We start from the raw sequence: 72,089 nt of genomic DNA, 5'->3' as shown, positions 1-72,089 counted from the left end.
ACTTGAATCTTTGTATTTGGGGATATTATTAAAATACAGGAAAAGTAATTTCAGCGTTTTGTAAAATTCATCCCCTAACAGGGTAAAACAGGGGTTGAAAGATTGAATCCATTACAAATGCTTTGAAACTTCTTAGAAAGGCATAATAGCCGATGACAAAAAAAGTAATTGCGACGTTTTAGGTAATTCAACCTCTAAGGGGGTAAAAAAGGGGATGAAACTTGTCCTGGGGTGCAAATTTTATTTTAAGCTAGGACCTTGAAACTTCGTAAAAAGGTATTAAATTAAAAAACAAGAAAACTTATTTCAGCGTTTTTAAAAATTCATCCCCCAAGGTGGTAAAAAAGGGGTTGAAAATTTGTACGGAGATCAAATATTTTTGAGAGTGCGGGACTTGAATCTTTGTATTTGGGGATATTATTAAAATACAGGAAAAGTAATTTCAGCGTTTTGTAAAATTCATCCCCTAACAGGGTTAAACAGGGGTTGAAAGTTTGAATCCATTACAAATGCTTTGAAACTTCTTAGAAAGGCATAATAGCCGATAACAAAAAAAAGTAATTGCAACGTTTTTGGAAATTCAACCCCTAAGGGGGTTAAAAAAGGGATGAAAGTTCGTCTTAGGGTGCAAATTTTATTTTAAGCTACGAACTTGAAACTTTGCAAATAAGTATTAAATTAAGATACAAGAAAACAAATTTCAGCGTTTTTAAAAATTCATTCCCCAAGGTGGTAAAACATGGGATTAAAAATTTGTACGGATATCAAATATTTTTGAGAGTGCGGGACTTGAATCTTTGTATTTGGGGATATTATTAGAAGACAGGAAAAGTTATTTCAGCGTTTGGTAAAATTCATCCCCTAACAGGGTTAAAAAGGGGTTGAAATTTTGTATGGCGTTCAAATTTTATTTTAAGCTAGGAACTTGAAACGTCGTAAAAATATATGTTATTAAAATACAAGAAAACTAATTCCAGCGTTTTTGAATATTCATCCCCCAAAGTGGTGAAAAAAAGGTTGAAAGTTTGTATGGATATCAAACATTTTTTCGAACGCGGGACTTGAATCTTTGTATTTGGGGATATTATTAAAATACAGGAAAAGTAATTTCAGCGTTTTGTAAAATTCATCCCCTAACAGGGTTAAACAGGGGTTGAAAGTTTGAATCCATTACAAATGCTTTGAAACTTCTTAGAAAGGCATAATAGCCGATAACAAAAAAAAGTAATTGCAACGTTTTTGGAAATTCAACCCCTAAGGGGGTTAAAAAGGGCATTAGAGTTCGTCTTAGAGTGCAAATGTTATTTTAAGCTAGGGACTTGAAACTTTGCAAAAAGGTTTTGAATTAAGATACAAGAAAACAAATTTCAGCGTTTTTAAAAATTCATCCCCCAAGGTGGTAAAACATGGGGTTGAAAATTTGTACGGATATAAAATATTTTTGAGAGTGCGGGACTTGAATCTTTGTATTTGGGGATATTATTAGAAGACAGGTTAAGTTATTTCAGCGTTTTGTAAAATTCATCCCCTAACAGGGTTAAAAAGGGGTTGAAAGTTTGTATGGATATCAAACATTTTTTCGAACGCGGGACTTGAATCTTTGTATTTGGGGATATTATTAAAATACAGGAAAAGTAATTTCAGCGTTTTGTAAAATTCATCCCCTAACAGGGTTAAACAGGGGTTGAAAGTTTGAATCCATTACAAATGCTTTGAAACTTCTTAGAAAGGCATAATAGCCGATAACAAAAAAAAGTAATTGCAACGTTTTTGGAAATTCAACCCCTAAGGGGGTTAAAAAAGGGATGAAAGTTCGTCTTAGGGTGCAAATTTTATTTTAAGCTACGAACTTGAAACTTTGCAAATAAGTATTAAATTAAGATACAAGAAAACAAATTTCAGCGTTTTTAAAAATTCATTCCCCAAGGTGGTAAAACATGGGATTAAAAATTTGTACGGATATCAAATATTTTTGAGAGTGCGGGACTTGAATCTTTGTATTTGGGGATATTATTAGAAGACAGGAAAAGTTATTTCAGCGTTTGGTAAAATTCATCCCCTAACAGGGTTAAAAAGGGGTTGAAATTTTGTATGGCGTTCAAATTTTATTTTAAGCTAGGAACTTGAAACGTCGTAAAAATATATGTTATTAAAATACAAGAAAACTAATTCCAGCGTTTTTGAATATTCATCCCCCAAAGTGGTGAAAAAAAGGTTGAAAGTTTGTATGGATATCAAACATTTTTTCGAACGCGGGACTTGAATCTTTGTATTTGGGGATATTATTAAAATACAGGAAAAGTAATTTCAGCGTTTTGTAAAATTCATCCCCTAACAGGGTTAAACAGGGGTTGAAAGTTTGAATCCATTACAAATGCTTTGAAACTTCTTAGAAAGGCATAATAGCCGATAACAAAAAAAAGTAATTGCAACGTTTTTGGAAATTCAACCCCTAAGGGGGTTAAAAAGGGCATTAGAGTTCGTCTTAGAGTGCAAATTTTATTTTAAGCTAGGGACTTGAAACTTTGCAAAAAGGTTTTGAATTAAGATACAAGAAAACAAATTTCAGCGTTTTTAAAAATTCATTCCCCAAGGTGGTAAAACATGGGGTTGAAAATTTGTACGGATATAAAATATTTTTGAGAGTGCGGGACTTGAATCTTTGTATTTGGGGATATTATTAGAAGACAGGTTAAGTTATTTCAGCGTTTTGTAAAATTCATCCCCTAACAGGGTTAAAAAGGGGTTGAAAGTTTGTATGGATATCAAACATTTTTTCGAACGCGGGACTTGAATCTTTGTATTTCGGAATATTATTAAAATACAGGAAAAGGAATTTCAGCGTTTTGTATAATTCATCCCCTAACAGGGTTAAACAGGGGTGAAAGTTTGAATCCATTACAAATGCTTTGAAACTTCTTAGAAAGGCATAATAGCCGATTACAAAAAAAAGTAATTGCAACGTTTTTGGAAATTCAACCCCTAAGGGGGTTAAAAAGGGGATGAAAGTTCGTCTTAGGGTGCAAATTTTATTTTAAGCTAGGAACTTGAAACTTTGCAAAAAGGTATTGAATTAAGATACAAGAAAACAAATTTCAGCGTTTTTAAAAATTCATCCCCCAAGGTGGTAAAACATGGGGTTGGAAATTTGTACGGATATCAAATATTTTTGAGAGTGCGGGACTTGAATCGTTGTATTTGGGGATATTATTAGAAGACAGGAAAAGTTATTTCAGCGTTTTGTAAATCCCCTAACAGGGTTAAAAAGGGGTTGAAATTTTGTATGGAGTTCAAATTTTATTTTAAGCTAGGAACTTGAAACTTCGTAAATATATATGTTATTAAAATACAAGAAAACGAATTTCAGCGTTATTGAATATTCATCCCCTAAAGTGGTGAAAAAGGGGTTGAAAGTTTGTATGGATATCAAACATTTTTTCGAACGCGGGACTTGAATCTTTGTATTTCGGGATATTATTAAAATACAGGGAAAGTAATTTCAGCGTTTTGTATAATTCATCCCCTAACAGGGTTAAACAGGGGTTGAATGTTTGAATCCATTACAAATGCTTTGAAACTTCTTAGAAAGGCATAATAGCCGATTACAAAAAATGTAATTGCAACGTTTTTGGAAATTCAACCCCTAAGGGGGTTAAAAAGGGGATGAAAGTTCGTCTTAGGGTGCAAATTTTATTTAAAGCTAGGAACTTGAAACTTCGTAAATAGGTAGTTAGGTAGTAGGTTTTATTAAATAGAGGACATGAAAATCTTCTAAGGGGGTTTAGAGGGATTACATCGAGGACAATTTTATTCAGTTAGGGGCTTGAAACTTCGTAGGTTGTGAAAGACAAGTCTCATGCGTCGTATAATATTAATAATTAAGAAATGATTAACCGTCCAACCGCAATCTCTTGCTGCATAATGTTCTAAGCTAATGTAGAATATATAACCACCAATATACAAATCCACGCGTACGAAGTCGCGGGCAACAGCTAGTTTTTATTATACGTTTCCTTTGTTATATTGTCATTTCATCTAAACTGTCATTGATATAATGCCTATTGTAATATAATTATTAATTAGTATAAATACATGCTTTATAATGACATTTGTTATAATATATGTTTGTATAACGTAATACTTCATACAATTTTCAAATATAAATACATATATTGTATAACATTTTTTGTTATATTTCATTTAATGATAACGTAAAGTTTTACAAACTTTTTAAGTTTTTATTCTAGGGAGGTCGCAGTTCTAACCTAACCTAACCAAATTTTTCACGGTTTTCAATTTTGCGAGGGCCGCAGTTCAAACTCAACCTAAACCATTATTTGGTAGGTATTTTATTCTACGGAGGGTCAAAGTTCTAACCTAACCTAACCCTCCTTTTGCTAGTTAGTTATTCGTTTGTGCAGAGTCGCAGTTCTAACCTAACCTAACCCATTTATGTCATGCAACTATTATGCCACACAAATAATTATGTGATATCACTTGTTATAACAAATAATATGCTTTAGAGTATGTAATAATTATGGCAATGTATATTAGACGAAGTGTAAATATACCTTATGACCATTATACCAATAATAACATGATGTATATCGTTAATTAGGTATTGCGGTAGTATGCCATTCGTTACGTTATTCAAAATAACGATATATCAAACTATAATATATGAAAAGTAATTATAAAAAATGTAATGCACCCTGTTTATGTATGTGTATATGTACCTTTGCACATAAATACCTAGAATAAATCAATATGCTTCTCTAATATTGTCAACATGCATTGAATTATACTTTAACCCTTTTACCGCCATTGACTTGATATGAAGTCCGAACATTTCGTGCCCCACACGCCACGACTTGATATCAAGTCGTAGTTTTGGTCAGGTTTGTTTACGAGCAATTTTTGACATGGCGCTGATGAGTGATGACACTTTATTACTTCATTGACGTGGCGGCGAAAAGGTTTTATTTACTAGCATTTTCTAGTGACTTGTTACGCGTGTAAGTTTTTAAGAGGCTAACCCAAAATTGTAAATTTTATATTAAATATGTAGACTATACGACATTATTACACAAATTGACTAAGGTACCATAATATTGCATTGTCACCAGACTTTTACAAATGTATGCATTTTCAGCTTCATTGGGTACTTGGGGAGATTTGACCCGTACTAAACAAACATAGCAGATAATAAATAAATACCTTCATTTGCGCCTTTTTCTCCTGACAAGGCGGGTGTGTTTGAGTAGGTAGGTATACAAACTTTTCAAATCTTGTACCTATTACATTTCAGGCCTATACGCCGTTGTCAACAACGCCGGTGTCATGACTATAGGCGACTACGAGTGGCAGACTCCTTCCATGATAGAAAACACTGTGAACGTGAACCTGCTTGGTGCTATGAGGGTGGTCTCCGCTTTCCTGCCGCAACTGAGGACCTCACAACTCTCACAAGTAAGTCCGTGTCACTCCAATATACCTTGATAGAGACAGAAGATCAATAGGACAGAAGAGAAGAGAAATAAGCTTGACAACTTAAAATAGTAAGACTTACAATTAGAGCCATCCTACACTAGAGTGGGTTTCTTATTGGGTCAATGAGAGCAGTTACCAGATCCCGTGCTGCTACGCGAAAATGGTCTTAGAAGACCTTCCCTCGATTTCAAATTGATGGAGATTGCCAGTTACAGATTTTGTAAAAAACATACAGGGTGTGAGAAAAAGGTAATTTTTGGCGAACTTCTTTTTGATGCAAATTTGGACCAAACAAAAATTTCCGGTTAGAAAAGCCACATATCGAAGAAATCTTTTCCCATACAATTTGTATGAGAAAATGAAATCTTTTATTTTTCAAATGCTATTTTTTTATGACAATCGATTCAATTCCTATCCAGTATTAATAGTTTCCTAGGGGTCAACTCATTTATTTACATAATTGTCAAAATACAAAATTTATACAAAAAAACAGTAACAACTTAAGACTAGCTTAAGCCTAGTCAAAAAGTCCCCCGCGAGTTGTCCCTGGCGCAAAGGTACCCATCACACTAGCAGCGTTACCACGTTGAATGGCCATGGACAACCTTTGCACCAGGTATGAACCCGCGCGGGCGTCAGCCCCCCTCTCCCTAATACGACGTCCCACTTCCCTAATAAAGGCAATAGCCTCCGACCCCCAGCACCCAGTAGTCTCAAACGCAAGGGGCACAAAATAATAATTACTAGCCAGGTTCGCGTACTTATCCCGCTTCTTGACCGCGGCAAAATCTGCAGCGGCACCAGCCGTCCGCACAGTTCGGCCGAGGTGTGAGGCCGCGAAAGTGCTAACGCACGTGGCGTCCCATAGCAGGCACTTACCCCTCTGCCACGGCACCAAAGTCAAGCCGTCCGGACTTCTACCATCGGTGCGGCAGAGGCCCGGAGGCTCGAGGACACAGGGGATATTGGCGGATATTAAAGCCCTCCTTACAATGTCATTGAGAGCGGGAACCTTCCTGAACAACCACAACAACTCAAAGCGTGATGGCCAGTCGCCTCCACCATGGAGCCGCAGAGGCATTTATGAGGCACACAAACATCGCAGCCCAGGCGGAGAGCCACTGCCACCCGCAATGAGTCGTTGTCCAGGAGTGTTCCCAGAGGAGGAGCAGGCAAAGCTTGCAACCACGCTCCCGCTTCGGCATTTGACACCGACGTCAACCTGGCCAATTTCACCCCCGTGGCTACCCCCATAAGCCGTGCAAGAGCATCCCCAGCCCCCACATTGTCCCAAAGTCGCTGTACTCGCGGAGCCTCGGGCAGCGACGCCGTAGGGTAACGAGCCGTCCACCTCGACAGTGCATCCTCGACAAACGGAATGGTAACCCTTTCTCCCTGACAACATAAAATTTTTAAGACAAGGTCACCAACTCCATGTGCCGATGCTAGGAAGGCTGGCAAGCCCACATCCCCCGCACACCGCAAACCGAGGCCACCGTGACGTATTGGCAAAGACGCTTGAGTCCATTGTTCGTCTGAAAAAGACACATTCAAGAGAGTCTCTGCCGTACCCCTCAATGCACCGTCAAAACAAAAGAAGGTATGTCACCCGGACACAACCATGTTGAAGTGGTTCTCAACAGGTATGTAATTTTGGGAACCGCGAAACACATACGCAGCAGAGTCAGGGCGACATGGGCATTAATATATTTTAGGCGTTCTTGGGTGAGTAAAAGGAGACGCTTCCTGGCCTCTACGGCGTTAGAAATGGCTTCCTGGAAAATAGGAGAACCCAGAAGGGTAAACGTTTCGTCTGAAAGCTCCTTGAGACCAGGAAGCAAAGACCTTAAAGAAGAGAAAGAAGAAGAAGAGGTAGCTCCACAGCAGTAAACCTCACACTTTTCCGCATGGGGTCAACTTACGTTAATGTACTAAAAAGCCACAAATTAATAAACTTTAAAACTTTTTCCATACATTTAATGGAGAATCACATTCTTATTAAATAACTTCATCTAGTGAACTGAGAAGGCAAAAGTCTGAATATTACAATTACAACAAGGGTAAGTATATTTTGGCAAACCCAATTAGGTTTACCCACTTGCAGTGCGGAACACTAAAAACTTTCGTTCTACATATTTGCCACCATATATATGTAATAACCAAGCAATTTCTTACACATAACAGATAACAATCTAATGTCAATTTTATCTCGAACATACGAATCGATCGTATCTAAGTATACCTATTATTAAACATAAATATACCTACATATTATTTACACGTGTCACATTCAGTAGGTACCTAATGATCAAACGAATATTAATGATAGGACTTTATAAGCTAATTTTACCTGAAAACTTTTCTTTACATTTGAGCCATTTTTATTCCTCGATATCCAAGGTCACTACTTAGTATTTTATACTTACATAACTTAAACTTAAGTAAACGGATAGATAACTAACGAAAGAGTGCTACAATTAGTAAATAAAGAGGTCGAGGTTTTAAGGTCAAAAAACGCAAGCTACAGTACCTTGGTCATTCATGCGAAACGAGAAGTATTAACTCAACATCAACTCATTATCCAAGGAAAGATCCAAGGGAAAATAATCATCCGGACGAAGAAGTAACTCATGGCGAGCACGGTTCAAACAGAGCACACACGCTTATTATTCCGCGCAGCTGTGTCTAAAGCTTGTATAGCCCTCATGATAGCAGACCTCCGGTAGGAGATGGCACTGGAAGAAGAAAAAAAAGAATGTGGGTATATCATTTTTGTCTTATTTTACCAGAACGGCTTACAACCGCGGATAATCAACGTGGCAAGTCACTGCGGCCTTCAACCCCTACCAGGCTTCGCTCCGTACAGCGCGAGCAAAGCTGGCCTACTGGCGTGGACGCGAGCGCTGCGGATGGAGCTACGGGACCATGCGCTCACAGCTGTGGCCTTTGTACCAGGTAATAACTTTAGCTTATACAAGCGTACCTATGACTAAAACCACGGAAAGAAATAAGGAAACTCGGTGAACTGATCTGGACTTATGGAGCTACGAGACCATGGGCTCACAGCTGTGACGTTCGTAACGGGCAAGGCTTCGACCTACACGAGCCAGTGGATTTACTAGTAGGGAACTGTTGGTTGATCTGCAGGGAAACCTTACGAGTATGTCTGGTGCTGAATGTCTTTCAGCTCTGTCAGACTTGTAATGGGCAATGGCTTCAACTTTCGACAAAGCGAGTTTTTCTAGACTAAAGCCGAAAATTATCACTTACTAGCTTGGACACAGCATGGACTGCGTATGGAATGGAGCTATGCACCCATGGACTTACATCTGTGCCGTCAGGAAAGATTGTATGTATGGTCTCCACAGCTTTTTTAAAAATATTTATAAACTTAATAGGAAAAGGCCAACTTGAAACATAGTTATGTTGACAAACTTGCGGTTTCCTCTATATTGCTAGTAACATTACAACCAATATGTACCTAAAGGCCTAGACACACTAGTACCTCCTAGCGCACGCAAAAACATTATTACAAATGGACTCGGATAAATATCTTCGCTTAAAAGATACCTACATTATCGAGCAGGAAATTGCCTGATCAAACTCGGCGTCTTACAAAACAAATACATCATCCATAATGAAACAAAATAACGTAATCATCGCAGTCACGCAGTAACTACCCTTCGTTCAGCTGTCAAATTACTGAAAACCACTTAGTTAAATTGGTAGCCCGCAAACGGTTTCAACCAATCTTGATACAAGGGGATGGTAATAGTAGGTACCTATGTTAAGGCCCCAGTACACAATGGGCCATCGCCGGCCACTTCAAGGAACGCAGTCATGCGGTAGAATGAGATAGCAATATCACTTGCTCCCTCTAACGCATAAATGCGTCCCTTGGAGTGGCCGGCGATGGCCCATTGACTGGGGCCTTTAGATGCATTTTGGTGTGAACGTCCTTATTGTATTGGGTTTGGGTTTAAATAAGAAAAACCGAACATGGGAAAATGAACTTTCTTGATAAAACTAAAGTTAGTGATAGTATCCATTAGTTGGTGCACGGTTCCTTCGATCTTTTCTTGCATGCTAATTTTTAAAGGAACTTTTATAGACGGTGCGGTGTTCTGACATGGAACATTGCTAGCTCATTTTGCATAATTGTAGGATTTTTTTCAACCTTTTGTTTAGGTATTTACTTCGCGAAGTACAGTCACGTTCCGTGATTGTTGCGCCATTTAGGGTTCTAGCTAAATTGAACATTCCATAGCGTAAGTATGGATCAACAAAGCTAGGACCCTAAATGGCGTAACAATCCCGTCTGGTGACCAGTTCCCTGTTTATCAGAAGCTTCTAACTTGTTATACAAGTGGAAGTCCCTTTCTAACAAAAGCTGTCAAAAAGGGACTTCCACTTGTATTACAAGTTACAAGCTTTTGATAAATAGGGCACTGGTGACTATACATTTTGTATAGTAATAGGGAGCTAAATTATGCGGAAAAAGTATATAACTTTTCCCTCATTGGCCGTTTGGCCACTTTTTTCCTGATTTGATTACAGCGTTAATATTCAGACCAAGCTAATTTGGAAGCATGAATCTAGTATAACTGGATTGGGCATGAGTGGTGGGGATAACTGACAGAACGGGATAGTCTTATGTATCTTTCAGTAGGAGTAGCAGCGAAAGCGCTATTATTGTTTGTCCTTGTCACAGTCTCACATCTTGTTTTATTCCCACCGTAAATAGACCACCGTGATTGGTCGAATTCATTTGTTGCCCACCATAACAAATAAATTCGACCAATCATAGCGGCGCAATGCGACGCTATGATTGGTCGAATTTACATGTTTTGTCCCTCACGGAGGCACGCGTAGACCACTTCTATAGGATGCTACCTTCTATGTTTGGAAGCAATTTTGGTAGCACAGACTGTGCAAGTGCTAAACCTCAAACTTCTATGAAATTATGACCATACCAAGCTAACTGATATCCGACTTCTAACACAATTTATGCCAAAAGTTTTAAGACTGTCTATTTTCAATGGATCTAGACAGTATGGCGTCCAGATGGACAAATAAAAAAAAATATGGTTTTTTTTAAACCCTTAGTTTTTTTCTTTTTTTTACAGGAGGTTTCGTTGGATCTAGCAACATACTGGCAGCACAAGCTAACTCCTGCAGCAAAATGCTCGACCATCTCGACCCGGAGCAACGGAAACTTTTCGAAAAAAGAATAACGGCCCTAAGTGACTACCTGCAAAGCGCGACTCAAAATTCGAACTACGATTCTTTAAAAGATATAGATATAATTGAGACGTTTGTAAAGGCGTTAACTGATGAAAATCCTAGATTTATGTACAAGGTACAGTCATGGAGATATGCGTTTTATTACAGTTTGTTGAAAATGCCGGTCCCCGAAGCGGCACATCTTTGGTTGATTAAGAGGTTCCTGAGTTTTCCTGAAGTTTAACGCACTCACTGCCCTAGCGGGTTCTCTGCTCGTAGGCGTTTTTCGCTACATACGGGTTTTCCCATGTAATCGGCTCCGCTCGTAGCGCGTAGCTCGCGCTGGCACTGAATGAAGCACTATTAGAATAAGTAGGTAGTTATTATTATTTTAGTTTATTATCAACATACAAGTTTGACCAAAGGCGGGAAACCTTTTGAAAAACGTGTTGCTGTTAGTTTATAAAATGGGATTAAATATTTCAAGCCCGTCATTTACCTTACAAGTACCTATTATATTTTATAAGTAGGTATATTTGTAAATATTATACGTTCTTTACGATGAAAGCTAAATAAAAATGTATCCATGACAATCCATATGTTTTATTACCTACCTAATAGCAACATTAGCAACTGATAGTCTGGCAAACCAATTTGCCATTAGTACTTAGTTAGTAAATGTCGGCTTTTTCTACTAACATAACCCATCTATACATATAATAAAGCTGAAGAGGGTCGAAAGTCTGTACATGGAAGATATTCGAAAAAAAGTTGGTTGGCGATACTTAGAATCGATAACAGAACACGTTCCAACAGTTTTTAGAATTTTTGTCTGTTTGTTTATCTGTTTATTTGACCGCGCATCACGTGAAAACGGCTGAACGGATTTTGATGCAAACTTTACTAATCTGTCAAGAAACTCCCTGGCCCTATTTTAGGCTAGAAAAATTCAACCCCTAAAAGGGGGGGTGGCCACTACACTCAATTAAGTTGTTTGCACCTGAATCTTATGGCGCTAACTTAAGAAAGTGGTGCAAACTTTTTTTTTGTGTATGTACTTTGTAAAAAAAAACACATTTTTCTTAGTCAATGTCAAACGTCTTTGCAAATACATATTAAATCACATTTATAGACGGGTCTATCGCGGGTCTATATTGACAATAATTAACATTATGTGAAGTGGGTGGTTTGAAAATATACTGGATCAACCAAATCTTGTCAGTAGTAAAAGGCGGCAAATTTGAAAAATCGCGGGTTAGCAACACTGTGTTCGAATAATTCCAAAATCGCGTGTCATCTGTGTGTTATCTGTGGAATATGGATCGTGAATGACAGCCATCATCTTATTGTTTACATTCTGAATCGTTTCTATTTCAAGATAAATTTCTGCTGTCACCATTAAATACTAAGATTATGCATGACCTCAAGCAAAGCTAAGGTGCCTACAATGTACAATCATGCTCGTTGACGGTAAGCATTACTAAAATTTGAGGTTATGATAATTCACTCGAACTGACGTATGAAGAACGTAGTGATTATATTCTCTTTGGTATGAAGGGCGGAAAAATAAACACGTTTTGGTTCGATGTACATTGCTGCTTTTCTTAGCGCAATTCTGCTCTTTGAGTGTTACATGGTGTTACCCTACTTTAATTTGCAGTACATTGCTACTGACAACATTTGCTTGACGCACTATATGGACCAAATCAAGACCAAATGGACAACCGTAAGAAGTTAAAGATATTTGAAATACGTCTCTTAATTTGACGTTTTTGGGTCTTTGGCGGGAACTTGAAAAAAGTAGTCGGAAAATTTTCGCTCCAACTTTTAAAATTGAGATTTTATTAGTTTTATTCGTTTAAACGAAGTTAATTTGTATATATTTGATGTAAAATTTTGTAAATAATTATAGTTATTGGCTAAACAATGGCAGGTGACGAGGTGGGCGGGGAAAACCCGCCCACCCTTAAACGCTCCAAAACCAACGGCCAAGGCGGCACGGACAATAGCGGCGGGGGTGAGCAATCTAATAGTAGTAATAGTGCGTATTTACCGTACTTTAAACCGGACTACAAAAGACTATACCCTGAGAACTCGGGAAAATTAGAGTTTAAAGTGTTCGTAGAGCATGTGGACCCAAAGGACAAATTGGGAAATAAAAGTCCAATATTTCTCAACCACATATTCACAAGTGGCATAAAAGGTGTAACGGCTATACAGCGAGTAAACGCTAACAAAATTGCGGTTGTTTTCAAGCAGTATAATACAGCAAACAATTTTCTAAACAACACTGCATTTTTGACCCAATATAACATGAAGGCGTACATACCGGCGACCCAAATCGAAAAAACTGGGATAATCAGATTTGTGCCAGCCAATATCTCGAACAAGGATTTATACACAAAGTTGAGCTCTATTTATGAGATCATAGCGGTTCGCCGCTTCACGAAAAAAGTCGGACAGGAACGTGTTCCTTTGCAGACAGTGAGCATTACGTTCTTGTCGCATGTACTACCGGACAATGTACAGTACGATTTATTCTCGTACAGAGTCTTCGAATATGTGCCTCCACTACTGCAGTGTTTTAAATGCTTTAAATTTAATCATGCAGCTAAGGTATGTAACGGAAAACAGCGTTGCTCCATTTGCTCGGGTGACCACTTTTATAAGGACTGTGATAAACCCAATGAGTTGTGTTGTGCCAATTGTAGCGGCCCTCATTTGGCAATTTCAAAAGCTTGTCCTGTAAAACTTAAAAAAATAATGGAAAAGAAGACAAACATCACATATGCTTCTAAGGCTGAAACGAGAAAAGTTGAGTTTCCGGCTTTACTTGACAAAAATAAAACTGTAAGACCTGAAAAAACACCAAAAACACAATCGCAAAAAACCGTTCCTTCTACACCAGCAGAAACCCCGAAATTTGACATTAAAAAAGAATTGTTACAGAATACAGATTTAATGAATGCACTGGTTAGCACTCTCATAGAATTAGCCAACAAGACCGATTCTAACCCAATCACTACTTGTAGTATTAAAGATATGCTTATTAAAAACATTAAATAATGGATCCTACACACATTCGTATTGCTCAATTCAATGTTCAATCTATTTCAAATAAAAAACCGTTGCTAATTAACTTTTTAAAAGTAAATAATATTGATGTTTGTCTTCTTAATGAAACCTGGTTAAAGCCAACTACTGCTTTTAGAATACCTAATTATAATATTTACTGCAAGTATGGTAACAATGGACGTGGCGGAGTTGCTATACTTGTTAAAAATATATACAAACATACTTTTATACAGACTAACTTTTATGAAAGTATTCAAAATGTAGCGATCTCTATTGTGACTGACTTAGGGCCTTTATCAGTTTTATGTGTGTACTGTCCTCCAAACCGTCCACACATAAGACTAAATAGACTTAAAAATATAATTGAGAAATTACCAACACCTATAATAATAGCAGGAGATCTCAATGCACATCATACAGCGTTTGGTTGCGCTACTAACCAATCGCGGGGTAACACCCTGTTCGATATTATAAGTGACTTAGACTTATGTATCTTAAATGACGGAAACCCAACTACAGTTACTTACCCCAATCGAAATCCTTCGGCGATCGATGTTAGCTTTTGCAGTGCGAGTATAGCACCTATGTGCGAGTGGCAAGTCCATGATGACCCTATGGGCAGCGATCACTACCCTACTATAGTCAGTATATTAACATCTCTTGAAAAATATCAAATAAATGATCCAATAGATAAATTTATATACACTAAAGCTGACTGGAACAAATATAAAGAGCTATCAGAAGAGGTATTTTCTAATTTTCCTTTAAATGAGAATAATGATCCTATACAATTATATGACAAATTTAGTTCTGAACTTCACCTCTTAAAAATACAATGTATTCCAAAATTTACTAAAAATACAAACTTTATTAGCAGACCGCCGGTTCCTTGGTGGAATAAAAAATGTGAGGATAGTGTCATTAAAGCCTATGAGGCATTAAAATATTACAGGGCGAATCCATCTTTAGAAAACTATATTTCGTACAAGAAACTTAATGCTCTTAAAAAACGCACAATAGCAGAGGAAAGAACTAGTAGTTGGCGTAGTTTTTGTGCTTCTTTAAATCGATGTACACCTATTGGGTTAATATGGAACAATATTAAACGTTTTAAGGGATTAAAATCTAAGCAGATAATTAAAAATGATGAATTTATAGAACCATTTATAACTAAGTTAACCCAAGGTTGTAGTAACGATCCTAGCTCTATAGAAAGTTTATTTGAAAATAACAATGAGAATAATGAGTCTAAGTACCTTATTGACCCTTTTACTTGGGAGGAATTCGTTGTAAGTCTGCAATCTAGGAAGAATACTACCCCAGGCTTAGATGATATACCATACCTGCTTTTAAAGAAGCTGCATGTTAATGGTCAACAAGTTTTGCTGAAAATAATGAATTTACTATGGTTACAAGGGAAAATACCTCAATCTTGGAAAACACAATGTGTAATACCTATTTTAAAACCAGACAAACCTCCTAGTGAGGCCAATTCTTATAGACCTATTTCTCTATCATCATGTATTGGTAAAGTTTTTGAGAATATGATAAAGACTAGACTTGATTGGTATGTTGAGGCAAACAATATACTGCCTCCATTTCAAAACGGCTTTCGACGAGGTAGAAGCTGTTCTGACAGCTTCATATCTCTTATATCGGATTTAAAATTAGCTAACTATGACAAGTCACATGCTGTTTGTATATTTTTAGATGTACAAGGAGCATTTGACAATGTTGATCCTACAATACTTGTTAAGGTTCTATGTAATATTAAAATCCCTGGGAAATTATGCAAGTGGATATTCAATTTCTTAGACGATAGAGAGCTATATGTAAAATTTAATAACATACTCCATGGACCACGACAAGTTTTCAAAGGCACAATGCAAGGAGCAACGCTGTCTCCTCTTCTGTATAATTTGTATACTAGTGATATCGACTCATTTGTAAATAGTTCTAATGTTAATATACTGCAATTTGCAGATGATCTTGTAATATATTCTATTAATTCAAATTTAGATGTAGCTAAAGCACATATTAATAATGCACTAAATGAACTTTATGTTTATTATAATAATTACTTACACTTAAAGATAAACCCTGACAAAAGCAAGTTACTAATATTGAGCAAGGACACAACGAATGTAAATATTGTATATAATAATGAGATTATTAGAGAAGTCCCTTCTCATAAGTTTCTAGGTGTAGTCATAGATAATCATTTAAAATTTGACCTACATGCTAAGCACATTATTTCTAATTCTGTTAGAGGTTTAAATGTTATGAGATGTCTTGCCGGTATATCTTGGGGCGCAGACCCTCAAGTACTATCCTTACTGTATAAAACCCTTGTCAGAAGTCACTTTGACTATAGTTTTCTTGTACATATGAATACTGAACACACACATAAATTAGAAATAATTCAAAATAAGGCAATGCGAATAATATCAGGGGCAATGTGTTCAACCCCTATAAAAGCAATGGAAGTAGAGACTAAAACAATGCCTTTACCTGTTCGATGGGTGTTGTTAGCTTATAGATATTTAATTAAGATATATGCTAAAGATAACCAAAGTGTAATAAGAAGTATAAAGGGTCATCCCAGGATCCCTAAGTTAACAGCATTACTCTTACAGGTGGAAGCTAAGTTTTGTAATATATATAAAAATGAAATTTGGCCATGTTATGAAGATAGCTTTAATAGTAAACTTTTAAACATTACAGTATGCACAAAATCTATCAATAATAATACTGACTTTCTACATTTCTTGTCACAAATTCCAAATTACTATAAGTTATACACAGATGGTAGTAAAGCAGAGTCTCATGTTCGAAGTGCCGTGTATGATCCTCAAACTAAATTTGTACAGAGCTTTAGGTTGCACGATTTATGTTCCATATTTACGGCTGAAGCGTATGCTGTATTTGAAGCCCTGAAAGTTATAATAAGAGTGTCAGAATATAAGCATTTCTTTATTTTCACTGATTCACTTAGCTTAATCTATGGATTACAGAATAATCAATTGCATTATAAAGATAATTTTATCTTGTATAAAATTAAAAAGATGTTATTACAATTGAAAAACATTAATGTAAATATAAATTTTATGTGGATTCCATCCCATACTGGAATAACAGGGAATGAAGCTGCAGATAAAGCTGCTTATTTAGGTATTAACGAATTAGATGTAAGATGTAGTACTAGAATTCCACTAACTGATTGTCAAGCTTCTGTTAAGACTGATGTTGTGAAGATGTGGATAGATATATGGACCAAAGATAGAGAGACAAAAGGAAGATGGTACGCTAGTATTCAAACCGACTTACCTGGAAAGCCTTGGTATGAGAAGATAAACATAGGAAGTCGTAGCTTTATTACCACAATCAATAGATTGAGATTTGGTCACAACTGTGCACCAGCGCACTTAGCCAGATTTTCGATTATAGCCGATGGTACATGTCCTCACTGCCAGAATGGTAGCATTGCAGATGTTGAACACCTTATATTTAAATGCCAAGTGTTTGCGTTTGAAAGACTCATCCTTGCAAGTGAATTAAGTGAAGTGTTTGATAATAATGTCCCCCGCCGCCTCAACGACATTCTTAAAAACGTTGACAGTTACGTTCCGTTATACAAGTATATCAAAAATACAGCGTTGAAGATTTAAAGTGAAGTGTTTTAACAAAATTAATAGTGCATTCTCTGCCATTTAACTCTTTAAATGAAGTGTTTTAAAAATAGCAAAACAAAGACTTGGCTTAAAGGACTTGCATCCAGGCCATAACTATTAAAAAAAAAAAAAAAATTGACGTTTTTGACAGTTACAAGTTTGACATACGAGTGATAAAATTATTTCACAAAAATCACAAATGCGCGCAAGTCGTTTGATTATGCTGTTTAAAGCTTTTAATTAAGATATTTAGAACGCTGATTGAATTTCAAAGTTGTTTCAGTGTATATGGCCTATCAAGCTACATGTTGATTCTGTTTTGAGTCAGTAAACATTGAAAATGGAAGTGCAGTTTGGTCCAAATGCTCATGATGAACCGGTAAGAAGTTCATTGAATTTTTAAGAATATGAAAATAGATTATAACGTGTGGAGTATGCATTTCTGAGACCCATTGCTCGTATTAACACCGAAATCTTTTATAAATTACTGCTACTTATAGGTTATATTTATGTGTTTACTCTCAATTTTTTTTTCTTTTTTTTCAGAATATGCTGTATAGATTACAACGTAAAATCAAGGTATTTGATACAAGTGACGCACTGCCGAATAGAGGGTATAATCTAGTGGCCAGTGCTAGTAAATATGGTGCTGTCTTTGTTGGTACACCGGATGGAAAACTAGCAGGTAATAAACGCCACTTCATTTTATCTGTACTTAAGATAACGCAAATCAATAAGTGCATTTGTGCAGTGATTTTATGCAGGAAAAACAAAACTTAATACATGCAACTTTTAATCTAATATTTAATAAAAAAAATGATGAAACACTTCAAGAAAAGGTAGGTTGTGCACTTGCACTTCGCTTGGCTCGTCTTGGCGGGGGCACTGCCCGTGCCCCGGATCCTATCAAAGTGAAAGATTATTAAGATTTCTCATTAAATTTTTCACGTCTCCAATCAATTTCAGTATACCATCTGAAGGAATTGGTAGACAAGGAATGTGAGCCGAACCACCTTCCGGTGCAACTGCAGGAGAAGCCGACACACATAGCTGTCAACAGCGACCATGAGCTGCTGGCCGTTACAGGAGGACAGCTGTTTATGCTCTTCAAAGTTGTGGATTTGCTCAACCAGGTCAGTTATTTGAAAAGTTGTTAAGTCAATCCAGGTAAGTAGGTAGGTCAATATAGGTAAGTAGGTAGGTCAATATAGGTAAGTAGGTAGGTCAATATAGGTAAGTACGTAGGTCAATATAGGTAAGTAGGTAGGTCAATACAAGTAAGTAGGTAGGTTAATACAGGTAAGTAGGTAGGCAAGTGTGGTTGGCTTTCGTATTGGGGCCTGTTTACAGATTGATTAGTAGCTTGAGTAGTGATATTTCATTTTGTCAATCTCGTTATTGCTAGAAAAAGTTCTATTAATCAGTGTTTATTGCAAGTTAATAAGAATAAATAACATTCAGCAACAAAAACATGATATTTATTATACATTTCAGAATGTCTCACCATCCATGTCCGTGCAGTTTGATGTCAGCCCGTCCACATTTGTGTCAGATGTAAAATGGAACCCGTGCATTCCTGACACCATTGCATACGCTTTCTATGATGGCTCCATTATCGTATGCCAGGCGGGGCAAGGGCAGGTCAAGAAGTTGCAGTCTAGTGCAAGGTTTGTAGAAATCATGATTCATGTATCAACATATTTCTTGTTAGTCTTTCTTGTTATACAGTAGCCAACATTTTGTTAGAATAAATTGTCAAGTGACAACTAAAACTCACTAAATTACTATCACAAAGGCAAAGTGGACCTATGTTGTACCAAAACAAGGTTGATTTTTGTTTAATGATTTTTTGCAATTAGTGAATTTTGGCAAAGTCTTGTAGTACAGTACATTCAGACCAGACCAAACTAACTGTGCACAGACTTTGCAGAGACAGAGTGTGTATGTGCCAGCATAAATGGCAAATTCATAAGTTAATATGAAATTTATTGTAGCACTGTCACCATTGTCACTTCAAATTTGCAGTTACCTTAGAGATAATTATACTTTAGATGGCCCACTAAATAATGTTTCTTTTTCTTCTCTTGTCTTTGTCTCTTAGCCTTTATAAGGCAGAGGGAATATATTTCCCACCTGATTTTGAACTTTATTTAGATAGGGTTCCATTTTGCATAATTCCTGACACCCTTATGCCTTATAAAGGATTAAGTACTACAAAAATACATGTTTTGAACATTTTGTAAAGTAAAATCTCGTTTTATGTTTCCGAAAGTACACAATTATGTCCCAATTGTTATGATTATGGTTACAGATGTCTCTGCTGGAGTCCTAAAGGGAAGCAGCTAGTAGTCGGCAACAGTGACGGCACAATCTGTCAGTACAAGCCAGATCTGTCAATGATGAAATCATTCCCTGCGCCGAATCTGTTTCAAAATGCACCCGTGGAAGTGTTGGCTATATATTGGATATCGACTTTCCAGTTTGCTGTTGTATATAAAAATGCAACGGATAATAGTAAACCAGGTAAGTTTAAGTAAGGTGTTGCTATTTTGCATGGTATAAATGTAATCTCAACCAGGGACCGAATACCGGTTTATTTTTCATACAAATTAACCGGTATTCAATTCCGGTATCACAGTTGTTTATGAATATTTTTGCACTTAATTTAGCTAATCTGATCAATCATTTTCCTTACTCACTTATTACTACCACAAATTCACCGCCTTAGTGAACCATAGTAGTACCAAAACAAAGATGATTTTTGTTTAATTATTTTTTAGTAATGAGTTTTGGTTGTCACCTGACGATACATGCTCTTTTTGGAACTTGTTACTCAGGCTTGTACAGACTAAGGCGCTCACAAATATCTGAACACGCCTCTATTGTCAGGGCGTTAGAGTGCGCGTTCAGATATTGTGAACACCTTAGCCTCTCCCATATATCTGATGGTGACTACCACATATGTAAAGCCTGACCAGAAATATATGATCATTGTCAAGAGGGCGCTGTTATTCTCATTGTATAGGGTGACAGTTCAGTATAGTATGAAAAAAATAGTTCCAGTGAAATTCCGCAACATGGCGCGTGATCATATATTCCTGGTCAGGCTTCACTACATAGTATAAAACAAAGTCGCTGTCTGTCCCTATGTATGCTTAGATCTTTAAAACTACGCAACGGATTTTGATGCGGTTTTTCTTAATAGATAGAGTGATTCAAGACCAAGGTTTATGTCGTCAGGTGACAAGCAAAAGTCACTAATTACTATAAAATATTCAAACAAAAATCAACCTTCTTTTTGTACTAATATGGTTCACTATGGCTATGAACTTGTGGTGGTACTTAGTGACTTTTGCTTGTCACCTAACGATGTATACTTTGTTAACTTGTGCGAAGCCGGGGCGGGTCGCTTAGTAATTCAATAATATTTTCAATCAATCAATCAATATTTTATTTGTTAAACATAGGTACATAGGTGTTACATTTAATTACTAATTAATTAATTCCAGCTGTAACGATCGTGAACACCCCTAAAGGCGGGCAGCCATCATGTTTGAACTACGAAGATGTGTGCTATAGTATGGGCTCCAATCGCCCGTGGTATTACTATCTTCAGGGGCTTGCTCAATGGTAAGTGATTATAAACTTTATAACAGAACAATTAGAGTTCATTTTCGTCAGTAGTATTGAGCGACAACTCGAGCTTTTAAATTAGAACTCACTTTTAAGTATATATAATTTGAACAATCATCATATTTTAACTACGGAGATGTGTGTATGGAGCACAACATTAAGCGATTTTCAACTCTTAAGCTTTCGATTAGAGCAGCTTTTTCATTAATAGTAGATTGTTAACCAAGGGATGAAAGGCACTTGTTCCTGCTGAGGTAGTTTGGCGCTCGAACGCAGTGAGTGTGCCAATAGTTCGAGGCTGAAATGATGCCTTTCACCCGAGTTAAACACTCTAATTTTCATTTCGAATACGAGAAAAGTAAAATGCATGTGTTTTTATTTAAAACATGACTAAGTATACATTTTTACTTACTACTTTCAATTAACAATTTAGGCAAAACCTATCGTTATTTATGGAATGCGGAGTCAAATATCAGAATGGAAATTGTATAACAAACCCATCTATACCCAAATTTCAATTGCTTATCGTAAAATAATTAATAAAATCAGAAACGCAGTGTGCAGAAATGTATCATTTTCTGCACACCTCTTAGAACAACAATGACCCTCTTTCAGAGCATGAGAAATGAAAAATTGTTTTGTGGCACCTGTGAACAAATTGAACATCTATATTAATATTTAAGTAGTGGTCATTAATCGATGTTTCTAATCCTTGTATTCTTTCAGGAATGTGATCCTATGTTCGTCATCAAACAGCATGGAAATCGCCACGCTTGGGACTACAGATGGTGTCAGTTGGCTTCAATGGTGTCAGGTACCATCGTCCACACTCTTAACTGTCCATTGATGAACCTTATGCCTCTTGTAATAAGGTCCATTGATGGACAAAGAGTGTTGCTTTTTATTCTTAAATTTAACTTTAATACTATATTTGAATAATTTTTCGGTTTAGACTCACTTTTGGTTTAGACGCTGCTAGTAGACGCTGTTAGTGTTTGAGAAAGGAGACCTAGGCTCTCCGAAACATGTCGCGCGAGTGACTTAAAATAAGTACCGTAAAATTATTCAATGTTAGTATGTCTCACAACAGTTTAAATTCGGTTTAATACTATACATGACAGTTGTAGGTGATAGGTGACTGTCTCGCTTGTAGTATAATAAGTATCTTGCACAATAACGTTTGCAGACATATCTGACAGTTGTATTTTACGATTAGACGTTTAACAATTAACAAGGGTTTAGGGATGTTTTAAGACAGGTAACATTTTGCTACAGTTTAAGATTTGAGAATTAGATCAGAGTGCCAAGTTTATTTGACTTAAATATTTAAATAAGTTTTTTTTTAGGTTTAAGAAATTTTATCAACATAACAACTAGATCACACTATATTTGGGCCAAAAGTTTGGTTTAAATAAGTGGTTCTTGAGATATTTAGCGATGTGATAGACAGACAGACAGAAGGACGGACAGAGTCGCACCATAAGGGTTCCTTTTGTACCTTTTTGGTACGAAACCAGGCGTGGCTCACTCCGCGATTTCGTCGCGTCGCTAAAAGTATATTCCTACAAGTACATGCGGCCCACCCCAATTTTGGTGTCTAGCCATAGTGGTTCTCGAGCACCGCTACGGAACGGACGCCTGCTCGCGTACCTAGCGGTCATCTGTCGTAATAGATGCGATTTTTTAGAGAGTGAATCTTCTGTACCTAGTACTATTATCAGAGATCGGACAAATTTGCGACATTGCTCGCAATAATGTGGACATGACTCCAAAATTGATTAAATAATTAATCATTTAATTAATTTCTTACCTGAGGTTTAATTTTGATTCCTAATCAATAAATAACACAAAGAGTTCTTATAATGTAAATTTATTTAAAAAAATAATCAGTATGTTTTCCAAATTTTCTGTAGGTACTTATTTTTTTATATCAAAAATATATTTAAGTGCTATTTATTGACTAGAGAACAAAATTAAATCTCAGGTAAAAAATTAATTAAATGATTAATTATTTAATCAAATTTGGAGTCATGTCCACATTATTGCGAGCAATGACGCCAATCTGTCCGATCTCTGCCTATTATTTAACCTGTGACGAAACCCTCAAAAGAAGAGGTTCACTAGAGGTTGTATATTTTTATATGTTTTAGTTTTCTGTTCACAGTCAGATGAAGCCAGGCCCGAGTTACCTCTGACGGACAAGAAACAAGAAAACTATCCAATAGGAATTACTATTGACACAGCCGCTATTCACCAGCTGCCTTGGGGTTAGTAATAGTCATTCGAATTTTCGTCAGCTATTTCATTCGTCGATGCGGTTTGTTTTGAGGATCAAATGTCTATATGAGACCCTTTGCACTAAAGCAATGCAAAATTTAGAAGCGGCAGTCAGTCTGACAGACAGACCGATGGGGCCTATGTTTAAAGAAATAAATAAATATGTAGTTAATAAGTTTGCGTGTGTGCTTACCATCGTTAGTTGTAAGATAAGATAGAAATGTGTCACTAACCAGATAGATCCTTAGTTGGTCTTAAATAAATGAAATTAGTATGCTTAGAGTTCTTACATGACATCTATTCATGGCAAATTCACAACAAATATAAACCATTTTACAAATTAAAACATACCTAAATATTAATTTGTAGTATATTACATCGTTACATTAATAAATCACATTAAAATTAAACTAAATTAAAACTAAACTAAACAAAGCCACAACTATGAACTTAGTCAAACAACTCGTCCCGCGCCCTTCTAGACGCAAAGATGCCCATCATTCTCGCCGCGTTGCCACGTTGGATCGCGATCCTCTGCATCAGGAATGACCCGGAACGACGGTCATGATCTTTCTCCCTAGGCTGCCCTAATTCGCTCAAGAATACTCCATACTCTAATTTCTGTATATGTGCAGGTGAAAATGAGACTCTGCCGTACATGCCGACGCTACACGTACTGTCGCAGACGGGGTTGCTGACCGTATTCAACGTCATCAACCTGAACAAGCAAGCTCCACAGATCTGCTCGCCGGTTACTTTTGTCGGGTAATTAATAATGATAGTCTGTCAAGCAGTATATGTCAGTAGCAATGTAAAACAAACTAATGTATGGTATCCCTAAAGTCTATTTTTTTATTCGGTAGAATAAAATGACATTTCATAATATTATGAACATAGAATAACATAAATGTGCAAAAAAATAAATTTATATGTATTTATTTCCATGTTTCGCAGTACGGCACCATTCCCGGCACAAGCACAGCCCGTTGCTCCGCCCCCAGTAGCTCCGCAGCCTAAAGTAAGTCATCTCAATGCTTAAATATCCCACGAACGTCTCAGTTAACACTATACAGGGTGCTTCCTGTAACAGGAGCAATAAATTAAACTAAAGGCTGTACTCCTCAAACTGACCAATAATTGTTCAGCAACTTTTAAAAATTATGAATCCTTTAGACTTCCTCTTTTTCATACAAACTAAATATTGCCTTCAATGTACGCTGACGTCAATGTGTTTGACGTTGCTTGTCACGCTTTAAACATAGCAAAACTTGCAATACATTGTGTCTTAGAATAAACTTTGAAGTATAATAAAAATCAAAACATGAGTTATTTTGAAAAGTTACTGAACAAATGTTGGTCAGTTTGAGGAGTAGAGCCTACAGTTTAATTTATTGCTCCTGTTACAGGAAACACCCTGTATAAGGGATAGGATGTCACAAATTATGCAAAATTGAACCCTATCACTTTGGAATAACGTTCAAAATCATGTGGGAACTATATTATCTTTGCCAAGGAACAATACCAGCAGATTGTTGTAGATATAGAAGATAACCAAAGCCATTTATTTTACTGTAAATACCATTTACAGTAAATATGGTGCTACTTTACCGCACTAATGTCGTAATTGGCACTTTACGTGCCTTTGTCGATAATCTAACTAAAGGGCCATATATGTATTGTACAACGTTGTACGATACACGTGCAAATAGGTAAAACACTCAATTCGGTCGAGTTTGAACACATTCAGTGCCGAAAACCCGACTATCGGGTATTTTATGATTTCGTACCCAGGCCGGACGACCCGATAGTCGGGATCAGGGATGTTGCGGATGCAGATTTTTTGACATCCGCGGATGCGGATGCGGATATTTAAAGGCTCACATCCGCGGATGCGGATGCGGATGCGGATGTCAAGATTAAGTACTTAAAAAACGTCAAATATTACATTTTTAGTAATTTTTATTAAAAAAACGATTAAAAAAGCGTTATATTTAATAAACAGTAACTTGGCCGACTTTTCTGGATCTAGACTATTCTAGACGATATCGTTATAGGTAATGACGAAATTACCTAGCATTTACGCCGCCGCTAAGACGTTTCTGTACCGACTTGTTCGACATCCGCATCCGCATAAGCTCCGCATCGATTTTATGCGGATGCGGATGCGGATGTTGAAAATAATGCGGAAGTTCCGCGGTTGCGGATGCGGATGCGGATGTTCGCAACATCCCTGGTCGGGATCGTGGTACAGCTTTACCTATATGACGAAATTTTTATGGCCTGGCGCGGATGTCTTGTTTGGCTGGGTGGCAATGAATGTGTTAATTTATCGCCTCTCGTTGCGAATTTTCTATTTTTCGCACTTGTATCGTAAACGCAATGTATGTACTATAGGCTATATGACTAATTTTCATTTATGGTATCAATCGATCGGGTTTGTTTTTAGTTTCAAATTTCTATAGGTATCGGTCCCATTGCATTAAAGCAACACAAAAGTCAGAAATTATAGTCAAAGTCCGACAGTCGCACTTCGCTCGCGAAACGGCCCTCACAAAAGGATAAGTGATCGTGACGTCAAGGTCACTGAAATCCCATCTTGTAGTATGGACAAAACAAGAAAATTGCGTTTTTGTCCGTGAAACATTGCGTTTATGTATATAGTTGCTATACAATATTTTTTTGGATAAAATGTAAGGAATCGAATGGTACCCTTACTTTTATAGTTTTTGTAAGTTAAAACTTTAATTTTGAAACTGTCAGGTCCTGTATTTTTGTAACATCTCCGTATTTTATTTTAATATCCACATTATTGTGATAAATTGCTCATTTGCTATCTATTTTACTAGATTTTAACTCACATTTATAGACGGGTCTAACGCGAAATTTATTCAATTACCTTTATATACCGACGTTTCGACACAGAGTGAAACCTGTGTCGAAACGTCGGTATACACTTTTCGTCGGGTAGTTGCACAAATCTCTGTTTTGACATTTTGCTGAGACTTTAGTTGGCCGCGACCACGACCAGTGAAACCTGTGTCGAAACGTCGGTATATAAAGGTAATTGAATAAATTTCGCGTTAGACCCGTCTATAAATGTGAGTTAATATGTGTTCAAAACGCGAAGGTTTTAAATATTATATTACTGGATTTTGTTCTAGAATTCAACATGTGTCATCATCCCTATTATATTTCAGCCTGCACTGCCGCAACCGACGGCGGTGGCCGCGCCTACTCCGTTCGGCGTATCGGCCGCTCCGTCGTTTGGTCGTATGTATTTATTTATTTATTTATTTAAACTTTATTGCACAAAAGAAAAACTTATCGTACAAAAGGCGGACTTAATGCTTAATGTATCCCCAATACGCATAATTATGTCTCTATATTGTCATTTTAGTTCCAAAGTTCTATCACCTACAAGTTTTTATCACCAACAAAAGTAAGCTACAATGATTGTAAATGAAATAAAAAAGTAAGCTCCTAAATTTTTTGTTACCGCGATAATACTACGTAATGTAGTCTGTCAAGCCCATTTCCAGTAGAAAGGAGCGGTAAATTAAAAAAATTTAGGCGCGAAGGGTTATCGTGCCATAAAAAAAATAATTTCGCGCGCCTTTTCCCACTGACAAAGTTGTTAGTTAACTTGTAAAGTAAGATGATCGTGCCGGTCGACCAAACCATATAAAAGATGTTTCCATGCATGAGATATGTCCTAATCGTCTGTAATAAATGCCCAGGTGTATATTATATAGCTACATTCTTCGTGGACAATTTTAACTATTCTATTGCCAATTAATTTTATTTTAATGTAATTTAGCTGTAACTATGGATTTTATGGTCCGAAATAAATTAATTTTATTTATTTTATTTTAATTAACATTTATCAACAACCTGGAAATCCTGCTGGTACACTTTGGAGGCACTGATTTAATTGTATTTAAATTTTAAAATGTTTACATGTATTTTTAAGTTAAGTTTTAATGTGACATTGTTATTTTATGTTCTATGGGTGTTTTTGCTTGAAATAACAATTTTGATTGATTGATTGATTTCTATTTTTAAATTTGGCCCACTTCCCGGTTTCCGATGAAGCTGAAAATTTGCATACGTGTGTAAGTCGGGTGACAATGCAATATTATGGTACCATGGAGCTGATCTGATGATGGCGACAGGAGGTAGCCATAGGAACTCTCTGGTAAAACAACGGAACCTAATTGTGTTTGGGGTTTTTAGAATTGTCTCGATGAGTATTAGTTGTCTGTGGAAAAAGAGTACAGTCAGCTACAAAAGCTTGTACCAAAAATGAAATTTGTGCCAAAAACTTATTTTTACAGTGCCAAGTCTTCAACCACAAACATTACCGCAACAAACGCCCGTAGTGCAGCCACCAAAAATAGTAGAAGTCCAAGCGCCGCCGGCCCCTGTGCAGGTTTGTTGTATTTCTGTGCTTTGCAATCACAATATCATAGCTTCAAATCAGGGATGTAACAGATGTGGTTTTATCGGAACCGAAAGCGGAACCAGATGTTTTAAATTTAGTTTACCGGAACCAGAAACGGAATCGGAACCGAAAACGGAACCGGAACCAGAACCGGAGCCTGCATGAGTCAGTACTATCAGTAGGTATACATTACACAACACAACACATACGAATAGGTACTTTAAATTCGAAAACACGGATAAACCAGAACATCTAATTACTGCAGCGCGTGGCAAGCGGGGCTATGAGCGAATGACTGGTATAAACCTGTTTGTTTTTGATGTACACCGCTCATGTCCCGCTGCCGCGGTAAGCATGGACATCCGATATTACTTCCGTTTCAAAAGTAACGGAACCGGAACAGAAACGGATGTGTAATACCAAACGGAAGTTCCGACTTAACGGAAACGGAAACGGAGCTCTGTAACATCCCTGCTTCAAATTTATGCTGGCAGTCGTCGCCGACAAGCTTGACGGTTGACGGACCATTTATGGGACACTGGTTGTTATTGCATGCACCAGTGTCCCATAATTGGACCAAATGACGTACCTAGTTAAGTTAGATTATATAATTTATTTGTTGACATTTTATATTGTTCTGTACCTATATACCTATTGTATTATGTATTGTGTGATTTGTCTCAGTGTTTTATGGGCTAAAAGCCCGAAATAAATGATATTTTATTTTATTTTTATTTATTTAAATATAATCTTATCCGACAATATGCCAAACTTGATATATGCGTGTATGTATGTATGAACTCTTTATTGTACAAGAACACAATTACAAATTTATGGTACAAGATAGGCAGTACAAAAGCATTTTGTTGGGACAAAATATGTGGAATTTGTACAGCATATAGCACTTCTCCTCTCTTCCCTTTTTTGACATAGAGCTAACAAAAAACAGCCATTCATTTTACGGGCATTTTAAACCGTTTTACGATGTCGAAAAATTGTTAAAATTGCACCCTCTGTACTAAATAATTGGCTTAAACCCTAATTAAAATTAACTTCAAATTTCAGGTCCAACCAAAACCAGCGCCGATCCCCCAAAAAGATCCCACTCCAGAAATAAACGCTGCCCTAAAGGCCGAGCAGGAATTGGCCAATAAACAGAAAGCAGACCAGGAGTTCAAAAACATGCTCATCAGGGAGGCTAACGAGTTCCAGGCCGAGCTGTACGAGTTCGTTACGAAGACGAGGCAGGCGCAGATTAAGGTCAGTTTTTAAAGCCTTTCTCTATGTTTCCCAAAGAGCGTAAAGGTTTTTAAAGGTCCAGCGACTCGTATGTGACACCCCTAGAGTAGAGAACAAGCAGAAGGTAGACCAGGAGTTCAGAAACATGCTCATCAGGGAGGCTAACGAGTTCCAGGCCGAGCTGTACGAGTTCGTTACGAAGACGAGGCAGGCGCAGATTAAGGTCAGTTTTTAAAGCCTTTCTCTATGATTTGCAAGGAAAGTATAGGTTTTTTAAAGGTCCAGCGACTCGCATGTGACACCCCTGGAGTAGCGAACAAGCAGATGGTGGTCCAGCAATTCGCACAAAGCGCAATGCAGATGGCGCTGCAATAGATTTTCACAATTACACATGTGCAATAGATGTGCAAAGATAGTGTTCGAAATCCGGGTAAAAAAAAACTGCATACGCACGTATAGTGCTGGTTACCGCACTAGGGCGGTAAATTAGCGCCATATTATGTACTGTAAATTCTATTTTTTTTTTACAGTTTTACCGCGACCTCCACGCGATAGACACGAACGCAGACCTCCAAAACTTAGACGCCGCAACGCTGAAGAAAGAATGCTCCGTTGAGGATCTGCGCAGCGCCATTATCGCACTGAAGTTAGACCTAGTCCGCTCATGCGCGGTAGTTGCCGAGGCTAGGACACAATCCGAGTAAGTTAATCTTATCGGAATCTTATCGGAACCTTAAAGCTTAGAAATGTAACTCCTAAAGGAGTTAAAATGGGGGTTGAAAGTTTTCAACAACTTTGAGTACAGTCCGCAGCAATAGTTGCTGAGCGAGCGAGGTGTTCAAAATGAGCTTGACGCGACTTTATTGTTAAGAGAATAAGAGCGCGTTAAGGTAATTTTGAACCTCGCCCGCTTAGCAAGTTCTGCTGCGGACAGAACGCAGCAAAGTTGTAAAAGTTGTGAAAAACTTTCAACCCCCATTTTCAATCCTTTAATAGGGTATTTGACTACTAGTCATCAGTTTCTTTTTTTGAACTGTCTTAACTATTTTGCTACTATGAAATTTATATGAAACACAAGCATGTGACGTCACAATCAAATTACCTACACTTTATAGTTTTATACGGGTTTGAAAATAGAAATTGAGTCTAAAAATAACTGCTGTCTACGTTTCTCTATTAATCTTTTGGTGCTTTATTTCATGCATGGTGTAAAATAATTTCTTTTAAATACAGGTAAATACCCTATTATGAGTTACATTTCTAAGTTTTAAGGTTCCGTTCCTCAACACTGAATGAACTGTCGCCAGCAGCATTTCGGGACTGACACTACCTTCAAATCTAAAAGAGCGTCCCATTTCAATGGCGTAACTATACCGATTCGACCGAGGTCCATAGAAATTACCTAGAAATTTAAAAATCTATTGGAGATCGAACTTTCACGCCTTCATCTTTGCCGCTTTTTAGTGAAACAATTAGTTTACCAGACCTTGTTTACCTTACAGCGCTAAAGACCTGGATCAATGGACCCAAGCGGACCCGCTGACCACAAAACGGGTGGCTTCCGTAAAGAAACTAGCCTACTACGTGCAAAACCAGCTTGAACAAGCACACAGCTCGCTCAACTACAAGTGGAATCAGCTCGCTGAGCGGGAATTCAAGTCCAATAAGTAAGTACCTACATACAAATACAGGTTGTCCACTTTCTGGTAAGTCAGGGAAAGTCAGGTAATTTCTAGTGAGGTCAGGGAAAAATTGGAACCGAAACAACCGTAAAATGGTATGATGAATATGTTTCCCGGGCAGATAATTATGTAAATTATGTGTTACTAGCTGTGTGTAGTGTGTTGAGTTTACCGCGAACATACAGACAGACAGACGCGGTCGGGGACTTTGTTTTATAATATGTATTGATGTAATGTTATGTGTAAGTTTGTTTTTTTTTTGTTCCTCTTTTTTATCTGTATTTTTGCCACGAATAAACTTTCTATTTAAAATATGTTCTTTTTCAATTTTTAAAAATCGAGGGTATCTACCTAAGTAAGGGTGAAGTCTTCCAAGGATCTACATCATCAAATTCCATGGAACTTCAAACCATCGAATAATGGTGTTATTCATAAAGTGCTGCTAATTTAATCAGTTGATGATCGTCGTTTGTCCCTATCTGTCGTTATGCCATAGAGAGGGACAAACGACGATCATCAGCTGATTAACTTAGCAGACGTTTATGAATAACGCCGTAACTCTTTAATACATTTGACGATTGGTTCTTGTCCGAACGCTGCGCCCTTACAGCTCGGCCTTCGGAGTCGTTTTTTAACAGATATTAACTTTTCAAAATTCCAGACTAGGCCCCCGCATGATCCGACCAATCATGGACGACGTATACCAACCACTAGTGAAGCAACAGGAAATACTCAGTCGGCAGGAAGCAGTGCTCAAAATGCTCAGAAACACGCTCAACGAATGCGACGGCCCGGTGTACAAGTCTACGCCTATATTGAGAAGCACGCCTTTTAAAAAGTAAGTTTAGTTATGTGCCAACCACTAGTGGAGCAACAGGAAATACTCAGTCGACAGGAAGCAGTGCTCAAGATGCTCAGAAACACGCTCAACGAATGCAACGGCCCGGTGTACAAGTCTACGCATATTGAGAAGCACGCCTTTTAAAAAGTAAGTTTAGTTACGTACCAACCACTAGTGGAGCAACAGGAAATACTCAGTCGGCAAGAAGCAGTGCTCAAGATGCTCAGGAACACGCTCAACGAATGCGACGGCCCGGTGTACAAGTCTACGCCTATATTGCGAAGCACGCCATTTAAAAAGTAAGTTTAGTTACGTACCAACCACTAGTGAAGCAACAGGAAATACTCAGTCGGCAAGAAGCAGTGCTCAAGATGCTCAGGAACACGCTCAACGAATGTGACGGCCCGGTGTACAAGTCTACGCCTATATTGCGAAGCACGCCATTTCAACTTCAACTTCAACTTCAACATTCAACTTCAACATTTATTCAGCAAATAGGCCACAAGGGCACTTTTACACGTCAACATTGAATTTACATAAAAGCAAAATAATAATAATTATACATCAACAATTATTAAATACAACTACAACTACCAAATCAAACTAACGTAATACAATTACTTAGAGATGTATAAGGTCTCTTAATGTCGAATTACATAAAAAAACTATAATAATAATATTAAAATAAAAACAAAACAGATACATGGAAAAAAAATCTAAACTTATTTAGAGGTGTAAATGTCTCTAAGTGTCAGAACTAAAAAATAACATAGTTTATCAAATTATCCTTAGAGATGTATAGGGTCTCCAAGAGTCACAATCCTGTATGATTAACACATTACGAGAAAAAAAAAAAAAACATACGAGAACCGAATGAGGCGTCTCACTGCAATTAAATTAAAAAATAAAGTTACTAAATATATTCGTGTTAGCTTAAACAGACCCGTCTCCACAAACAGCACCCGTTCACGAGTACGACGCGTATCTCAGCCATCGCCTCCCTCAACCTTCATTCGGGAAAGTGGCGACCCGATCAACGACGCCACCGTAAGCAAAGACTTTTAAGCGAGCATGACATGTTCAAGCTACCGGCCTATATTAATATTAAAATAGTGATAACACTTAGCTGTGAGACACAGCATTTTGTGCTCGTATGTTACATAAAAGACGGTATAGCTTCACATAATTACTAGCCTAAATTGACTTAGAGATGTAAAGGTCTCTAAGTGTCCGAATCATTAAAAATATAAGTATGTACAATAAAATAAAAATAATAAAATGAATAAATACTTAGGGATGTAAAGGTCTCCAAGTGTCAGAATCATTAAAAATAAAATAAATAATTACTTAGAGATGTATATGGTCTCCAAGTGTCCAAAACTAAAATTAAATTAAACAATATAATCAAGCGAGAACATGATTGTCTCATGTGTCAATTCTACTGGACACTAGCATATTTAATTTACAATGAAAAAACAATATTTATTGAACTCTTATCATACTATCGAAATCAAGCTACAGGCTTAAAGGCATCTCTATCGTGTATAAAATCATTTACAGTGTAGTACGCCTTACTTAACAAGGAGCGCTTAATGTGTGACTTAAATTTGGTAAGTGGTAAATTCGCTATGTCAGTAGGGACTTTGTTATAAAAAAGTAAGTTTAGTTATATAAATACTAACTACAGTGTACCAACCACTAGTCAAGCAACAGGAAATACTCAGTCGGCAAGAAGCAGTGCTCAAGATGCTCAGAAACACGTTCAAAATACTTGATTCTGATTCAAAGAATGCGACGGCCCGGTGTACAAAAGTACACCTATATTGAGAAGTGATGTAAAATACAATTCTACTCAAAATAGACACGATACACATCATACTCAAAAATATGTTCCATAGTTCATAATTCATTAACATAAGAGCTATGGGACATACTTTTGAGTATGATGAGTGCACTCATGTTTTTACATTTGACTGTACCTGCAATGATGTTAGTGTTTATGTTATGATTACTTTACAACAGGAAAACTAGCAAGGAAGTTATATCACCAGGAAAATGAGCGCGGAAATAATGAATTAATAAATATTAAATTAATTTTGTATTAAGCAGAAACGTCTGCGAACGATGCTATTAAGCTTCGACATAAATTAAAAGTGGAAAAATTCACTGTCTTGGGTGGGACTTGAACCCACGACCACCCATGAGCCCTAGGTAGGCTCATATATGGTGGAAATATTCGCTGAATTGGGTACGGTCTTGGTAGCTCAGATGGCAGAGCACTGTACTAGTGATCCAGTGGTCGTGGGTTCAAGTCCCAAGACAGGGAATTTTTCCACTTTTAATTTAAATAAATATTACAGGACATTCTTACTTACTGCTAGAAATATTTTCTCATTCTAACATTACCAACTAAATTTCCAGAGATCCACTCTCCAAACTGACCAAAAACATTCTAAACATGAGCTTGGAACCCCAGAAATCGGAGAGCATAAATCTGCTCACCCCCCAAAAGCTGGACGCGTTGCGCGACCTGTTGTCCAACCACAAGACTGTCAAGATTAAACCTGTCAATGTGGAGATGAGACATCATTTGACTACCATGAGGATGAGTTATGAAAAGAGTTTGAGGGAAGAAAAGGCTAGGGAACGAGCCATTAAAACTGAACCAGGTATGTAGTAATATTCAACATTAAAATGAATATTTTAATTTTAACACATTCAGTGCCGAAACCATCGGGTATTTTATGATTTCGTTCCCAGGCCGGACGACCCGATAGTCGGGATCATGGTACTTTTATATGACGAAATTATTGTGGCCTGGCGCGGATGTCTTGTTTGGCTGGGTGGCAATGAATGTGGTAAAGGATATTATTAGAGAAATAGACCCGCAGTACGTCTCACAGTAAGCTCAATAAAGCTTGAGTTGTGGGTATTTAGACAACGATATACATATATAATAGGGTATTTGACTACTCTATATGGGTGTTTGGAACTAAAGGCTATAATATAATATATTTGACTACTAGTCAAATCAGTTACTTTAATCGAACTGTCAAAACGATTTTGCTACTATGGAATTTATATGAAACACTAGCATGTGACGTCACAATCAAATTAACTACTCTTATAGTTTTATACGGGTTTTAAATAGAAAAATAGAAATTGTGTCTAAAAATAACTGCTGTCTACGTTTCTCTATTAATCTTCTGATGCTTTATTTTATGCATGGTGTAAAATAATTTCGTTTAAATACAGTCAAATACCCTACTACTTATAAATACAAATACATAGAAAACATCCATGACTCAGGAACAAATATCCATGCTCATCACACAAATCAATGCCCTTACCAGGATTTCAACCCGTGACCATCGGCTTCGGGTTATAAAAGAGTAAATAACAGCAAGATAAGATATTCTTAAATAAACACTAACTTCACTATAGGGTATTTGACTGTATTTAAAGTAAATTATTTTACACAATGCATAAAATAAAGCACCAAAAGATGATAAAGAAATGTAGACAGCAGTTATGTTTAGACACAATTTCTATTTTAAAACCTGTATAAAACTATAAAGAGTAGGTAATTCGACGGTGACGTCACATGCTAGTGTTTCATATAAATTCCATAGTAGCAAAATCGTTTTGACAGTTCCAAAAAAGAAACTAATTTGACTAGTAGTCAAATACCCTATTAGCAAAACGGCGACGATTTGTATAAGTTGTCATATTCATCAAACGAAACTTTTGATTTCAGTCAAAGTGCAAGTGAAACAAGAAGTGAAGCCTGTAATTAAGCAAGGGCCTAAACCAGTGAAAGTACCTCCGAAACCAGTGTTTGCGCCCATAGCAGTCACACCTGTTCCATCTACTAATTATACTTGGTTCACTGAAGGTAATCATTTAACCAACTTATTCTTCAACGTACGTACGTTCTTTATAGTTCTAGGTCAACGGGAAGTACCCTATAAATTTTGATTCTATTGAGAGTGTCGAAATATAGTTTTTTGCAGCATGAAAAAAAAAAAAAAACATTTTTATAACTCAACAAGCCTCTCGAAGTAAGCGTTATTTACCTTTTAACGTCTTATTTGTTGGGCAACACTGCAACAATAAGTAACTAGGTAAGTTACCCAATGTTACCGTGTTGCACAATGTTGCTCCACAATCTTCTTTACATCCTATATTGACATTTCTTAAGCTATATTGACGTAATTTTGTTACAAACTGTCTAATGAAGGATGCTGTATAAAGCCTTAATATCTGGGAGACCGAGCTTTGCTCGGATAACATTTAAAAAATCAAAATCGCGCGTTTTCCCAGAGATAAAACCTAGCTAGATTTTTCGCCCCCAAAAACCTCCATACAGCAAATTTCATCGAAATCATTAGAGCCGTTTCCGAGATCCCCGATATATATAAATATACAATACAATACAATACTCTTTATTGCACACCTCACATACACGTAGTTTACAATAAATGTACAATAACATAAACAAAGACAATAGAATATATTATATAGATATATTATTATAATACCTACAAGAATTGCTCGTTTAAATAAGATGATGCCTGTAACAAAACAACGTCCGTCGTTATCAGGGATGTTGCGAACATCCGCATCCGCATCCGCAACCGCGGAACTTCCGCATTATTTTCAACATCCGCATCTGCATCCGCATCCGCATAAAAACGATGCGGAGCTTATGCGGATGCGGATGTCGAACAAGTCGGTACAATAACGTCTTAGCGGCGGCGTAAGTGCTAGGTAATTTCGTCATTACCTATAACGAAATCGTCTAGATCCAGAAAAGTCGGCCAAGTACTGTTTATTAAGGGGACGGTATATGACGTTTTCGATTTAGAGCTCACTTTGTGCAATCAATTTGTTCAAGAAATGTTTAATAACTGCATTAAATTATACGTAAATTTGTTCACGAAGAAGCCGTGTACCGGCTCTTCACGGCATAATATTTTTTATTTGCTGTAATTCTCTACAAATCGACACTAAAAGTATCCAAAAATCAAAATATGGAGTTCCGTTTGAGCAACACGCATTACAGTTTTGCCTTTAACAGTAATTGAGTTGTTGTGTGATTTTGAAAGCTAGATAACTAAACTAGCAAATTATTATCTACTTATATTTTTACTCACAAATACAACACAGAAATTCAATCCCAAATGTAAACTTTCGTACAATTTCCATACATTGACGACATCACTCAAAATTCTTCTTCGAGTCAGATGGCCGCTGGCCTTGGATCGAAGCAGACGTGTACTTCGTTGTAGCTCGTTTTTGACATTATTTAGACATTTCATCATATACGCATACGAAAATGTATACCAGTAGATAAATTGTATTTCAAAAAATAGGGTAAATAAATTTATTTAAAATTTGATTTGTTGTTATTTACAGGTCGTAACGATCGAAAACAGCAGTAAACTATCCTAAAACAATACGATTACAATTGAATTTAAGTAACTTGTTCCTTCAAAACCCGCTTAAAATGAAAAAAGTTTAAAGACTCGTTTTACTGATTGGGATTGATTTTCATTATGCTGGTATCAATTTTGCGTCATTAAAAAAAGTATATGACTTCTGTACGTCAATGACATTTGATGTCAATTGTAATCTTGTATTTACGTTAGAGAATATTATATATTCATTTAAATATTACTTACCTATTAATACGAAGCGTAATTCGTTTAATACCTGAAAGTCTTAGTGTCTACACCTACTTTGTTGCCGTTCGTTCCGTCTATATGTGTGCGATTACGTGCTGTTCTCAATAATCAAGAAACAAGCCATAATCTTCAAGAATAAAATAACAGCAAGACCAGCATTTAGTACTAACTAGTTTTTGCGGATTTGGAGACAAGAGATGAAGCTTACAGGCTAATACCGCTGCGGTCTGGTTATTGTTATGTGTATATATCGAGTATTATATAAATTTACTATAAAATAACAATGTTTTATTTCAATGACATTATGTGTATGTAGGTATGTATGTTTCGGTGATTATAAGAATTTTGTCCACACAATAATTGTGCAAAGCAGAGACTGCATCATGCTTTCTTTACGGTATAAGCGGTATGGTACCGTTATTATTTATCAATACCGGTTCGTTTTGAAGGTAAAACTATACCGGTTGATATACAAAGTACGGTACCGGTATAAAATTACAGCAGGGACAACCATTTTTATAGGTGTACAGTCAGCTGCAGAGAAAAGGTACGACCAGATAGATAATTGTATGCAGGGGTGGTACCTTTTCTCTGCAGCTAGCTGTACCTAAACCATCATTGACCGAGCGTTGGCGAAGGTCTCCGTTTCAACTTGGGCAAAAATGCTTTCGTATGTCCGAATTCTTCTCCTTTGCATATCACATTTCTCAACTGATTCTCGTGAAAATTTGGTAGTCCGATATAATTATTCGGTTTCTTTTTTTTTTGAACAATTTAAAATAGGCAGAAATTGTCATAAAGGACTTAAGCGCCAGTAGGGTCTGTGACACTTAAGACCACTGCGATTATTAGGTACTTACTGGCCCCTATTTCACCACGACCACGGTGACAGGTGCGACAGTTGTCGACATCACTGTTGCTGACGTCACAGGCCTCCATAGGCTACGGTAACCGCTTACCATCGGACGGGCGATGTGCTTGTTTGCCACCAACATTTTAATAAATAAATAAACTCCATTATATTGCCACTAAAAAATTCTTATTTTGCGAAGCTAATGACAATTGTCACAAGAAACACGGCAACTGTATCGAAATTGCGACACAGAACTCATTTCCTGTCAAGACTTACCGAAAATTCTTTGAAAAATCTTGTGACAATTGTCACAAGATTTTTTCGCGAGAGAAATGTCTGTTTTATCCGATATAATAAAGTTTTTTTTAATAATAGGTACAATGACGGTGGCAAACACGAATACGGCCCGCCCGATGGTAAGCGGTAACTGTATTATTAAATTGTACAACGGGACTTAATCGCGTATCTAAGTTTTAAGATTTACCTCCGACGTTTCGAGGACGGCGTTGTCCCCGTGGTCTCGGAGAAGACTGGCTTAAGTTGACATCAGCATCTTCTAACCGCGCGAGTTTTTCGAACTACCCGCACTTGGTCTTGTTTATCCGCTTGAACGTCTTGCGGTTCCGTTGTACAATTTAATAATGTGTAAAAATCGTGAAAGTTTAAATCAGTGTTAGCGGTAACTGTAGTCCATGGATGCCTATGGCGTCAATAACAGTGATGTTTTTGTCGTACCTGTCACCGTGGTGAAATAGGGGCCAGATTACGCCGCGCCGCGTGGAACGTGAGGTGCATTGGGGTAAATGCATACCATTCACTCAAGGAAAATAATCTCCCTTATAAGATCACTCGTGTGTCTGCCATTTTGTTAAAGCCAATTTTCACCGTACCTACTGGACTAGTTCAATTGAAATTTAGTACACATATGTCAAGTAAGGAAGTAGTAAGTCGGTGATCCGAAGATGAGTAACGTAAATAAATGAACTTTTAACTTTGCGGCGATTTTTGGTATCATGTGACATATCAGATATAATACATAATTATAAGTAGGTGAGCAAAAATGTAAACTTTCGTACAATTTCCATACATTGACGACATCACTCAAAATTCTTCTTCGAGTCAGATGGCCGCTGGCCTTGGATCGAAGCAGACGTGTACTTCGTTGTAGCTCGTTTTTGACATTATTTAGACATTTCATCATATACGCATACGAAAATGTATACCAGTAGATAAATTGTATTTCAAAAAATAGGGTAAATAAATTTATTTAAAATTTGATTTGTTGTTATTTACAGGTCGTAACGATCGAAAACAGCAGTAAACTATCCTAAAACAATACGATTACAATTGAATTTAAGTAACTTGTTCCTTCAAAACCCGCTTAAAATGAAAAAAGTTTAAAGACTCGTTTTACTGATTGGGATTGATTTTCATTATGCTGGTATCAATTTTGCGTCATTAAAAAAAGTATATGACTTCTGTACGTCAATGACATTTGATGTCAATTGTAATCTTGTATTTACGTTAGAGAATATTATATATTCATTTAAATATTACTTACCTATTAATACGAAGCGTAATTCGTTTAATACCTGAAAGTCTTAGTGTCTACACCTACTTTGTTGCCGTTCGTTCCGTCTATATGTGTGCGATTACGTGCTGTTCTCAATAATCAAGAAACAAGCCATAATCTTCAAGAATAAAATAACAGCAAGACCAGCATTTAGTACTAACTAGTTTTTGCGGATTTGGAGACAAGAGATGAAGCTTACAGGCTAATACCGCTGCGGTCTGGTTATTGTTATGTGTATATATCGAGTATTATATAAATTTACTATAAAATAACAATGTTTTATTTCAATGACATTATGTGTATGTAGGTATGTATGTTTCGGTGATTATAAGAATTTTGTCCACACAATAATTGTGCAAAGCAGAGACTGCATCATGCTTTCTTTACGGTATAAGCGGTATGGTACCGTTATTATTTATCAATACCGGTTCGTTTTGAAGGTAAAACTATACCGGTTGATATACAAAGTACGGTACCGGTATAAAATTACAGCAGGGACAACCATTTTTATAGGTGTACAGTCAGCTGCAGAGAAAAGGTACGACCAGATAGATAATTGTATGCAGGGGTGGTACCTTTTCTCTGCAGCTAGCTGTACCTAAACCATCATTGACCGAGCGTTGGCGAAGGTCTCCGTTTCAACTTGGGCAAAAATGCTTTCGTATGTCCGAATTCTTCTCCTTTGCATATCACATTTCTCAACTGATTCTCGTGAAAATTTGGTAGTCCGATATAATTATTCGGTTTCTTTTTTTTTTGAACAATTTAAAATAGGCAGAAATTGTCATAAAGGACTTAAGCGCCAGTAGGGTCTGTGACACTTAAGACCACTGCGATTATTAGGTACTTACTGGCCCCTATTTCACCACGACCACGGTGACAGGTGCGACAGTTGTCGACATCACTGTTGCTGACGTCACAGGCCTCCATAGGCTACGGTAACCGCTTACCATCGGACGGGCGATGTGCTTGTTTGCCACCAACATTTTAATAAATAAATAAACTCCATTATATTGCCACTAAAAAATTCTTATTTTGCGAAGCTAATGACAATTGTCACAAGAAACACGGCAACTGTATCGAAATTGCGACACAGAACTCATTTCCTGTCAAGACTTACCGAAAATTCTTTGAAAAATCTTGTGACAATTGTCACAAGATTTTTTCGCGAGAGAAATGTCTGTTTTATCCGATATAATAAAGTTTTTTTTAATAATAGGTACAATGACGGTGGCAAACACGAATACGGCCCGCCCGATGGTAAGCGGTAACTGTATTATTAAATTGTACAACGGGACTTAATCGCGTATCTAAGTTTTAAGATTTACCTCCGACGTTTCGAGGACGGCGTTGTCCCCGTGGTCTCGGAGAAGACTGGCTTAAGTTGACATCAGCATCTTCTAACCGCGCGAGTTTTTCGAACTACCCGCACTTGGTCTTGTTTATCCGCTTGAACGTCTTGCGGTTCCGTTGTACAATTTAATAATGTGTAAAAATCGTGAAAGTTTAAATCAGTGTTAGCGGTAACTGTAGTCCATGGATGCCTATGGCGTCAATAACAGTGATGTTTTTGTCGTACCTGTCACCGTGGTGAAATAGGGGCCAGATTACGCCGCGCCGCGTGGAACGTGAGGTGCATTGGGGTAAATGCATACCATTCACTCAAGGAAAATAATCTCCCTTATAAGATCACTCGTGTGTCTGCCATTTTGTTAAAGCCAATTTTCACCGTACCTACTGGACTAGTTCAATTGAAATTTAGTACACATATGTCAAGTAAGGAAGTAGTAAGTCGGTGATCCGAAGATGAGTAACGTAAATAAATGAACTTTTAACTTTGCGGCGATTTTTGGTATCATGTGACATATCAGATATAATACATAATTATAAGTAGGTGAGCAAAAATGTACCATAACCTAACTCAGAATTGTATTACATAAATACATATACAAAAAATAGTTCAACGCCAAAAGATTAATGGAAGACCTATGTCCTATAATAGGTGAGTTGGTCTTAAACAAAAAATATGCAATAAAAATGTGTAACTGTGGAACCCATAGTGAAACCTACTCGTACATGATCGGTTTTTATATTATGTACCTATAAGATATTTTCTACTTTATACTTTATAAGTGTACCTACATAATATTTACTTATAAGCAGTTGTCACGTAAAATATTTGTAGATTTTTTTGGAAGTATGTGTCACATCATCATCATCTTCCTCGCGTTGTCCCGGCATTTTGACACGGCTCAAGGGAGCCTGGGGTCCGCTTGGCAATTAATCCCATAAATTGGCGTGGGCACTAATTTTTATGAAAGCGACTGCCATCTGACCTTCCAACCCATAGGGGGTAAACTAGGCTCTTATTGGGATTAGTCCGGTTCTCTCACGATGTTTTCCTTCACCGAAAAGCGACTGGTAAATATCAAATGATATTTCGTACATAAGTTCCGAAAAACTCATTGGTACGAGCCGGAATTGCAATTCGCACGCTCTTACCGCTAGGCCTCCAGCGATTTTTTTGAAGTATGTATAGCACAAAAAAATATTTAGAAATGTAACATTTAAGGTAGGTAATTAAAATACGGTATAAACATTATTGGAGAAGACTTGGAGGAAGTGTCATAGGGATAGTTCTTTTGTCTAATTATAATCCATCGGCAATCACGCGAGCGCATAAAACGAAAATAATTTTTTTTTCACTCCCTAAAACTCCCTTAACCTAATAACAGTAAAACAAAAAATAAAATATAGAGGGTTACCAACCAGCCAAAGAATTATAAGTAGATATATGCACTTATCCCAACGCACCTCACGTTCTACTCTGCACGGGGTTCATTGCCGCTCCTACCGCCGTAAGTAACTATCAACACCTACATTATCAAGGCTACGATCGAAGATAATCGCTTCAGCACTGAAATAATACCGGTGGAATACCGGTATAATATTTTTTATTTTAATTGTATTAATTTAATAGTGAAACAAAAGGCGAATATACCACATAAAAGTAAATCGGTAAAGATATTAGGGGTACATTAGCCAACACTGTTTCCATATATTTTCAAATTTTATTTTGTCCGCCTTAATTAAATTTTGCACCCTGCCGGAACTTTATTTATTTAAATTCTCATTTAATTGATTTTGAGCCTTATGAAAAGTCGTATAGAGTAGTAAATAAAATTTTACATCTGACTTAATGACATCTGGTTTTATTCGGTTTAACTTTAGAAAACGCGTATCTCGACAAAGCCATAATGTAGAAAATTGTCAACAACCAAATGAATTATTAGAATTTAAATACGTCACGTGTGACATGAACAGACAAGGAAAGCAAGATTAAATGTATTGTTTCTCTTTCTTCTTTCAATGGAACGCTTTTCCTAAAAGGAGGCCACTAAACTCAAAACGCTATCTTAAAAAAAACTTGATGGGTCAGTGACCTGTCCCAGTAAAGTGAGGTAGTGTGCGTGAAGTGCGCTTGTGTGTGAAATGGGGTAAATTGACAGAATCTGAAAATTTACCCACCTCTACCGTCACCTTAAATATAACGCACGTATATTCTTGGTCAAATACTAAACGTTTCGTTGTTTTTCATAAAAAAATTCTAAAAATGTTATATTTGAAGTTTTCTAAGTACCTAATCTAAACATCCGCATCCGCGGATGTGAGCCTTTAAATATCCGCATCCGCATCCGCGGATGTCAAAAAATCTGCATCCGCAACATCCCTGGTCGTTATCCTGACATATCCTGATTAGGCACGTCTCATGAGACAATTTAACACTATGAACGTCACGCCAATCGTATGCGGCGCGACATCGTGAAGTTTGTCGGAATACACGAACATTGACATTGGGCTTTCACCGCGCGCGCCTTTGGCGGTCGAAGGGTTCAAAATGTTTTTATCATGAATTGTTTCAGAACCAAAAAAACAACCCCCGAGCCCTCAAACCCTACCTCAGGAGATCAGCTTCACGATATCCAACACACCAACAGCGTCTCGTAACGTGCTTAAAAACCTGCTCGAAAACAAGCAGGTTACGGTCGAAGTGAAGAAAGATGAAAATAAGCAGGTTACGGTCGAAGTGAAGAAAGATGAAAATAAGCAGGTTACGGTCGAAGTGAAGAAAGATGAAAATAAGCAGGTTACGGCCGAAGCGAAGACAGATGAAAATATAATGGACAGTTTCATGGGACAGAAGATTTGTACACCTTCTAATTTTAACTGTGAGTGTATTCTGTTTCCGTCCATGCTCTAGTTTTCGTCCACTTGGCGGATTAGCAAATAATATGTTTCATTTTTAATTTGCTACGTGACTAATATCATTCTTGTGTAAATAGATATAGTATTGTTTAGACATTAAGGATTGTAATTGTCCAAATTTGTGCAGCAATGTAGGGATATGTTCCGTGAAGTGGACGAAAACTAGCGCATGGCTTTTTAAATTTGACTGTATCGAATACACCGAAGGCTAGAAACTTCCCCAATTTCGCCAAGGTCCCATCATAATACCTACCTGGTCACAATGGACCAACTATAAAATTACCCTTTAAACAAAAAAAAACTCTTTTTAGTTATTTTTACTGACAAAAGAAATGTCTTAAAATTTTGATTTCCATTCCGTTACATTTTTTCATGGAGTTTGTATGACAGTAACGGAATGGAAGGAACGAAAAATGTGTCAGAAATTTTGGGACACGTTTCAGCTCGTGATTCTGATTAGAAATACTATAAAATTGCCCAAATAAAAATAAATAAAGTGTAATGTGCTGTTCAATAATATTAGCCCTTATACACATGCAAAGTTAAAATATTTCCATTTTCAGTCTCATCAGTTATAGTCGCAACACCTACTGCATCATCTTTCACAACGAAACCCATATCAGCACTTAATAACATGTTAAACCAATTCACACCACAGACTGAAAATAAAAATATAGAAACTACTGAACCGGTGAAAGAAAAGCAGATGTCCAATCTTTTTACAATGTCGAAATCAAATGTGCCAGATGTATTGGGCAATTCTAATATGATTACAATCAAAAGAGTTGAACCTAAGGCTGAACCGAAAGATAAATCGAAAGAGAATGTACCAGCGAAGACAGAGAATGTTATATTGACGATTCCTAAAGTGAATAAAGATGATAAGAAGGAAAATGAGCCGAAGCCATTTAGTGTCCAAAATACGAATAAATCTTTATTTAGTTCTGTTGCTCAACCAGTTGCAGTGAATCCTGCATTTACGAGTAAAACAGGTATGTTTTATAACTTAAAAATCTTGAACACCACACTATTTACGTTTATCTATATATTAAAATCACGGATTTTATATATTTCAATGGTAAACATTTTTGTTCCTAAAGTGTTGCTATTTATAGGTGATTTGCAAAAATCAGACGAAGCTAAAGAAAAACTAGAAACAGAAACGCCTAAGGAAGCTCAAAAATCTTCAGCAGCGCCTGTCTCTTCAGCATCCATATTTGCTGCAGCCAATGCTACTATTACAAGTAAACTTATTTCCACTACTATAAATAATAAAATAAACATTAACCAAGTACCTACACATTTTAATGAGTTCGTTTCATTTTTATTGCACCACAAAAGAAAATTCAATAACAGATTTACAATGTAAATAAAGGTACGTTACGAGACAACCTTAGGATAACAGGATATAAATAACAGAACACTTTAGAAAGAATAAATGTCCTAATGGACGAAGCCTGGCTTGGACATACTATCTTCCCTGTTTTTGTGTAGAACTTTAGGGTTAACTTGTCATTATCACCTACCACCATTCTTTGTTTCAGTACCTAAACCAAAGTCAATGTTTGGATCCCCTGCAACAACATCAGCGCCTACCTCATTTCAATCAATATCTACTTCTAAACCCGATTCTTCGAGTATATTTGCAGCAGCAAATACGTCTACACCGAAAACCGCGTCAAGTTCCATATTTGCTGCTAATTCAACACCTTCAAACGTCTTTGGCGCAAAGCCTTCTATATTTGGCACTGCAGTCACTGTTGCAAGTACTACTTCAGAAAGTGCAGTGAAATCAACTGAAAGCACTTCAGTGGCATCAACGGCATCACCTACAATTGGGACAGCGAAATCAGAATTCGGTTCCGCGTTTACTGCCCCTACTGCCTCTGTTACTCCATCCACCAAAACATCTGAAACCTCTACACCTAGTACCCCAAGTACACCTACAACTCAAGGCGTTGTTTCAACTGCGGACAGCTCATCAGTTACAACTACATCGTCAATATTCGGTTCAGTAACATCAACCACACAACCTTCTGTATTCGGCGGCTTACCATCACCAACCTCTGTATTCGGTTCTTCCACTCCATCTTCTGTTTTCGGTAGTGGCGCTGCAAAGTCGGCTTTCGGATCAACTTCCCCAGTTAGCACTACGACAACCAGTTCCACTACTAAAACATCTACACCAAGCACTACATCAGTATTTGGAAGTACAACAACACCTACGTCTGTATTTGAAACTCAAGCGTTTGGGAGCACAACAACAACAACAACAACAACAACATCTGTATTTGGAACCACTAAAGATACTGTCACAACAACAGCATCTCTATTTGGAACTGCGACAACTAAAGCAACAGACACTGTAACAACGACAGCATCTGTATTTGGAAGTACTGCCGCAACTCCTGCTTCAGTATTTGGAAGTACTACCACAACTCCAACCTCTGTATTTGGGAGTACTGCCTCAACTCCTGCGTCTGTATTTGGAAGTACTACCACAACTTCTTCAGTATTTGGAAGTACTACCACTACAGCCTCAGCATTTGGAAGTACAACTTCATCTGTATTTGGCACGACAACCACACCATCCGTATTCGCAACCGCAGCTAAATCCGCATTTGGCAGTCCTACCACCACGCAGAGTTCAGTTTTTGCCCCCACGTCAACTCCATCCGTATTCTCTGGAGCAAATCAGAATCAGTCTGTTTTCGGAACACCAGCCACTCAAGCGTCAGTATTTGGTTCGCCAACGACACAAGCGTCCGTATTCGGGAGCCCTGCGAGTTTTGGAAGCATAGCAACAACTCAATCTGTATTCGGAACACCAACTACGCAATCTTCTGTCTTTGGAAGTCCACAGACCACGCAATCATCCGTATTCGGGAGTCCCGCTTTTGGTTCACAACCTGCCCAATCAGTATTTGGTAGTCCGACATCAGTTTTCGGTGCTCAGACTCAAGCATCTGTATTTGGTACCCCAACGCAATCCACCCAAGCCTCTGTATTTGGTACTCCTACTCAAACTACTCAAGCCTCTGTATTCGGAACTCCGACTCAGACCACTGAAGCGTCTGTTTTTGGTACACCAACTACACAGTCCTTCGGTCAGAGCGTGTTTGGAACCCCGGCTACTACGACACAAAGCTCAATGTTTGGCGGAGAGTCGCTGTTTGCTTCGGTTAACATTTCGACCACCGACGCTCCGAGCGGCGGCAGCATTTTTGGAGGGTAAATTTCTTTATTACTTATAATATTTTCTATACTCAAGATGAGACATGTCAAATTCATATAAGTGTAACTTGGGCATAAAGTTGTTGTTCTATGGGAGATCTCACAAATAAGGTATGAAAATTGAGTGAAGATATTGAAAATACAATAGGGATGATGACACATGTTGAGTTGTATAACAAAATCTAGTAAAATAGATAGGTAGCAAATGACCAACTTATCACAATATTGTGGATATTAAAAAATATATATGGAAATAATACAAAAATACAGCACCTGAAAGTTTCAAAATTTAAATATTTTTTTTAACTTTCGAAAACGAAATAAGTAAGGATACCATTCGATTCCTCACATTTTATCCAAAATAAGATTGTATAGCAACTATATACATAAACGCAATATTTCACCGACAAAAATGCAATTTTCTTGTTTTGTTCATAGTTCAAGATGCGATCTCAGTGACCTTGACGTCACGTTCATATAGCGTTTTGTTCGGGGCGTTTCGCGAGTGAAGTACGACTGTCGGATTTTGACTATCATTTCTGACTTTTGTATTGCTTTAAAGCAATGGGTCCCATATAGACATTTGATCCTAAAAACAAACCTGATTGATTGATACCATAAATGAAAATTTGTCATCTAGCCTATTGATTGTTTCAGTAGACTTAGTTCCTTTTTGTCACGAACAATTTAGAACTCTTCTCTTTCTATTATACTATCTAACCTTATATGAATAAATTAAAGTTTATTAACTTGAAACAATTTTTTCGGGGACTGCATGAATGTTAAAACCTAAAAAATGGACATAAAACTTTTGACGAGCAATTGATCAATGTCATGGTCCTTGCATTCTCCGGTTCCGCTAGACCGATTTTGGTCAAAGATTAAAAATTAGACTCCTTAATAACTTTTCATGTAGGTCGATCCGTATATGACCCATTCATTATATTTCTAGATCGACCGGCTCCCCAGGATTCGGCAGCAGCAACACCAACGTTTTCGGCGGAAAAACCACTTTCGGCCAACCCAACCCCGCTGCCGAAGCCATTTTCGGCGGCGGTGGGAGTGGAGGGGGATTCGGACAAACGCAACCAGCTAATAATTTCTGGGGGAGCAATAATAACAGCAGCGGTGGATTTGGGTCTAGTGGTTTTGGTAAGCATACCTATAAAGTGTCATTCTATGGAACTTGCTAACTATGTAAACAAAAGTCGCTAGTAAATTGACATTTAGAGACAATTTTAATATGGCGGTTTATTTACATAGTTAGCAAGTTCCATAGAATGACACTTTACCTGTAAACCGGGCTAACTTTGAAGCGCGGGAAATAATTATTGATTTTTAAATAAGGCATTGGTTTCTGAATCCTTCCATCATGGATTTATATTAAGGCTGCAGCATCGTAAAATTCCGAAGCCGGCGTTCAAAAATTAACTTAATGTTTTTTTTTTAATGTTAACAAAGTTGCATTACTATGTTTCGATTGATTTTTAAACAAAACAATTTCAATCCTATTTTCTAACACTATTGGTTCAAATTTCACTGACACTCTTTAGATAAGACTTTCGGATAAACCTCAGGCCAGACATAAAATCTTTAGTTCTTCCCGAGCGGTAACTTCTAAACTGATTATCATAAAGCCTCGTGAAGGTCAGCTGCCGCTCCGTTTGTGGGTTGAGGAAAGGTAACCACTAAACACGTATACTTTTTTTTTAGTTTATTGACTTTTCTATAGGTCAACAAGCCACAACGCAGTCATCATCCGTGTTCGGGACGGGCAGCTTTAGTGCCCCCTCGCCGCCGGGGCAAGCGTTCGGGTCGCCCACCTCTTCCACAGGTTAGTCATCTATTTTACGTGCTGGCAAATAGGAAGAGTCAGTAGGAAGGGCCAGTAGTAGTCAGTAGGGGTCAGTAGGGTAGGAAGGGCCAGTTGCACCAACCATATTTGACAGACTGATCAACATCACTCGGCAGATAACTATGAAAATTCCGATACAATAAAATTTAGCGGACGCTTTAACGGTGACGGGCGGTTTGGTGCCACCGACTCTTAGTGACCGTAAAATGTGCTTACTTTTCTCCAAAATTCTGAATTTAATTTAAAATATCTGGGAGACCGAGCTTTGCTCGGAAAACATATAAAAACTTCAAAATGCGCGTTTTCCCAGAGATAACACCTAGCTAGATCGATTTTTCGCCCCCGAAATATATATATAAATAAACAAGAATTGCTCGTTTAAAGGTATTTAATTTAAATATTATGGTGTCAGTAGGTACATTGATATACATATATGCTGATTTAAAGTAGACCATCACCACTATCATGTTGTAATCTCGGGAGACTAAATGTACATTACAATGTAATCTAATTCGAACCACTCATGAACCAAATTAAGTAGCCTTTTTTTATAATTTGTTTTAATATTCTCGAGCGAAAAAGTTTTATGTTACACAGACCCTTCTCGAGAACAACAACAATTTATTTTTGACATATTATTTTTATAGGTTTAGATTTATTTATTTCATAATATGAAATTACAATATACCTAAATTATTTTGCACTAATCTATACTAATTTATATTTATTGCAGGAGGATTCGGTAGTGGTTTTGGTTCCAAAGCTGTTTTCGGCCAACCATCCGGGTGAGTGTCTCGCATGACTGTTAATATGTCAACTGATCACGTTAATTTACTATGGAGTTTCGAGAGCATAGTTGAATAATTAACTCTTATAATTGGCTTTTCTGTTTCTTTAACCTTTTCGACGCCGTGTCAAACACCACGTCACCGAAGTGTCAAAACTGAAATTGAACTTTATGCATATGCACGTAGGTCTATGTTGCTCTGTGGTCTGTGATCGATTAATCGGTCTTTGGCGTTGAACCTACGGTGCGGATATATCGGTCATTGGCGTCCAAAAGGTTAATGCATTCTTAATTTCAAAGATGTTACGTATCTCACGAAAAAATAACAGGATTTATTACAAAAAATGTTTAACAAATCAGCACTATGCAGGAAGACGGTCAAAAGAAATCCGTTTTACTTTGAACCATGAGGACTTCGAGGAGACTCGAAGTCACATCCTTCCATTCCGATCACTTTTTGCGCCAAATTGGGTACTTTACACTACTTAAAATAAATTATTTCACGCCGTGCACAAAATGAAGCGGCAGATAATTATTAATTTATTAGAAAAACATAGATTGCAGTTATTTTGAAACACAATTTTATTTCTATTTAATAAATCGGATTGAAATATAAAAAGTAGGTGAGTTGTCCGTGACGTCACTATACATGTTTTCATATACGACCGGTCTGGCCTAGTGGGTAGTGACCCTGCCTGTGAAGCCGCGGTCCTGGGTTCGAATCCCAGTAAGGGCATTTATTTGTGCGATGAGCACAGATATTTGTTCCTGAGTCATGGATGTTTTCTATGTATTTAAGTATTTGTATATTATATATATCGTTGTCTGAGTACCCACAACACAAGCTTTCTTGAGCTTACCGTGGGGCTTAGTCAATTTGTGTAATAATGTCCTATAATATTTATTTATTTATTATTATATAAATTCCATATTAGCAAATCGTTTTGACAGTTCTAAAAAGAAGCTGATTTGATTAGTAGGAAAGCCAAGCGCTCCATTGAACGCGAACGTAAATAAAATACCCGCAATTTTTAGTTTCGGCTCCCCGGCCAGCTCCGGGTTCGGGGCTCCGGCGGCATTCGGCGCGCTCAACAAGAGCCCGGCCGGGTTCGGCGCCGCGCCCGCCTTCGGCGCCGCGCCGGCGTTCGGCGGGTCGGCCTTCGGCGGTAGCTCGCCCGGCGGGAGTGTGTTTGGAAACGCAGCACCCGCTCCAGGTACCTTTTCAGGCACACCATAGACACCTAATCCATACTAATTAGAGATGCAACGGATAGTAGTTTGGCCGGATACCGGATACCGGATATCCGGCCTGGACGCTGGCCAAATATCCGGTATCCGGCCGCCGGATATTCGGCCGGCGGTACTATACCTATATTTTGAGTTTGGCAGGTGCGCGTCGTGCAGGTTTCGACCTGTTTCGTAGTGAACGTTCGCGCGGACACATTTCTAGGATCGTAACGTAACGAGTTTTATCATGTCATTACGTATCACAATTTGCCTTTGATGCATTTCCAATATTAAAGACAAATAACTGGTTTTTTAATATTATCAAACTTAATTAAAATTGTTTTATTAAAGAAAATATTAAGTTAATATTGTTTTAAAAAAATATACTGATTCGATTATGACCGTGACTGTTTTTTAGATTCCATTTTTTACCCCAAAATGTGTTAATTTTACTATCCGGTATCCGGCCGGATAGTAGTTCACTATCCGGTATCCGGCCGGATACTAAAATAACGGCCGGATAGGCCGGATACCGGATAGTAACCGGATATCCGATGCATCTCTAATACTAATATTATAAATCCGAAAAAGTGTCTGTTACCTCTTCACGCTTAAACCGCTGAACCGATTTAGTTGAATTTTGGTATGGAGAGAGTTTGAGTCCCGGGGAAGGACATATATAGGGTAGTTTTTATCACAGAAATCATCCTTTAAGGGGGTGAAAAGGGGGGTGGAAGTTTGTATGGGGAATCGATAAAAAGCAGATTGGATAAAAAATAAGCTACCCAAATTACTAACTCCACGCAGACGGAGTCGCGGGCAAAAGCTAGTATTATCATGCCGTGATCAGAAAGGGATTAGAAATAACAGATTTCCATACACTTACGTCAAAATCAATATGGATTGACAGCTATCTCAATCCCTTTCTAATCGCGATTCAGTAATATTATAATTAGTAGTAGTAGTTAGTGACGCGGCATTTTAGTATCAAAATACATATATGTTATGCTAATAATAAATTTTGTCCCAGGGTTCGGCTCGCCGACGCAATCCAACGCCACGTTCGAGAGCCTAGCCACGCAGAACACGCTCACGTTTGGAAACTTGGCTCAGCAAAGTGCGCCCGCGCAGCCCGCGCCCAACTTCAATACGTAAGTAAACAGCTTAGAGCGAACGCAAAACGCGAATTGGTCAAATAAATATGTAAATTGCTGTGTCAAATTGTATGTTGCTTTCTTCTTTTTGTCTCTTGTCAACTTTCTTTTTGCCTCTTGTTATTTATTTATTGTGTCACAAAACATGTAAGTTGTAGTAGTAGTAGTAGTAGTAAACTCTTTATTGTACAAAAAGACATATTAAAAATAACATACAATTAGTAAGAAGTACAAAGGCGAACTTATCCCTTTGAGGGATCTCTTCCAGTTAACCTTTGAGTAGATGAGAGGAGAAAGTGAAAAGAGGGTGACAAATGCAGCAAAATGTACAACAAGGTACCAGAAAGATAAAGGATATAAATACATACAAAATGTATAGGATAAACATACATATATTACACAAAAAGGAATGGGGAAAATACACTAAAATTGTGGTTGTGGTTGAATAAAGATTTTATCTATCTATCTAAATCGGTTTTTGGAAATTATTCAACATGGCAGAGCCATGGGGGTTTGAGAGGTCTACGCTACAGCTCACAAGACCACTAATAACATTTAGGATTGTGCATATTGGGGGCTATTCATAAATTACGTCATTTCAAATTAGGGGGGGGGGGGGGGGGGTCTGGACATCGGATGATGGTAGCATGACGTAGGAGGAAACGGGGTCATTCGAGGCATGATTTTTGGATGATTTTAGGGGGGGAAAAATCGTCAAAAATAGATGACGTAATTTATTCACAGCCCCTAATAACATTTAGGATTGTGCGTAAGACTTATTTGTTTTACAAGGGGGCAAAGTTGTTGTTTAACCGCTCGGTATCAATATACCCGAGCAAGCGAAAGATTCCAAAATTGAACCACGAGCGTAGCGAGTGGTTCGTAAAATGGAATCTTGAGCGTTGCGAGGGTTTCAAAGCACGAGGGTTAAACATAATTTGCCCCCGAGTGAAACACAACATTTTTCACCACACCAACCCGAAGCAAATATTAAATGTAAAATCAAACAAAATCAAATCCAAATGAACGTTATTAGATATTTATCATCCAAAATCATCATTTAAAAGTCAATTCTACCAGCAAACAAAAGAAAACAACTCAAAATTTGCATTTGATTACTTTGCCTCACATGTGAATAAAAAGCAACTTTGCTATCTGTTTTTGAAGTGCAAAGTAAGCCTTTCCGAGCTGGCCCCTATTTCACCACGCCGACATTTGTCAGTGACATATGTCGAGTGACAATTGTCAAGTGACAGGTGACAAGTGACAATTGTACCAAACTACCTGTCATGTTTATATGAAGTTCTATACCTCGACATATGTCACTGACAAATGTCGGCGTGGTGAAACAAAGGTCTGTCATTTTTTTGACAATTGTCGTACCTGTCAGCTTGGTGAAATAGGGGCCTGGTGTGGTGAAAATGTAATTTTTCTGTCGATTCGATATCGCGTCTGTGGCACTCAAAAGGGTTAATTTAAATAAGTGACCACCATTTTAAGTCATTATTTTACCGCTTGCGTTTAAACTGGCTTTAATGATTGTACAGCGAGCTGTAAAATCGAGCCATTAATTATATCACAAAAAATGGATTTAAGACCCACCCCTCCCCCTTGTCACACTTTTCATAGGAAAAAGATAAGTCGTCAATACGTACTGTCACACTTGGCATGGCCCCCCTCCCCCTGTTGCTGTGACGTAATATGTGGATGAACCCTAATGAATGGAATTACTTCATCATCTTTCTGAATAAACGTTTTATAGCTGGTCAACCAAACCTTGTCAGTAAAAAAAGGCGCGAAATTCAAATTTTCTATGGGATGATATCCCTTCGCGCCTATATTTTTCAAATTTGCCGCCTTTTTCTACTGTCAAGATCTGGTTGACCAAGTATATTTTTTTTATATTTTTTTTTTATAAAAGTGGCCATGCACTTTTTCAGCTGTATATGCGTAAAGTGAAAAGACACTATGAGAACTGAATATTAAACTAACAATTATATTTCAGGTCACCATCGTTCACGGGCTGGCGCGGCTGATGACAGTTGCACAGAGGTCGAACTGTGCGCTTAAAACAACTCCTGTAACAACTCAGACAAATGTGGACGTGATTCTTTGTATTTATGGTTAAAAATGCATGCACAACGTGCTAACGTACTTTTGTTTGGATCTGGGAGACCGAGCTTTGCTCGGAAAACATATACAAACTCAAAAATACGCGTTTCCCAAAGATAAGACCTAGCTAAATCGATTTTTCGCCCCAGAAAACCCCCATAGCAAAGTTCATCGAAATTTAGAGCCGTTTCCGAGATCCCCGAAATATATAAATATACAAGAATTGCTCGTTTAGGGTGGAATCACATCTGTCAGCATCGAGCCGCATTTTATATATGAGAAATCGCTCGTTAGTATGAAGATGCGTACGCATCGGAAAGCTGAAAGCATGCGTACGCATCTTCATACTAACGAGCGATTTCTCATATATAAAATGCGGCTCGATGCTGACAGATGTGATTCCACCCTTATAGGTATAAGATTACGAGTAGGTACAGTGAGCGAAATCAAAGTTGCATGGAGAAATAATGAATGAATTCATTGATAAATTCGCTATGCACTTATACGGCTGATGATACAAGTAGCCACTTAAAGAATCCCTCCCAACACAGGCAATAGGCTACATGACTAATTAGGGTTCCGTAGCCAAATGGCAAAAAACGGAACCCTTATAGATTCGTCATGTCTGTCTGTCTGTCCGTCTGTCCGTCTGTCTGTCCGTCCGTATGTCACAGCCACTTTTCTCCGAAACTATAAGAACTATACTGTTGAAACTTGGTAAGTAGATGTATTCTGTGAACCGCATTAAGATTTTCACACAAAAATAGAAAAAAAAACAATAAATTTTTGGGGTTCCCCATACTTCGAACTGAAACTCAAAAATTTTTTTTTCATCAAACCCATACGTGTGGGGTATCTATGGATAGGTCTTCAAAAATGATATTGAGGTTTCTAATATCATTTTTTTCTAAACTGAATAGTTTGCGCGAGAGACACTTCCAAAGTGGTAAAATGTACACACATTTTACCACTTTGGAAGTGTCTCTCGCGCAAACTATTACACCCCCCCCCCCCCCCCTGTAACTTCTAAAATAAGAGAATGATAAAACTAAAAAAAATATACGATGTACATTACCATGTAAACTTCCACCGAAAATTGGTTTGAACGAGATCTAGTAAGTAGTTTTTTTTATACGTCATAAATCGCCTAAATACGGAACCCTTCATGGGCGAGTCCGACTCGCACTTGGCCGCTTTTTTTTTATGGTATCAATCGATCGGGTTTGTTTTTAGGATCAAATGTCTATATGGGACCCATTGCATTAAAGTAACACAAAAGTCAGAAATTGTAATCAAAGGCCGACAGTCGCACTTCACTCGCGAAACGCCCTATACAAAACGGCCAGAGGCCGTGACGTCATCGCCCATCTTGTAGTATGGACAAAACAAGAAAATTGCGTTTTTGTCAGTGAAATATTGCGTTCATGTATATAGTTGCTATACAATATTTTATTGCATGAAATGTAAGGAATCGAATGGTACCCTTACTTTTATCGTTTTTGGAAGTTTAAACAAAACTTAAATTTTGAAACTTTCAGGTCCTGTATTTTTGTAATTTTTCAATATTTTCTTTTAATATCCACATTATTGTGATAAATTGCTCGTTTGCTATCTATTTTACTAGATTTTGTTCTAAAATTCAACATGTGTCATCCCTATTCTTTGCTTACCGGGTCTGCCCCATCCCCTAAACCATGGCCATGTGTATTTTAATAGTTATTTTCGATACAAGTGCGAAAAAGAGGAAATTCGAAACTAATGGCGATAAATTAAAACACGACCGAAGGGAGTGTTTAAAATCGACACGAGTTGCGAATTACCTATTCGCACGTGTATCGAACAACGTTTTACAGTATATATGGCACTTTAAAGTTTCGACATACGCACGAAAAGTGCTATTTTACGCACTAGTGCGGAAAAGTAGCCCCATATGTACTGTAAAGAAATAAATGATTTTGTATTCGTATTGTATTTGTGAAGAATTTTTTCGCTCGGTGTGGACGCACTATTATGTAAAAGTAAAAACGTAACCATTGTAATCAAGACGTGACGTTGAACAATTAACAGTGAAATTGTAAACTTATTTATAAATATGTATCTAATGTATCCCTAAATGTAATGTGTATGTAGGATTTTTTTTAATAAACAAATTGGCTGATTAAACGTTTATTAATACCTGATTCTATTTTTTTCAATTAGAACCCAACCTTATTGTCTTATTTTTACATGACTACCCAAAATAGGAGTGTAAAGTATGACTGCTTGCATCTAAATCCGTTGCGTAGTTTTAAAGATCTAAGCATACATAGGGCAGACAGACAGCGGGAAGCGACTTTGTTTTATACTATGTAGTGATAGGGACTAGCGACTCGCCCCAGCTTCGCACGGGTTACACAAAACCTTATTAAATTATACATCGCATCCTTCCCCAAGAATCATTCTATTAATAGGTGAAAACCGCATGAAAATCCGTTCTGTAGTTTTTGAGTTCATCGGGAACAGACAGAAGCGGCGGGGGACTTTGTTTTATAAGATGTAGTGATATTTGTTCCTTTCACTTCATTTTGTAATTACGCTCACTCAAATATTGTACTTACAGCCCTTACAGGTACCGACGAAATGTAAGCGCAAATATTCCCTTACGTTTCTAATAAAATTCATGTAGGTAAACAAATGCATTTCTTACTTCAAAATCCAATTGCATCGATCGTAAAACTTTCAAAAGTCCCTAGTCATTAGTGCGAACTTTTCCAACTGAATAGGCCGACTTCATTATAATATTCAGAGAACTCCGAAGGATTTATATCCAGTTCCGAGCGGCTAACGAATGAAGTTTTTAAAAGTATCGCGCGGAGTTAGGGAAGACGCGACGCGATTTTATGATACTTCTTGAAGTTGCCGGTATAAGTTAGGTTTGTGATATGATAAATCTACTAGTGAGAATTTATAAGTTTTATAACTTCCATGGATCGATTCGATACGGTAGTTCATCACTAGACCTTGTAAAACAAAGTCCCCCGCCGCGACTGTCTGTTTGTGTGTAGGTATGTATGTTCGCGATAAACTCAAAAACTACTGAACGGGATTTTCATGCGGTTTTCATCTATCATTAGAGTGATTCTTTAAAAAGGTTTTTGTCTATGGTAATCTAAATATTGTTACCCAAAATTATATCTAGAATATAATTTAACTAGAACAATACCATTTTTCTTCAAACCCGTAAGTTCCATTTTAAAAACCGATCGGCTGAAACGCCTTACATTCATTGCAACCATATTGCAACCCTCAAGAGACTCCGGCCAAGTGGTCTCGAAATTCTTATGGTAGAAAAGGAAAGCGGAAGTTATCAACTTTTGCCTTTGTTAGCCCCTTCTCTGAATTCAATGGTTTCCTGTAGGACGTTTTGTAAGCGCTTTTAATACAGCTTCGTTTGAAAGATATATACCTAATTGTATGTGTGTTTAGGGCCATTTTGCTTCTAAAAAATATTGTTCTTCTATAATATAGGAATAAGGAAGTCCTATGGGCTTTGGTGAATAGAGTCCCCTATTCTGAACAATATTAGCGTTCACCGCGTAGGTACCTATGTCATGTCCTACAAAATCTTTCACTTAGTTACGAAAACGTAAGTAGGTACGGAATTTTCGTACCTACCTCAACGGAAATTTACATAGGTAGGTACCTATCACAGATCATATAATACTACATTTTTTGTTCCAAGTTGGGATTTTGTTTTTATTTGAACTAGAACGAATCTAACAAAAAAATAAAGTCGCCAAAAAATCGGCCCATGCACCTATTCAATATCATTTCCCCTAATATTACATGACCAAAAAGAAAGAAAATTCAGGGCAACAGACGCGACAGCAGTGAAAAAGTATCAATTAGCCGCAGACAGTTCAGTACATTTCTTTGCTCTGAGCAATTAGCTCTAAGCACGCCAAGTAATTTGCTCAATCCGGGGGTTCTTAAGGTGCGCCAAGCTTAGGACTTTTCCACACTAAAGCAGTTCTAAGGCCAGAGGACAATGCAAAAGTTTTTACAGTACCTACATAAGATAGTGCGGGAAAGAGCACTTTCGGTGCGTATGTCGAAAGTTTAAAGTGCCATATGTAGGTACATATGGCACTTTAAACTTTCGACCACATGTAAAATTTCCTATTCGCACGTGTATCGTACAACGTTTTACAATAGGTATTGTAAAACGTTGTACGATACACGTGCGAATAGGAAATTCGCAATTCGTGTCGGTTTAAAACACTCCCTTCGGTCGTGTTTTAATTTATCGCCACTCGTTTCGAATTTCCTCTTTTCCGCACTTGTATCGTAAATAACTACCTACCTACTCGTATTTCTGCTTTCCGACCATCTGGATCTGGAGTATCTACTTTGGATAGCGTCAACTTTCGACCCGCTGCGTTAAACGAAGTGGCCGCTTTCCTGCTCAGAGCTATAACCGCAAAAATCGAAGTTCCCAAATTGCGGGCATCTTTCTCTGTCACTCTAATAAGCCTTCATTGGAGTAAAGGAGAAAGATCCCCGCAATTTGCGAATTATTTCTGTTTTCGCGGTAGGCTCTCAGATCTCTAGATGGCTGTACTGCCCTAGGTGTGTACTTAATACTTATACTAGTATCTATTTTATTACCTACCCTTGTACTATCCAACTATTTTCAGGACACTCCTTTAGTCTGAAAAATCGCACTTCCAAAAATTTTTGCTGCTTGTAGGTAGGTAGGTACTCGAATAGATTTTTTGAAGCGGCGCGACCAACCCACGACCTTAGGAGGAGCTACCCGCAATTTAAAAAACATTGATATTTGAAACTTTACAAAGACCCTTGTGCACGCGGCTTTACCGCGCCCCTTCTTAATTAATTGCAGACGCTACTAATGCTCCTCATTTCGACGACACTTTGTTTACCTCTCGGATATGGGGAGACATCATCATCCTGGAAGCCTAATTTAATGTCATGGGTAAAATAGGTTAATTAGGTACTCATTGTAACAACAATGTTCTAAGCCAGGGGCTTTCAGAAAAAAGCGTGATTATTAAGGTACCATTAACTTAGAAAAAACATTGAATGTTTGAATATGGTCCATACAAAATGAATGTGAAAATGTGACACAAAATTGTAGTTTAATATTTTTCGGACACTTTCGTTTGTATTTAAATCTAAGGTACTTAATTAGTCCTCGTGATTCTGAGTAGAATAAACCAATATTCGCTGTATTAATAATAAGCTTAACTGATATTATTAATATTCGAACCCAGGGCTTCCGCTTCGTAGTAACTACCGACAAGCATAAGTAGGTATTAGGTAGGTACCTATACCTACTTTTAAAATTAAAAGGATTTAAGTGACCCTTCTGAATAATTCAATTCAAATTCAAAATTTCTTTATTTAAGACAACAATGGTCATAGTAAGGGCATTTATTTGTGTGATGAGCACAGATACTTGTTCCTGAGTCATGGTTGTTTTCTATGTATTTAAGTATTTGTATATTATATATATCGTTGTCTGAGTACCCACGACACAAGCTTTCTTGAGCTTACCGTGGGGCTTAGTCAATTTGTGTAAGTAATAATGTCCTATAATATTTATTTATTTTATTTTATTTATTTATGTAGGTATATTATTATTGTATAGGTAGGTATATTGTTCTCAGGTTAGTTGTATTTGAAAGTGATTCTTAGAAACTAGGTACAGTCAGCTACAGAGAAAAGGTACCACCTCTGCATACAAACTTCTATGTCTGCAGAAGACTACCGTGTAAGTATTAAGTATCTACCTAACTACCACAAAAAAAATGTGCATTACATATGCACTCCTCTTTTGGAAGTAAGGTTACGATGGAGATATTAATTATTATAATTTGTCATCATTAATTATAAGAAAATCATTTCTTGCAGTTTTACCTATCTAACGTATTACGTACTATAATAGGTACGTTTTATAAAACCTAATAGTAGTTTATGCAACAGTGATATAATAAGGGTTATGAGAGAGGTTCCTCAGGGGGGTGACGAAATAACAATGCCGTGTAGGTTAAAAATCAGTCTATTGTATCACCAACACAATAAATACAATAATCCGTACACTCACAAGTTAGTCGTACACACAATTTGGGGTTTTAAACCCAATAATCACTTAATCTATTCGTTTTACATTAATTAATTAACAAGTTTTCGAGAGCGCGATATAAGTGTGTCGATCGACAAGACAGAACGCGCTCGCCATTCTGTTCCGCGGGAGCGGGACGACAACACTACGTCTAACGTTAGAGCGAGATAGATAGTTATAGCTTCCGCTCTACTCCGTATAGCGCGCCGGGAGTTGGCCACGAGAGGCGCGCGCGGGTAATTTAATTGACGACTGACCGTTGGTGTCGTTTACGCGGTTTGCTATATGCTCCCCCTCTAGTCCTGGAGAACGCCCCCGCTCCTGGACTAGTACCCTATCATTCCTATCAGCCTTAGCTGGACGTCCCCGATTCCTCTTAGGAACAACAGGTCGTGGGATATCGCCATCGTTACCTTGGTAACGGGTAAGGTCCTGAGTGTGGTATCTTCCGAGAGAAATATCCGGTTGGTCGGTGCTAGCGATTGTGTACGTTGTAGGGCTAACCTTCTCTGTTATGACGTACGGTCCATCGCGACGTGGGAGGAACTTAGCAGTTACATCCTTAGATGTATTACTCAGCAGGTGCGACTTAAGGAGGACCAAGTCACCTACCTCAAATTCATCTGAAGGTCGGCGCGACGCATCGGCATACTGCTTTGCTTTATCCTGTTGGACCTCCACACGTTCCCGAATACCTGATAAGGAGTTTAAAAATGATCGGAGATACGGAGTAATCTGTGGGACAAAGTTATCTTTATCCAAGATGGCACGTAGGTCATGGATGACCTCTGTGGGTGACCGCATTTCCCTGCCGAAAGTTAAATAAGCGGGTGATTTACCTGTGGTGCGGCATCTTGCACTGTTCAAGGCGAACCGAATCACCGGTAACTTCCGTGGCCAAGAGGTGTGGTCTTCTTCCACGAGTTGTGCTAACATCGCTTTCATGTCTCGATTTTTGCGTTCCGCAGGGTTGGCCTCTGGGTGGTATAACGGGGCGAGATTCTGTTTTATCCCTAGAGCTGCCATGCACTGACGCATAACTGCGGATACGAACTGGACACCATTGTCGGAAATGACTCTACGAGGTAGACCAAAACGCATAAAGTACTCCTCGACGAGAATCACCGCGCAAGCTTCAGCAGTGGCGTCCTTGAGTGCGTATAGCTCTGTCCACCGGGTAGCAGTGTCCTCAACGAGGAAAATCCACCTCTCCCCCTGGTCTCCTGGTGGTAATGGACCGAATAAATCCATGGCAAGCACTTCATTGCGCTGGTTCATGAGCGGTGTTTGCAGAAGGCCTGGAGGCTTGGTATTTGTGGCTTTGTAGCGTTGACAGTGTATGCAGGCTTTGACATAATCAGTGATTATTCTCCGCATACCTGTAAAGTAGTACAGCTCGGCAATCTTCTGATACGTACGATCGACGCCAGGGTGTCCGGCAACTGGCGAGTCGTGACATTCCTTCATAATCTCGGCTCGTAGACTACTGGGTATGACGAGCTGTGGGGTTTCACTATCTGAATCGGGGTTGTACCTGTATAGTACACCTTGTTCGACTAAGTAGCCGCGCTCCGTCCATCGTCGAGATGCCACCTCGTCGGAACCTTCGATTTCTTTGATAATCTTCTCCACTTCGGGGTCAGCGAGCTGTTCGCGCCTCAGCTCTGCTGGGTTTTTCGTTGGTAGGTCGACCACGACTGAGCAGATTCCGCAGACCTCACGGGAGTCCCCGGAGCAGACTGGCCTACTCAGCGTGTCGGCTACCACGTTCGCCTTCCCCGGAGTGTATTCGAAACGGATATCAAAGGCCTGGAGTCTAAGGGCCCAACGTACTAACCTGCCTGCTGGTGACTTCAGTGACAGCAGCCAACGGAGGGGCTGGTGGTCACTGCCAATGACGACAGGCTGGCCGTCCAGGTAGGATCGGAAACGCTCTACCGCCCATACCACAGCGAGAGCTTCCCTTTCCGTAGTGGAGTAGTTACGCTCCGCTGCGTTGAGAAGTCGGCTGGCGTATTCTATCGGCCGCTCCTCGTTCCCTTCGCCTTGTAATAAGACCGCTCCAAGGGCGTAATTGCTCGAATCTGTCCTTAGAATAAAAGGACGACTGAAGTCGGCTTGAACCAGAATTGGAGCTGTGGTCAGAAGACGCTTCAGCTCAAGGAATGCCTGGGTCTGCTCTGGTCCCCAGATCCAGACTTGTTTTTTTCTAGTTAGGCGTGTCAATGGTTCGGAAACCTTAGAGAAGTTTGGTATAAACTTCCTAAACCACGAGCACGTTTGTAGAAAGGTTCGCAGATGCTTCAAGGTACCTGGTTCCTTCATCTCGAGTACCGCACTCACCTTATCAGGGTCGGTGGAAACGCCTTGTTGCGTTATAACGTGGCCGAGGTACTTAACGCTCTCACGCGCGAAAGCGCACTTCTCCCTGTTGACATGGAGGTTGAACTCGGCCAAGCGTTTGAAAACTGCTTCGAGGTCTTGTAAGTGACGTTGATAACCTTCTGAGATCACTAGGAGGTCGTCTAAGTATGCTAAGATAGTTACGTCTTTTAATGCTGAGCAGGAACGTAGGCGGTCGATCAGCCGTTGAAACGTCGCCGGGGCATTTTTCAAGCCAAATGGCATACGCTTAAAGCGGAAGGTACCTAAAGGACACACGAATGAGCTTTTGTCCCTGTCCGCCTCCCTTAACATTACCTGCCAGTACGATGAACGAAGGTCAAGGGTGCTCATGTAGCAATCTCGCTTCGTATTCTGCAACAAGTCATCGATGCGTGGCATCGGGTAGGTATCGGATTTGGTAATTGCATTCAAACGACGGTAGTCCACGCAGAAACGGATCTCACCATTCGCCTTCGGCACCATCAGAGCTGGTGAACTCCAAGCTGACTCGCATTCTTCAATGATGTCGTCTTTTAACATCTTATCAATCTCCTTCTTCATCAGCTCCTTCTTGGCTGGATTGAGTCGATAAGGTGGTACTGCTATAGGAGGATGCTCACCTGTTTCTATCCGATGCTCAGCGTAAGGGGTCGGAGCTCCCCCTGGTGTGAAGACGTGTGCGTGCCTAGTAAGGACGCCAGCAAGCGCCTGACGCTCAGCTGGTGTAAGATGACTTCCCTCGTCATCCCGGAGGACATTTGTGGCAGCACAGGTTACACTGGGCGAAGTAGGCTCGAAACACAGTTTATACTTAACCGTGCGGTTCCTGCTAAAACACCATACTAACTCGAGGAAATCAATATCTACCCCAGCAGCAGTGAGAAAATCGATGCCTAACAACGTTTCATTATTAGTCGCGTAAGGGAAAATTATGAATGGAATCTTAACGATTTCCTGTTCTAATCGCACCTCTAATACGGTAACTAGTATTTCCATTGTACGCGACACCCCATCAGCCAGCTTAATGTTGCGCGTTATCGTGCGAAGCGGATGGTTCTGATGTAGGAGAATAGCATATAGCGTGTGTCCCGCGACGCACCGCTTCGCTCCCGTGTCCACCAAACCAGTGCCTTTCGCGCCTAAAATCTCTATATTAAAAATCGGTCTAGTCGTTCGACTCACTGTCTCGTAATCCCCATCAACATAAGTCATGTACAGGTTTAACAACTCATCGTCAGAAATTTTACTACAGTCCGCGTCAAAAAAGGTATCAATTTCCGTAACGTCCCCGCCATTTGAAGGGTTAATGCACTTTGACGCGAACGGTGAGTATTCATTATTATTATTACAGGAACGATTATTATTAAATACGCACAAAAGTGGGTTAGGACAGTTTCTTATATTAGGCTCGATTTGTTCACGACTATCCGTCATCGAACTTTTCCGCGCGTCTTCACTTGAAATTATTGAATTATTATTAGAACACATCGGAACTATAACAGAACTAAGCGGTCCGCGGCAGCGAAATTGTTCGTTACATGAATGAGGGTTAGTCGTTTGCAAAGAATTAGTAGCACACGTAATATTTTTAAAAGCTATAGGTACCAAACAATGCACACATTTCTCGCCTATAGTTGTAGTGTTACATGCAGGAATCTTGTTACTACTTGGCCCATCGTATTCATAACAATAATGAATAGTGCCACTTTCGACTTTATTGTTATACAAAATAGGGCTCAAATTGCTGCATGTGTCACTCATAGCAAAATAGGGATTTTGTGATCTATTTTTCGACGTGATATTGCACGGGTTGAAATCGACACTATAAAAGCTAATATCACTTGTTTCACTGTTGGGTGGCACGTTAGCACTATTTGCAAAGTTATTCTTAGACGTGGACTCACCTGAGTTCATAAGCTTACGGCACTGGTCTTTGGAGTGTCCGAACCTTCGACAATACGCACACACGGGTCGCAGCTTCTTCGCGGTCGCGTCCGCGGCGGCGGTGGTGACTGCAGCGCCGGTGCCGGCGGTGCCTTGCGCGACAGCCGGTTGCGAAGGCGTCGGCGGCGCGCGCGGTTGCGCGGGCGCGGACGATTGCAGCGCCCGGGGCGGCGGCGGCGGCGCGGCCGCGGCGCCGCTGACATGCGATGTACCCGTAGTACGCGCCGTGGTTGTCGAAGCGGGAGGCGCGCGTTGGTTCGAGGTCACCGCGCGGCTTGAAGCCTGCGGCGGTGTTTGTTTCCTCTCCCCTTCGTCGAAGGAATCTTCCACGCTTCGTGCACGGCGGAGTAATTCTTTAAAGGTTGCGAAGTCCTCCCTCCGTAGCCTCTTCCTTATCCTGCTGTTCAGGAGTCCGTACGTCATGTCGAGTTGCGCCTTTTCGGAAATATCTCCCTCGGGAAGTCGCGCGAAAAGGGAACGTATTCGCGCCACAAACACGTCGGTGTTTTCCGTTTGCTGTGGCGATGAAAATATCTCTAAGTATATGCGATGGGGCGGGCGGCGATCACCGTAGGCACTTATAAGATTCTCTTTAGCCTGCTGCCATGAAGTAATTTGCTGCTTCACACCCTGCCACCATGTCGCCGCGTTTTCTTTTAAAAGGTACGCCAGGCCGCGCAGGACATTTGTATCCGAAACCTGTGCGCATTCACTGTAGGCGTCTACTGCGTCAATAAATGCTTCCACTGACTCCTGCGGCTGGCCGGAGAACGTGGTCTTGCAGCCCGTCAACGTTCCTTGACCTTGAGCTGTACACGACGTAGTACGCGACGATACTGATTGTAATAACTCTTTCAGGGCATCGGTCTGCGATCGCTGTAGCGTCTCTATGATGTTTTGCACATTTTGAGTCGAAAACATATTCATGTTGACCAATGCCGTAGTCACCGCGTCGGCTGCGTTCACTTCGCGGACTTCGTCATCACCGCCATTTTGCGATTCGTCGTCGGTGTCGGGCTCTGTACTAGCCGCTTTTCTCGTTTTCGGCGGCATAGCGACACACTCACTAAAGAAATGTACTTTCAACTACACTTTCGAACGAACTTGTTATTATTTCACGTTGGATGCGCCATATATGAGAGAGGTTCCTCAGGGGGGTGACGAAATAACAATGCCGTGTAGGTTAAAAATCAGTCTATTGTATCACCAACACAATAAATACAATAATCCGTACACTCACAAGTTAGTCGTACACACAATTTGGGGTTTTAAACCCAATAATCACTTAATCTATTCGTTTTACATTAATTAATTAACAAGTTTTCGAGAGCGCGATATAAGTGTGTCGATCGACAAGACAGAACGCGCTCGCCATTCTGTTCCGCGGGAGCGGGACGACAACACTACGTCTAACGTTAGAGCGAGATAGATAGTTATAGCTTCCGCTCTACTCCGTATAGCGCGCCGGGAGTTGGCCACGAGAGGCGCGCGCGGGTAATTTAATTGACGACTGACCGTTGGTGTCGTTTACGCGGTTTGCTATAGGGTTCTTAAAATTCAAGGGTCGAAGTTACAAAACGAGACGTAGTCGAGTTTTGTAAAAAAAGACCCGAGAATTTTAAGAACCAATTATGAGCTGTTGCATACATTACTTTTTCTATGACAGCTGCAGCAAAAAAAAAAAAAAAAAAAAAAAAAAAAAAAAAAAAAAAAAGTTATTATTAAAAAAAAGAGTTATTATTTAAAAAAAAAAGAGTTATTATTAAAAAAAAAGAGTTATTATTTAAAAAAAAAGAGTTATTATTGAAAAAAAATTGAGTTATTATTAAAAAAAAAAAAGAGTTATTATTGTAAATGAAAACATACCTCTTTCAATCAAGATGATCGGAACTTGTATCTTTAAAAAAAATAAAGCAGTTGTATTATACTCATAAGATGACTGCTAGCAGTCATCTTATGAGCCTATAGACAAAGCATTCAAATGACATTGCTTTAGATATCACTGTCAGTCATTTAATTGACACATTTAAGTGCTGGAGTAGAAAATAGTAGTTTATGCAACAGTGATATAATAAGGGTTCTTAAAATTCAAGGGTCGAAGTTACAAAACGAGACGTAGTCGAGTTGCATACATTACTTTTTCTATGACAGCTGCAGCTATTAAAAAAAAAGAGTTATTATTAAAAAAAAGAGTTATTATTTAAAAAAAATTGAGTTATTATTTAAAAAAAAAAAGAGTTATTATCGTAAATGAAAACATACCTCTTTCAATCAAGATGATCGGAACTTGTATCTTTAAAAAAAATAAAGCAGTTGTATTATACTCATAAGATGACTGCTAGCAGTCATCTTATGAGCCTATAGACAAAGCATTCAAATGACATTGCTTTAGATATCACTGTCAGTCATTTAATTGACACATTTAAGTGCTGGAGTAGAAAAAGTACCTATATAAACCCAGTTACCTAAGCCAAGCTTAACCTTTGAACTATAATTCTGTGAAATGAAATATCAATAGGTACATTACTTTACCTATAACTTTTTTCCAAATGGAGCCTGATTCAATTAATTTGATTGAAGCAGACCCTTGACTCACAAAGTGTCACAAGGAGCGTTGAGGGCTCTTCACACTGGCGAATGAATTCACGCGCGTGTTTCAATTTTTAAAATACTATTTTATTTTACAGCTTTCAATAGGCTCGTAGGGTATTCTAACCTAGCAGTTTAAGGGCTTTTAGGTACTTAATGTATTTTTATTTATAAAGCAGATACTTCTGCAATATTTACTTCACGTTTTTTAATTACTTAAAGGAAATATTTTTGGAAAAATTCACCACTTCGCGCTATGCGCCTCCCTAAGGGTGGTATTCCACCTGTCCAATTTCTTGGTATGCACTTGCTTTACTTGCTCCAGCTATGCAGATCTCGAGATTAGTCGCGAGACTTGCGAGCCTTGCATAAGATAAAACGTGCGCAAGTGCTACAGCATGTGTACAAATTTTCAATACCTATAATCATAGTATCCGAACGCTTCCAGATTGACATTTGTCATTAATGACGTGAGTGAATGATGTTGTTTCATTCCATTCATTCATCGTTCATGCATATTGCAAATAAAATTGTAATCCCACTTTAAATAAATAAATTGAATTGATAATGTGCTGTAATGTAGTGGAAAAACTTTTAAAAATGTGTCTCTAAAAGTGTAATGTGTTGTTAATCAATCTAATACTCCTACATGTGGCAGTCAGAGTCAGCTATGTGGGCAAAACATCGTATACTCGTCTGTTTACTATTTTTCTTTTCGTCAACTCTGGCTTCAGACGAGCCTAAAGAGGTCGTGGTAGACTGTAGTACGTTAAGGTTAGGGCAGTACATTTGCCCGGATCCGAGCATAGACCAAATAGATCCGGATACGCAGCAGTTTAGAGGCTGTTCTCCTGGAAAAGATGTACCTTCAGAGGGGGAGGCAGAAGGTAAGACTTAAGTGCCATTTATTTTGTTTGGGTGGACAGAGCCCCTTATTCTGTACAATATAGAGTGTGCGGAAAGAGAAGAGTCGTGAAATGTATGGGGCCGTATACATTCCACAACTCTTCTCTTTCCGAACAGACTCTAAGAGCAATTTCACCACATGTCCTACAAAATGTATGGAATTTTCATAACTCAACAGAAAATAACATAATTTTTTTTAGTACCATTTTGGGATTTTCGTATTTATTGCTTTTTAAACCGGCCAATTATTATCTTTATTTAAAAAAAACAAAATGGGCAATAAATAAAAATTGGCCCTCAAAAACTAATACAACCCTTTTATTAAAAGATTAAAAAAAAAACAAAGTGTTTAGACAACAATTTCACTCACTTGAATTTTTAGTCGCTATTGGCGACATGTTTATGGCCCTTCGGGGGTCCTTCCTCAGGCTCGAGTGCTCGCTCGCCACTGCAACTCGTCTAAACAGTTTAAAATATGTCTCACGAAAGTTTTGTACCAAAAAACTAAAAGGTTATCTTCTGCCAAAAGTGTGTAGGGCATTTGAATTCAAAAATCCTAATGAGTATATATAAATTGTATTGTTTTCTTCCAGTATTATGCAGAGCGGCTGACGGAATAAAATGTGAAGGAACCTCAAATTCCACCTTCAAAAGAAAAATGCCATGCAAATGGACAAACGGATACTCGTTAGAGATAGCGCTGCTGCTGTCCGTGTTCCTGGGGATGTTCGGATTGGACCGGTTCTATCTCGGGTATCCGGGCATCGGTCTGGCAAAGTTGTGCACGTTGGGATTCATGTTCTTGGGACAGCTGTTGGATATTATTTTGATAGCTGCACAGGTAATTTCAAATTTTGGTGTTTTTTTTTCTTCACACATCAGTTGAGACTGCATGTAAAATGCTACACTCTAGTAGGGTCCATGTTTGTACTTATTAGACCTTAAACACCTTTGTAAAATACCATGGATGCATTCATGGTATTTTACAAAGGTGTATAAGAAAATATCATGGAAAATTCAGGACTGCTTACCCATTTCTGTAACTAGGCAGCACAGCACGAATATTTATATTGCTGTCCCGCTTGCACAGTGGCATTGCCCGCTGGCTTCATAGGTAAGACAGCAATATAATATTCTTTCTGGCGCTGCACATGCTGATATTGGGCCCTTTGCCTATTTTTGTATTTCTAGGCTTTTTTTTTATAAATTGTATATTGTTTGTTGTATATTTTTGTAATTACGCGCGTGCGACACAGACAGGAAATGGCGAGTCAACATACGAAATTCTACGTGTTTACCATCCTTACTTTAGCTGTGGGAAAAGTCCAGGGCAACCCTAGGAGCAACCCTAGAGTAGGCCAAAGGTATGGTCTTTTCGAAAGATGGCGCCAGAACCTTTGGCTTACAGTCGCTTAGATGGCATTCATTTCAATATTTAACAAATTAACACATATCAGTGAAAGAATAAGGGTCAAAGTCAAATGGCGTTCTAACAGTTTAAATCTTTTGTCAAAAGATGGCAGTAAATGTACTGGGGCTACATAATTTACTCTCTATTCACTCTATTCTCTTTGCTATAGTTCGTTTTTTTTAGCATTAGAAAAAAGGTAAACAATCTTGATGTGTCATTTAATTGAAAAACATGTTTTAAAAATAAGTCACGGCAAATATGTAACAATTATGAATCTAATACGATCATTTATATTCTTCTGCTTTCATAAGTATAAGTTACTGATTTTTAAAAAGCATTTTTCAATTAAAAGACATGTCTAGATCGCTTACCTTCTTTCTAATGCTAAAGAAAACGAACTATAGTACTAAGACTTCCCTTTATTTCACAGGTTGTAGGTCCATCAGACGGCTCAGCCTACGTCATCCCGTACTATGGGGCCGGGGTCACAGTGATCCGCAGCAACAACGAGACCTACCTCCTACCGCAGACCGACTGGCACAACATCACTTGACAGTGGGGCACGATCTCCTTCGTCGTGGATGAGGACTATGAGTGGACTTGATTGTGGGAGTTCTATTATGTTGGTTAACCCCTCATTTCCCAGGACCTCTCAAATCCATACAATTCCGACTCCTATTGGAGCCACTGGGATCTGAGAGGTTAATAGGCTACATGACTAATTTTTTTTATGGTATCAATCGATCGGGTTTGTTTTTAGGATCAAATGTCTATATGGGACCCATTGCATTAAAGTAACACAAAAGTCAGAAATTGTAGTCAAAGTCCGACAGTCGCACTTCACTCGCGAAACGCCCTATACAAAACGGCCAGAGGCCGTGACGTCATCGCCCGTCTTGTAGTATGGACAAAACAAGAAAATTGCGTTTTTGTCGGTGAAATATTGCGTTTATGTATATAGTTGCTATACAATATTTTTTTGGATGAAATGTAAGGAATCGAATGGTACCCTTACTTTTATCGTTTTTGTAAGTTAAAAAAAAACTTAAATTTTGAAACTTTCAGGTCCTGTAATTTTGAAATTTTTCAATATTTTATTTTAATATCCACATTATTGTTATAAATTACTCGTTTGCTATCTATTTTACTAGATTTTGTTATAAAATTCAACATGTGTCATCATCCCCATTCTGTTTCTGTGTGGGGTCCATACTTTTTGAACTGACAACTGAGGGCCGTGGTACGAGTAAGCCAATTTTGTCAGTTTTGGCACCCTCATACTAAAGGAGTCGGGTGTAGCCCGTCGTACGTCGCGCTGCACGCGATCCAAACTAAAGCATAGAGAAATATAGTAAGATAAGAGTGCTCACATCAGTTTTGATACCAAAAACACTATTAATTTCAGTGTATACATCTAGCATCGAGTAGCGGAACTATCATTACTGCTACTTGACAATAGATGTAGCAGCGACCAGAAAGTCTTGTTGTTGAGCATAAGACTGATAGCAGTACTGATAGTTCTGCTACTCGATGCTAGATGTAGACACTGAAATTAATAGTCATTTTGGTATCAAAACTGATGTATGGAGTGAGCAATCTAAGTATTTTTTCTCTATGACTAAAGGTACCTATAATTGCACAAATTTTAAGTGTTGGCGCAAAGTGACTAAATTTCAATTTCCCACCTTTGTTTCTGACAAATTGGTTTGCCAGACTGTGGGTCCGCATTATTTTCGTGGGCCAGATTGGAAGGTTCGCGGGCCGTACTTTGGAGACCCTTATAACACATTCACTGTCACCCTGTTACCTATTCATACTCATACTTTGTATAGTCCGAGTACGTGCACCGTGCATGCGTGTGCGTGTATTCCAAATGGGGCTAGCTCAAATGACGCGTCTTGTTGTAGTAAAACATACTGAGGGCCTACCGCAAACTACGTTCGACGTGTTGCCTCCCTGTCACACATACGTACGAACTTACAAGTGCGCCAGAGAGGCAACACGACGAACGTGCTTCGCGGTAGGCCCTCTGATCTCTTTATAATAAGTATGTGCTACTGCCGCAAAATCAAAGAAATATTGCGTGTAGCACATTGCTCGTGGCCCCGGCAGCAGTGTTATTAAGTAGACTGCTTACCGGAATTACCACATCATCCCAAAGGCTCCCAACAACATAGATGCTGCGCGTCTTACGACATGATGCCCAGTTGTGCTAGCCCCACAGTTTGGAGATTAACTGCGTTATTCATAAACGGCTGCTAACTTAATCAGTTGATGATCCTCGTTTGTCCCTATCTGTCGTTATGCCAGAGAGGGACAAAGGACGATCATCAGCTGATTAACTTAGCAGACGTTTATGAATAACGCCGTAAGTTTGTAGCTTTTCATCTTAATAGTTATTTACGATACA

At 38.4% G+C, this 72,089-nt stretch overlaps 5 protein-coding genes and 1 long non-coding RNA gene across 8 annotated transcripts in view; 4 read left to right on the top strand and 2 right to left on the bottom strand.

The window, feature by feature from the left end:
- LOC134650810 (D-beta-hydroxybutyrate dehydrogenase, mitochondrial) overlaps nt 1-10,964 on the top strand; it is a 19,337-nt gene extending 8,373 nt beyond the window's left edge. The window contains exons 3-5 of the mRNA XM_063505744.1: nt 5,309-5,469; nt 8,280-8,445; nt 10,617-10,964. Of these exons, the coding sequence (XP_063361814.1) occupies nt 5,309-5,469; nt 8,280-8,445; nt 10,617-10,957 (668 nt within the window). The 3' untranslated portion in view covers nt 10,958-10,964. The remainder of the gene's footprint in view (nt 1-5,308; nt 5,470-8,279; nt 8,446-10,616) is intronic.
- A 5,503-nt stretch (nt 10,965-16,467) lies between these two features.
- Nucleotides 16,468-17,559, bottom strand: LOC134650649 (uncharacterized). The gene is made up of 2 exons (XR_010097066.1): nt 17,116-17,559; nt 16,468-16,721 (listed from the first exon to the last, which is right to left on the bottom strand). It is a non-coding gene; the product is annotated as an uncharacterized LOC134650649 (long non-coding RNA).
- Nucleotides 17,560-17,634: 75 nt separating this feature from the next.
- LOC134650921 (nuclear pore complex protein Nup214-like) lies at nt 17,635-24,138 on the top strand. The gene is made up of 9 exons (XM_063505873.1): nt 17,635-17,838; nt 18,006-18,144; nt 18,426-18,592; nt 18,954-19,126; nt 19,771-19,982; nt 20,969-21,089; nt 21,819-21,906; nt 23,257-23,359; nt 24,005-24,138. Exons 1-9 carry the CDS (start codon nt 17,800-17,802, stop codon nt 24,136-24,138), a joined length of 1,176 nt encoding a protein of 391 aa, XP_063361943.1. The 5' UTR covers nt 17,635-17,799.
- A 3,570-nt stretch (nt 24,139-27,708) lies between these two features.
- LOC134650902 (nuclear pore complex protein DDB_G0274915-like) lies at nt 27,709-54,336 on the top strand. 3 transcript variants are annotated; one of them, XM_063505840.1, is made up of 18 exons: nt 27,709-27,798; nt 28,876-29,070; nt 29,580-29,749; nt 30,552-30,716; nt 31,393-31,569; nt 33,994-34,241; nt 35,330-35,467; nt 43,609-43,724; nt 43,833-43,914; nt 44,515-44,943; nt 45,067-45,195; nt 45,496-47,182; nt 48,138-48,337; nt 48,918-49,019; nt 49,774-49,825; nt 50,863-51,041; nt 52,085-52,205; nt 54,214-54,336. In XM_063505840.1, the coding sequence occupies exons 2-18, from the start codon at nt 28,993-28,995 to the stop codon at nt 54,242-54,244; spliced, it is 4,104 nt and encodes a 1,367-aa protein (XP_063361910.1). In that variant the 5' UTR covers nt 27,709-27,798; nt 28,876-28,992; the 3' UTR covers nt 54,245-54,336. The 3 variants fall into 3 exon arrangements, with proteins under 3 accessions (XP_063361910.1, XP_063361909.1, XP_063361911.1); XM_063505839.1 differs by lacking the exons at nt 27,709-27,798; nt 28,876-29,070 and adding an exon at nt 29,163-29,272; XM_063505841.1 differs by lacking the exons at nt 27,709-27,798; nt 28,876-29,070; nt 29,580-29,749; nt 30,552-30,716; nt 31,393-31,569 and adding an exon at nt 31,589-31,719.
- A 6,291-nt stretch (nt 54,337-60,627) lies between these two features.
- On the bottom strand, nt 60,628-65,915 carry LOC134650752 (uncharacterized). Its single transcript, XM_063505685.1, has one exon. The coding sequence runs from the start codon at nt 65,824-65,826 to the stop codon at nt 60,634-60,636; it is 5,193 nt and encodes a 1,730-aa protein (XP_063361755.1). The 5' UTR covers nt 65,827-65,915; the 3' UTR covers nt 60,628-60,633.
- A 1,971-nt stretch (nt 65,916-67,886) lies between these two features.
- Nucleotides 67,887-70,304, top strand: LOC134650648 (TM2 domain-containing protein CG10795). The gene is made up of 3 exons (XM_063505580.1): nt 67,887-68,249; nt 68,862-69,109; nt 70,110-70,304. The coding sequence occupies exons 1-3, from the start codon at nt 68,012-68,014 to the stop codon at nt 70,230-70,232; spliced, it is 609 nt and encodes a 202-aa protein (XP_063361650.1). The 5' UTR covers nt 67,887-68,011; the 3' UTR covers nt 70,233-70,304.
- Nucleotides 70,305-72,089: the final 1,785 nt, after the last annotated feature.

This window comes from Cydia amplana, chromosome 9, assembly GCF_948474715.1.
Source record: "Cydia amplana chromosome 9, ilCydAmpl1.1, whole genome shotgun sequence".
NCBI lineage: Eukaryota > Metazoa > Arthropoda > Insecta > Lepidoptera > Tortricidae > Cydia > Cydia amplana.
This window is presented reverse-complemented; position numbering and strand designations above follow the sequence as displayed.

Bases quoted from the DNA above. Each gene is read 5' to 3' on its own strand.
- LOC134650752 (XM_063505685.1), bottom strand. From the start codon at position 65,826: ATGCCGCCGAAAACGAGAAAAGCGGCTAGTACAGAGCCCGACACCGAC.
- LOC134650648 (XM_063505580.1), top strand. From the start codon at position 68,012: ATGTGGCAGTCAGAGTCAGCTATGTGGGCAAAACATCGTATACTCGTC. The intron at 68,250-68,861 runs GTAAGACTTAAG...GTTTTCTTCCAG, and splicing joins TTCAGAGGGGGAGGCAGAAG to TATTATGCAGAGCGGCTGAC. The intron at 69,110-70,109 runs GTAATTTCAAAT...TTTATTTCACAG, and splicing joins TTATTTTGATAGCTGCACAG to GTTGTAGGTCCATCAGACGG.
- LOC134650921 (XM_063505873.1), top strand. From the start codon at position 17,800: ATGGAAGTGCAGTTTGGTCCAAATGCTCATGATGAACCG. The intron at 17,839-18,005 runs GTAAGAAGTTCA...CTTTTTTTTCAG, and splicing joins CAAATGCTCATGATGAACCG to AATATGCTGTATAGATTACA. The intron at 18,593-18,953 runs GTCAGTTATTTG...TATACATTTCAG, and splicing joins TTGTGGATTTGCTCAACCAG to AATGTCTCACCATCCATGTC.
- LOC134650902 (XM_063505840.1), top strand. From the start codon at position 28,993: ATGCTCATCAGGGAGGCTAACGAGTTCCAGGCCGAGCTGTACGAGTTC. The intron at 35,468-43,608 runs GTAATCATTTAA...GAATTGTTTCAG, and splicing joins TTATACTTGGTTCACTGAAG to AACCAAAAAAACAACCCCCG. The intron at 51,042-52,084 runs GTACCTTTTCAG...ATTTTGTCCCAG, and splicing joins AAACGCAGCACCCGCTCCAG to GGTTCGGCTCGCCGACGCAA.